Source organism: Temnothorax longispinosus, chromosome 12 (genome assembly GCF_030848805.1).
Source record: "Temnothorax longispinosus isolate EJ_2023e chromosome 12, Tlon_JGU_v1, whole genome shotgun sequence".
NCBI classification, from domain to species: domain Eukaryota; kingdom Metazoa; phylum Arthropoda; class Insecta; order Hymenoptera; family Formicidae; genus Temnothorax; species Temnothorax longispinosus.
In genome coordinates, this window is record NC_092369.1 from 1,382,489 (window position 1) to 1,454,577 (window position 72,089).

The 72,089-nt window shown below is 37.2% G+C and overlaps 1 protein-coding gene and 2 long non-coding RNA genes across 3 annotated transcripts in view; all 3 read right to left on the reverse strand.

Annotated features, from left to right (window-relative positions):
- Positions 1–18,037: 18,037 nt before the first annotated feature.
- Positions 18,038–35,685, reverse strand: LOC139822958 (uncharacterized). The gene is made up of 4 exons (XR_011734653.1): positions 35,516–35,685; positions 33,799–34,056; positions 28,903–29,071; positions 18,038–20,221 (listed from the first exon to the last, which is right to left on the reverse strand). It is a non-coding gene; the product is annotated as an uncharacterized lncRNA (long non-coding RNA).
- A 6,701-nt stretch (positions 35,686–42,386) lies between these two features.
- Positions 42,387–45,323, reverse strand: LOC139823195 (uncharacterized). Its single transcript, XR_011734725.1, has 2 exons — positions 44,946–45,323; positions 42,387–42,776 (listed from the first exon to the last, which is right to left on the reverse strand). It is a non-coding gene; the product is annotated as an uncharacterized lncRNA (long non-coding RNA).
- A 25,953-nt stretch (positions 45,324–71,276) lies between these two features.
- Fng (Fringe glycosyltransferase) overlaps positions 71,277–72,089 on the reverse strand; it is a 134,922-nt gene continuing 134,109 nt past the window's right edge. The window contains exon 10 of the transcript XR_011734752.1: positions 71,277–72,089. This exon is cut by the window's right edge and continues 20,649 nt beyond it. The gene's annotated coding sequence lies outside the window, so the exon portion shown is untranslated.

Here is a 72,089-nt window from a genome sequence, read left to right on the forward strand (position 1 = left end):
GTACACTGCAGCCTTTAACCCTCTTGCTTTACATCTTCGGGATCACTCCACTTCATCTCTTTCTACGTACGTACATACATACATATATACATATATAACGTCTGTGTGTGTGTATGTGTCTCTTCCTATCTTTTTCTCTCACTCTCGATCGCTATATCCAATCGATATTTAGACCGTTTTGCACAGCGTATTTCCCGTACGAGCGAGCGCGCGGAATATCGAGTGGCCGCGCGAACGTAAAAGGACGGAAGAAGCAGGTTACATGAGAAATTTGAGATTTAAAATATAAGATCGGCGAACGCAACTTTGAATAAACCATAGTGCCGAGCGCAATGTATCGTTAAATTAATGGCGAAGGGCCGGGTCAAGCGGCCGCGATAGTTTTTTCCATCCGCGACAAGAATGTCGTAAATATACGCCTGAGAAAATATTGATATTCAATGAAACAACAGCGCAAAGAATTTTATATTTATCTTGTATATTGATCGATTTTCACTAAATTCTTATATATAGTTTTAACATTAAAAATATAGATAATATAGTATCTAAAATGCAAAATGCACGCGACGTGTTCTTTATTATCAGTTTTCGAAACCGCGATCTTTTATCCCGTGAGTGCAACTTCAATTTATTTTGTTCCTATACACGTTTACTTTTAAGATGCAAACTGCAATTCTCCGACGTTATAATAATTAAATATAAATTAAATTGCCACTGTCGATATTATATAGCGTTCATTTCGTTTCTATCTCTTTTGTTCAACCAGAGAGAAGGATGAAACTGATGAAAGACCACGTGGTCATGCCCGCGTTTTGGCTGTACCGAATCCTGTGAGTAATGTGCACGTTTTTATGGTTCTCTTCTGTGCTAATCGTTGTACCGAATCCTATGGGTAATGTGCACGTTTTTGTGGTTCTCTTCCGTGCTATGTCCACGATTTTAATAAATATACTTAGTATTATGTTCATAATTGTTTTATTATTTTCCGTTAGGTTCACAATTTTTTGGTTGTTTTCCAAAAAAAATAAAAAAAAATCGTGGACATAGCACGGAAGAGAATCATAAAAACGTGCACATTACCCACAGAATTCGGTACAGCCAAAACGCGGGCATGACCGCACGTACTCATATCCTTCTCTCTGATTCAACCTTTACGTCGAGATAATGGCAACCTGTCAAGCATTACGTGCCAATTTCCACGCTTGAAATTCATCCCTCGGTTATCAAATTAAAATTTAAGTGAAAATCTTCCGGATTTGGCCCGAAATATTTCTCAAACTATCACACGTATCCTCCCATCATTACCGTCCACACTTAAATCATGGTCACAAAATGTAATTTACTTTTATTTTAAAAAAATTTTTTTTATACGTTAATTTATAATGCTCACAGTTCTGTATACATAGAAATAGAGAAGTTACATTAAAAATAAAGATTTAATTATATGTCGTAAGTGAATCAACTAAGAAGCAAGCTATCTAATCGAATGATAAAATTGTTCCGAAATATGCTTACCATGGAAGACTCGGGGAATATCCAGAAGTCGAAGAGTATACCAGAAATATACCGCTGGAGATTCATATTTTTTAATAAAATAAACAATAGCAACGATTGCCCTTTAATTGCTCCTTCAGAATCAAGAATTGCTCCTCTTTTAAAATATTTACAAAAAACGTAAAATTTATAATTATCACTCAAAAACATATTTTTAATAACTTTGTGCAACTAAATCCAGCATAAAATGATTGCTCCTTATTGCTCTATCATTACTTTAATAATTTATTGCATTTTTATTGAAAAATTAACAAATTAATTATTTTGCAAGTGACGACGCAGCCACCTATTGGCTGCCTATTGTAACTATATACTCGGCAGCCATCAATAGGTGGCTGCGCGTCGTCACCTGAAATAATTAATTTGTTAATTTTTCAATAAAAATGCAATAAATTATTAAAGTAATAATGAATCAATGAGAAGTAATCATTTTATGCTGGATTTAGTTGCATAAAGTTATTAGAAATATGTTTTTGAGTGATAAATTAAAAAGTTTACGTTCTTTGTAAATATTTTTAAAAATGTTAATTTTAAAAGAGAAGCAATTCTTGAACAAAAGCAATCGTTTGAGCTATTGTTTATTAAAAAATATAAACTTCCAGTGCTAACTTATTTCCGGTGTACTCTTCGACTCCTGCATATTCCCCGAGTCTTCCACGGTACGCATATCTCGGAACAATTCTATCACCCGATTAGATAGCTTTCTTCTTAGTTCATTCTCATGGGATAATTCAATCTTCATTTCTAATGTAACTTTTATTTCTATGTATATAAAACTGTGAGCATTATAAATTGACGTGTAAATTTTTTTTTCTCAATAATAATAAATTTCATGTTGTGACCATGATTTAGGTGTGGACGGTAATGATGAGAAATGCGTGGTTTGAGAAATATTTCGGGCCAAATCCGTCAGAAGAGCAATTGTTAACGACGATGATTAATCACACCAAGAATATCTTACCAATCGAAGAGGAATGAGGAACCGGTCATGCACACCGTTGCCGTCATAAAGGATTGTATTCCGCAGCACGTCATCGGTCATAACACACGTGTAGAACGCATCCACGATTACATTTCCACGCATCCCCTGGCACTGTGCTGTTCTTCTTACCAAGGTGTAGGACTTAATGACATTATTCTGTCAGCAAACCAGGCCGTTCGTGACATTGTAAAATAATTGCAGAATTGCTTGATTCCTGTAAAACCGTAGGAGACTAAATAGCAGCATATAAAATAAATAAAACTACATGCAAACGCTGTACATACAGTATGACACAAGCCATGCAAAAAATCTTGTTACAAAGTTAAAATAAAAATGTAATCGATCTCTAAATAAAACTCCACAATTTAAATGATAATAATAGTAAATAACTATTATATTTTGCCATGAGAAAATATGTGACATACAAAAATGAAGCAGCAAAATGTTTTTTGCATAGAGACTTGTATTACACATACAGTGTATAGTTTGCTATACACTGTATAATATTACTTTATTAAAAATATAAAATACAAATATAATATATGAAATTTTCTTAAGAGCTACTTAGAGAAACTTGTTTTCTTTGTTACATAATATACAAAAAAGATCTTCTTGAAAGTAGTTAAATAGAAGATATTGTATTTTTAAGTAAGAATTATGTATGTACATGACAAAAAATTGTATATTGCAATTAAAATTATTATATAGTAATTGCGTGTAATATTATTTGTAAAATGCAAGCAATTTACAGACTTGTATACTCTCTTAAAATGAGTATTCTAATATCTAATGAAGATATATCTTCTTTTGCGAGACCAGGTATTTCAGTCATTTAATTATCTACATAAGTATAACACATAACATTTTATATTTATTTTTTTCTTAAAAAGAAAATATAATTAGAAATGTTCGCGGAATTAAGATATTGGAAAGACAAACGTATGTTCTGCATGTATCTTTAGGTCTTTAGTAATTTATAGTTTTCAAAATTAAATTATTCTCCTATAGTGTAAACTAATTGACAACATTCTGCGCTTCTTTTTAAATGTATAAAATATATATAAAAATGGTAATTTTGTCGGTAATACAGACGGCTATAAAATCCCCTTATAAAATAATAAATATATCTACTACGACTTACCATCAGTAGCTACTTACTGTTCGTATTTCCTGATACTGGCGACCAATAACGGTTAATACATGATGATCTCGAACGAACAATTAACCATGTCATATCGTTTCCTGTGCTGAAGATCATTACTAATTAATGTTTCCACTTTTATATTTACGATGTAGTTAATAATTATCTTTATTACACTTATACTGACAATTATATATATGTATGTATATCAACTGTTTCTAGTACCCTGAGCAAAGCATGGCATTAATTAACTAGTTTATCGACCAACAACCTTGCTTTGGATTGACTGTAATTAACAGGTGAGGATATCCTTAACCTGAGTATTGATATTAATTGTATAATTAATAATCAATAAATATTTGCACTGTGCATTGCTAAATTTTCGTTAATTGTTTACAGTTAGGTTTAATATTTGTATTGTTTTTATACGATTCGCATCTATACATTTTCGATTTAATAATAAAAAAATTTAGTTATTTTATCTGTGTTAATTTATGCAAAAGTTTTAATACTCGAGCTTCCAATCTGACTACATACAGAAAAATATATACTACCTGCAAGTTAATATTACTTGCTTCAAGTATTTGATAAGTTTATATATTCTCAAATCTACATAAAGTCGTCATAATTAAGTATCACATTTACTCAAAACATATTCTAGATCTTAGCAAGTTTAGTACTTGAAACAAGAATATTAAATTAATACGAACATTCTGTTTACTTACAATATAGAGTCCACGGAAGAGAAGCATATATACTTACTTCAATAAAGATATCACATTTCTTGAGAGAAGTTTATCCGTTATTTGAATCAAGTAAAAATTTTATTTATCTAGAATAATCGTTTACTTCAAAAAAGAATTTGTATTTTTGATGATTACAATTAATATTATTTTTATTTTTTTATTTTCTTTAATTCTTTAGTTCCTAAGTGGAATGTAGGTTAGAAGGTTTTCGTGCGCGGTGCGGAAAGGTACAGTTTAGAATATAAAAATTCCTGTCCTTAGGTGTGGACTCGAACCCGGTTCCTCGTGGTTATGAGTCTGACACTTTATCACATCTCTGATTATATTCTTATACTGCAGTATTATCTATAGTTTTTACAGAAGTGATTCATTGATTTCAAGTATTTCATATTCTTACCTAAAGAATCAGTAAATATTCAAATCAAGCTTAAGTATGTGGCTTTTCTTAGATAAAGTTTACAGAATATACTTGAAAGAAGAATAAATTCTTCTTTTAAGCACATGATGATAAGCTTTTCGAATTATACTTGTGATGAGTATATCGTAAAACTAATATTAAGAAAATATTCTTTGTTGAAGAAAACTATTACTCAAACCAAATAAAATAAAATGAGTAATTGCTTTTCTTGGCTGTAGAATGATATTTTTCTATGTGTATTAATAAAGAGTTTTATATAATAAGATAAAAACAATAAAATCTTCTAATATACAGTACTCTTTGTGACTTCAAATAAAAAAATTTACTAAGATTAAAGGGTAACTGAAAATACAAAATAACGAAATATTTTTTTAATTAGTTTAATGGAAAATGCATTAAATCAGGAAATTATATAGAAAATGGACGAATATATCGTGTCATGTGTCAATATATCATATTAGGTGACATTGTGGTTATGGAAGGTAAAGAATGATAGACGAAGATTGACAGAATTCTTTTAATAATGTATTGTGTATGCATAATTTATACAAAATATTATCGCACAACATATAATCAATATTATACAATTCGTATTTTCAATGTTCGCCATTGACAGCCCAGATGTATTTTTGTTCATTCGACTTGTTACACATAGGCGCACGTAATTACAATACGTACATCGAGATCTCACCTATGTGAAGGCTCCGCTCACTTAATTCTCAACATTACTGTAAACCATTTCTCAGAAGAAAGGACTAAGAATATGAGCCGTTTACTTTCAAATAAATAGTGTAAATCTAATTTTACGAATATCAATTAAATTAATATATAAATATTACTGTATAGTGTATCGATATCCGTAAGGATGTTTAAATTATTCATTCTACGTTGAAAGCAGAAACGACTCATATATACTCGATTCATAAACAAAATCACCCTTTAAGAATCATAACGTCCTTTATTGACGGTTCATTGCATAGCCTTGCAAGATTTTTACACAATATAATATCCTCCAGCATCCCAAAAGCAAATAGCCACATAAAATATAGTTTCCAACTGGTCAGAGATTTGAGTGGCCAGCACCTTAAAGACAACTATATTCTCATTTCTCTCGTGTCACTTTTTACAAACGTCCCTATTGACCTAACCATTGACAGCATGGCTGAACAGATGGGAGCATATCTCGAAAAAATGCGATATCCCCAAACAAAAATTTATTCTCGCATTACGGCTTGCCCTAAATAAACATTTTTTTTTAATTTAATAATAACATATACAAACGAAATTTCGGAATTTCTATGGGCTCTCCCCTGTCCCTGACACTGCCAATTTAACGTTACTCTGGGAAAGATTGGGCCCCACGATTATAGTAATCAAATTATTTGGATATTGTAACCCTATCCTATCTATTTCTACGTGTTCGCAATCGTACCTAAAACCAGTACTGTGCTTCTTGCTACCGCTCGCGTCCGCGTTGCCGATCGCCACGGTTTCTGACACGTGAGTGTGCGCAACGCATGCCCCGCAACCAAATCGCCGATCACTCGCAAGAGGATTTATCCTAACGCCGCGCCGTGTTCTGTGCAACAGAACGCGTGGCCCTCCTTTCCGAAGTCCATGACTGAGAGGGTGCCATTACATGGAGCGCGGAAACGCGGAAACGCGGAAGCGCGGAACAGAATAGTAACTAGATTCCGCGAGTTGAATCCCGCACGTTTAAGGGGATCCTACAGTGACTGGCGAACTTCCTCGATGTCGATAATGTCAACCTTTCTAATTTTGTTTTCCCTATATCTGTCTTTGTCTAACGAAATGACATCTGTCCTTTTTTCGATTGCTCGCCATCTCTCGCAAGATCCGTGAACTACTGCTGTGACATAATTGCTGCTCTGCGTGAATATTTTTGTGAAAAATATACACGATCGTTTCAAAGCTCTCATTTTTATTCCAGGCTTTCAATCTCAATTTCAAAGGTACGTTATTGTTTGTGCACGTCTTCTGAAGGGTGGGAAACTTTAATTTCGTACATATTACGTATACAACTATTTATATCAGAAAATAAGGTTATGAGATGACAACATTTAAAAATTTTTTTCAATTATTACTAATTATTTGACAATCCCACCCTTCATTAGTACCTCTACTTTACTCCTGTAAAAGGATTTTGCGATCTATAAAGCCGTTTCAAAATGAGAGCTTTGAAATGTAATTGTCGGTAATTTGGACGGCTTTTAGCATCCCCTTAAACGGAAAAGCGGAATCTGCTATTATCGTGTATATGTACCCTGGCTTGCATATATAAGATACTTCATAATAACCATCAACATTATGTTTGGATCTATAATATTGTTGCGTGCGCGCCGCCCGGTATACTTCTCTGACTCCGAGCTGAAGCGTGCAACGGGCCGACTTCCGTCAAGATGCGAATCGCCCTTAGTAACGCCTGTTTAGAAATATTGATTTCCCGATGTTCAATTAAATATTGATTTTCTACCAGATGTTGTTTATACCTGATGTTCGGATTTAGCTGGGATACCGTCACGTTCGGACGTGTCATCCCGAGCTCTCTGTATTATCGAGCCATTTATTAAAGAAGTTCCTTTCGGTATTAACAACGAGTCTTTCTTTATTTCTGTGAGAGTGACGGAGTGCGCGCCGCGAGTGCTTGTGAGAAAGTGAGAGACCCGGCGAGCGCAACATTTTGGGGGCTCGTCCGGGATTGAGGAAAGACGAGCCGCGCTAAACGGAATATGACCTCGACCGCTCCCACAAGGAAACGACTCCGGGCAGCGACTCCTCCACTGACCCCAGAGATGACGGCGGAGATAATCACGCTTCAGGCGGTGATGCAGGAGATCCGCGAGATGCGCGCGGAGCGCACGCAGAGAGAAGCCGAATTCGCGGCGATGGTGCAGCAGCGTGACGACGAGCTACGCCGAATCCAGGAGAGGATCTCACAGCTAAGTCCCTCCAATAATTTTGCTTCGGGCGAAAACGCGAGTAGCGCGACGCGAGTGACGGGCGCGAGTATAGACGCGTCCGGGGACCAAATCTTTCGCGGCATTAAATTGAAGCCTGATACTTACGACGGGACCGCGCCGTTACGCGAGTTTCTTTCGCAATTCTCGCTCATCGCCGTCGCGAATAAGTGGAATGAGACGGAAAAGGCCATCGTATTGGCATCGTGTTTACGTGGGAAAGCGCGTTCATTGCTTGATTCTTTTGCCAACGGGATTAAATCCCTCTCTTACGCGGAGTTAAAGGCGAAATTGGAGCTGCGTTTCGGGGAAAGCGAACTTACACAAAACTATTATCTCCAATTTACCAATCGAAGACAGCGTCCGGGCGAAGATTTCGCAACGCTGGGTGCAGATCTGGAGAGATTGTCGCAAAAAGCGTACCCCGAATGTTCGCATGAAGTTCGCGATAAAATCGCGAGCTCACAATTCGTCGCCGCGTTGTCCGACGGTTTCGTGAAGCGCTCCCTTCAGGTCGAGGGAGTAGCGTCTCTTAAAATAGCGATCGAGCGTACGAAGACGCTCGGTTTTATTGATCAAAATAGTTCCTCGGGAAATGAGTCTGAGCCCGTACTCTAATCGTTTATTGTATGTTCTTTGTTCAATTTTTCTGCGTTTAAAAATGTTGTGTTACAGATTCCAACATCGATTTGAAGGCATGGCGACAGGGGAACTGAAGAAGTTGCTCCTGATAAATTTTTCTGACTGTCTCTCTCACGGTTTTTGACCGTGGTTTTCCCGTGAGACTGAGGGCGAATGCCGAGACAGGGGACAGAGTGCTCTTAGAGCGATGGGTCCACGGAAGCTATCCCCCTCTGATCCCGAAGAAAGAAGACCCAAGCACGCAAGACTCAAGAGGGAAGAGGAACACCGGCGGCGAAACCCGGGGTTAAGCAGGATCTTCGCGTGGAGCCTGGCCAGCTCTATAAGAAGAGGCCTTGAGAAAACCCGGAGACGAGGTATGGACGGAGCCCGGTAACCTGAGGCAGCAGCCCAGGGTAGGGCAGGAACCGTCCAAGGAGCAGTCTCCAAGGAGTTTTAGCAAGCTGCCTCTCTGATTGTCGGGACGACAATCTGAAGAAGGGGGGCAGTGTTGCGTGCGCGCGCCCGGTATACTTCTCTGACTCCGAGCTGAAGCGTGCAACGGGCCGACTTCCGTCAAGATGCGAATCGCCCTTAGTAACGCCTGTTTAGAAATATTGATTTCCCAATGTTCAATTCGATATTGATTTTCTACAGATGTTGTTTATACCTGATGTTCGGATTTAGCTGGGATACCGTCACGTTCGGACGTGTCATCCCGAGCTCTCTGTATTATCGAGCCATTTATTAAAGAAGTTCCTTTCGGTATTAACAACGAGTCTTTCTTTATTTCTGTGAGAGTGACGGAGTGCGCGCCGCGAGTGCTTGTGAGAAAGTGAGAGACCCGGCGAGCGCAACAATATTATACTGCCACTTTTTATAAAATAATAAAGTAATCGAAGTATGTAAAAGCTTTCTTTTTCAATGTGATTAGACAGCTCCGAAAAATTCTAAACTTTCTCATTAATATTTTATTAATTATAATAAAAATATTTTTTCTTGAAAATAGATATCTTGCAGCAGGTGACCAAATGATATTATTAGCATTAGCATATCGCATTGGAATATCAACTGTTCATTCCACAGTTAAAGAAACATGTGAAATAATTTCAAACATACTTAGTATACTAAATATCATAATCCACCAACATTAAATGAGTGGAAAAATATAAGCACGGGATTTTGGCAACGTTGGAATTTTTCAAACACAATTGGAGCTACGGATGGAAAGCACATCCAGATACAAACACCATCAAAATCTGGGAGCTCATATTTTAATTATAATAAGAAGACTTTTGTCGACAGCAAAAGTACGGCATCCCGCCAGAAACGAAATCTGACAACCGTCGGCAGCAACAGTCCGACAACTCGCCGAATTTTTAAGACTCCGGACAAATTTTGACGAAAAAAATATTATCTAGCAGCATCCCTTGCTTGCCAATTTTCAGCCCATAGGCTCAAAAACAAGATGATCCCGTAGGATCATTGAGCTGACAAAGCTCTTGATAGAAAAACGGGAAGATTGAATGCAGATCCGCGTATCCCTTATGGACGAAGCTGCTAAATCCTCATCTGCCTATTTAATTGAATAAACAAGTCGATTACTAAAATCCGACAATCGTCAGCTGTAAGAGTACGGCAACCCGCCGGAAACGAAATCTGACAACTGTCGGCAGCAACAGTCCGGCAACCCGCCGGTAACAAAATCCGACAACCCATTGACTACCAAAGTTCGAAAATTGGCAGTAAAAGTCCGACAACCCGCCGGTGACGAAATCTATGCCAACAACCATCGGCAGCAAAAGTCCGGCAACCCACCGGTAACGAGTCTGCCCATGCGCGGGCGACTCGAAGTCGATATAGCTATGTAGCATCAGAGCGCCAAATTGTCATTCCCGTTTCAACCGCCGCGCCGAGCAAAACGGAATTTAAACAATATATCTTAATTTACGGAATGGATTGCGAAGTCCAGAAAAATCTTCTTCTAACTTTTATTGTTTGGTAATAATTTTGGGTGTTTCTTTTCTGGCTACATCTGTATATGTGCACGTTTTTTGTAGTTCTCTTCTGTGCTATGTCCACGATTTTTTTATTCTCTTTGGATATAAAACCAAAAAAATCGTAAATCTAACGGAAGCTAAATCTAACGAACCAAAATTGATCAGCGCGACGGGGGCGCAAATTATTCAGGCGTGCCTGTTGTCATGTACGCCCTGATCAGGTATAAATGAGGCATGCCTGACTACGGCATGCCAGATCAGGTCCTGACTGGTGCCATATCAAGCATGCCTGGTTATATATAATCAGGCAAGCCTGATAAGGCAATAGTCAGGACCTTATTGAGTATCCCTTAATACACAAATTTTCAAAGGTCATATCAAAATTAATTAATAATTATAATTAATCTGATATTATTAATATAATATCTATAATAAAACATTGAAGGCCTTTTTATTTGACTAATATTATTATTGTAAGAAGTACAATTCGTCTTCTTTCTAATCATATAATATTAATATAATATTATATATCATATAGCCAATTCAAAATTTTATTACTCTTTTTAAATTAAATTGTTTCTTAAGATGATTTTTGAAAAATTATATATTTGCACTGGTTATGACATATGTAGACTATATAAACACATATTACATTAAATACATTAAATTAAGAAGTAGTCTACCACGTAAGGCAGTTGGCTCACGATCCAGAGGTCCCCGAGTTCGAATCCCCAAGGTAGGTGTTTTTTTCAAATACAGAAAATATTTATAATCATAGACTGCATCTAAGAAACAAATTTAGTTAAAAAATAGTAATAAAATTTCAAAATAAACAAATTTTTTTATGTCGGGTGAATATAAGGGTTTTCATTAATTCGCCTGACATGGTCCTTATTAGGTAAATGAAATCGGTCCTGAACATGCAATGCGTTACACATCTTGTCAGGACCATGTCAGGTGACTTTACCAGGGCCAGATTATGTATTATGGCACACCTGATCTGGACCTGTTCAGACAGTAACTGAAATTTCTACTGGAGGTAGCAACCTAGAAATTTAGTAGAAATTTTCAGGCGTGCCTGTTGTCATGTACGGCCTGATCAGGTATAAATGAGGCATGCCTGACTACGGCATGCCAGATCAGGTCCTGACTGGTGCCATATCAAGCATGCCTGGTTATATATAATCAGGCAAGCCTGATAAGGCAATAGTCAGGACCTTATTGAGTATCCCTTAATACACAAATTTTCAAAGGTCATATCAAAATTAATTAATAATTATAATTAATCTGATATTATTAATATAATATCTATAATAAAACATTGAAGGCCTTTTTTATTTGACTAATATTATTATTGTAGAAGTACAATTCGTCTTCTTTCATCATATAATATTAATATAATATTATATATCATATAGCCAATTCAAAATTTTATTACTCTTTTTAAATTAAATTTGTTCTTAAGATGATTTTTGAAAAATATATATTTGCGCTGGTTATGACATATGTAGACTATATATAACACATACATTAAATTAAGAAGTAGTCTACCACGTAAGGCAGTTGGCTCACGATCCAGAGGTCCCGAGTTCGAATCCCACCAAGGTAGGGTTTTTTTCAAATACAGAAAATATTTATAATCATAGACTGCATCTAAGAAACAATTTAGTTAAAAAATAGTAATAAAATTTCAAAATAAACAAATTTTTTTATGTCGGGTGAATATAAGGGTTTTCATTAATTCGCCTGACATGGTCCTTATTAGGTAAATGAAATCCGGTCCTGAACATGCAATGCGTTACACATCTTGTCGGGACCATGTCAGGTGACTTTACCAGGGCCAGATTATGTATTATGGCACACCTGATCTGGACCTGTCAGACAGTAACTGAAATTTCTACTCGGGCTGCCGGAAACGAAATCTGACAACCGTCAGAATCAGAAATTTCAATCATTTCAACCGTTTGAATATTTCTGACGGCATACGTGATACGTGATTGACAGCTCACCGCTTAAGGGGATCCTATAGCGAAGGCCGAACTTCCTCGACGTCGGTAATGTCAACATTTCTAATCCTGTTTTCTATGTTATAATATATCTATGTCTGTCCTTGTCTAACCAGAGGCATCTGTCTTTGTTCGATTGCTGCGCCATCTCTCGCTACACGCAATACTGCTTATCCTGTCAACCTAAATGTGCTTTTGCTTAATAAAAATTCATTTTACGGAATCTTTTTTTCTAGACGTTGAATCTTAGTTTTATTTACACGATATTGTTCCTACATGTTGTCCCAACGTCGCCTTGGTGTCATTATATATATATATAAACTGCAGTAATTTTGTTATTGTCGTCAGATGACAGTTGTATGTGCCCAAATTAATAAAATTTTTAATTTTTTTTTGTTTCCGATATGAAATCGTACAACGCGATGTAGATTTTTGTGCGTACTTTAATTCTAGACCAAAAACTTGCAATTCTGTAAAGCCAATTCAAAAATTCCTTAAAATGAAAAAATGTCGGTAACTACCGCCACTATAGGATCCCCTTAAAACCGATGGCATTTTTTACGGTGTGGTAGAGGTTAAAGGTGCGCGTCAAAAAATTAAATTTTTAACGGTACCAGATACCTCTATGGAATATGACGTTTTACTTGATAGGGATTTTTTAAATTGCCCGTTATTGCTCATTATTCTTGGAAAAAATTTTAAAATCATAAATTTGGAGGAAGAACTATAATTCTGCTGTTGCAGCAAAATCGTTGCTATTACATATTCGTAGTCTAATTCTGTACCCCGTAAAGGGCAGAATAACCATTACTACTACTACTATCTAGCTTATGCATTTTGAATTTCGCTCCGCGACGAGGTGAGTCATCTTAGACTCACCTGACGCGATTAATCCGCCAATATCCAGTCCATAGGCTCAAAAACAAGATGATCCCGTAGGATTAGTTACTAAAATTCGACAATCGTCGGCAGCAAAAGTACGGCAACCGCCGAAAACGAAATCTGACAACTGTCGGTAGCAAAGGTCCGGCAACCCGCCGGTAACGAAACCTATGCCAACAACCGTCGGCAGCAAAAATCTGGCAACTCGCCGGTAACAAAGTTCGACAATCGTCGGCAGCAAAAAGTCCGACAATCATCGACAGCAAAAGTACGGCAACCCGCTGGAAACGAAATCTGACAACCGTTAGCAGCCACAGTCCGGCAACCCGCCAGAAACGAAATCTGACAACTGTCAGCAACAAAGTCCGACAACCCGTTGACAACAAAGTTCGAAAATCGTTGGCAGTAAATGTCCGGCAACCCGCCGGTGACGAAATCTATGCCAACAACCATCGGCAGCAAAAGTCCGGCAACCCGCCGGTAACAAAACCTATGCCATCAACCGTCGGCAGCAAAAATCCGGTAACCCGCCGGTAACAAAGACCGACAACCCGTTGATACATGACACATGCGTAAAATTACGCCCAAATGTATTAAATTACATTACAACATGGAAGACAAATAATATCTAGATATCAGTATGAAAATATATGTTGCTATGTACTTGATTGTACGCATTTATTAACACCGGGTCACCTATCAGTTTTATCCGAAATAACGTTATTTTGAGCGAATCGCACTTTCTTGCTACAGACATTGATAAAGTTTACATGCTTGACAGCTCACCGCTTAAAACCGGTGGCATTTTTTACGACGTGGTAGAGGTTACAAGCGCGCGTCAAAAAATCAGATTTTATACCGTCTACCAAATACCGCCATGGAACATAATGCTTTACTTGATAGAAATTTTTTAAATTGCCCATCGTTAATTGCTCATCATTCTTGGAAAAAATTTTAAAATCATAAATTTGGAGGAAGAACTATAATTCTGCTGTTGCAGCAAAATCGTTGCTATTACATATTCGTAGTCTGATTCTGTACCCCGTAAAGGGCAGAATAACCATTACTACTACTACTATCTAGCTTATGCATTTTGAATTTCGCTCCGCGACGAGGTGAGTCATCTTAGACTCACCTGACGCGATTAATCCGCCAATATCCAGTCCATAGGCTCAAAAACAAGATGATCCCGTAGGATTAGTTACTAAAATCCGACAATCGTCGACAGCAAAAGTACGGCAACCCGCCGGTAACAAAGTCCGACAACCCATTGACAACAAAGTTCAAAGATCGTCGGCAGCAAAAGTCCGACAACCCGCAGGTAACAAAACCTATGCCAACAACCATCGGCAGCAAAATCCGGCAACTCACCGGTAACAAAGTTGGACAATCGTCGGCAGCAAAAAGTCCGACAATCGTCGACAGCAAAAGTACGGCAACCCGCCGGAAACGAAATCTAACAACCGTCGGAATCAGAAATTTCAATCATTTGAATATTCAATCATTTGAACAACTGTTTGAATATTTCTGACGGCATACGTGATACGTGATTAACAGCTCACCGCTTAAAACCGATGGCATTTTTTACGGTGTGGTAGAGGTTAAAGGTGCGCGTCAAAAAATTAAATTTTTAACGGTATCAGATACCTCGATGGAATATGACGTTTTACTTGATAGGGATTTTTTAATTGCCCGTCATTGCTCTCATCATTCTTGGAAAAAATTTTAAAATCATAGGAGGAAGAACTATAATTCTGCTGTTGCAGCAAAATCGTTGCTATTACATATTCGTAGTCTGTTTCTGTACCCCGTAAAGGGCAGAATAACCATTACTACTACTACTATCTAGCTTATGCTTTTGAATTTCGCTCCGCGACGAGGTGAGTCATCTTAGACTCACCTGACGCGATTAATCCGCCAATATCCAGTCCATAGGCTCAAAAACAAGATGATCCCGTAGGATTAGTTACTAAAATCCGACAATCGTCGGCAGCAAAGTACGGCAACCGCCGAAAACGAAATCTGACAACTGTCGGTAGCAAAGGTCCGGCACCGCCGTCGAACCATGCCAACAACCTCGCAGCAAAAATCTGCAACTGCCGGTAATAAAGTTCGACAATCGCGGCAGCAAAAGTCGACAATCATCGACAGCAAAGTACGGCAACCCGCTGAAAACGAAATCTGACAACCGTTAGCAGCCACAGTCCGGCAACCCGCCAGAAACGAAATCTGACAACTGTCAGCAGCAATAGTCCGGCAACCCGCCGGTAACAAAGTCCGACAACCCGTTGACAACAAAGTTCAAAGATCGTCGGCAGCAAAAGTCCGGCAACCCGCCGGTAACAAAGTCCGACAACCTATTGACAACAAAGTTCAAAGATCGTCGGCAGCAAAAGTCCGACAACCCGCAGGTAACAAAACCTATGCCAACAACCATCGGCAGCAAAATCCGGCAACTCACCGGTAACAAAGTTGGACAATCGTCGGCAGCAAAAAGTCCGACAATCGTCGACAGCAAAAGTACGGCAACCCGCCGGAAACGAAATCTAACAACCGTCGGAATCAGAAATTTCAATTATTTGAATATTCAATCATTTGAACAACTGTTTGAATATTTCTGACGGCATACGTGATACGTGATTAACAGCTCACCGCTTAAAACCGGTGGCATTTTTTACGACGTAGTAGAGGTTACAAGCGCGCGTCAAAAAATCAGATTTTATACCGTCTACCAAATACCGCCATGGAACATAATGCTTTACTTGATAGAAATTTTTTAAATTGCCCATTGTTAATTGCTCATCATTCTTGGAAAAAATTTTAAAATCATAAACTTGGAGGAAGAACTATAATTCTGCTGTTGCAGCAAAATCGTTGCTATTACATATTCGTAGTCTGATTCTGTACCCCGTAAAGGGCAGAATAACCATTACTACTACTACTATCTAGCTTATGCATTTTGAATTTCGCTCCGCGACGAGGTGAGTCATCTTAAACTCACCTGACGCGATTAATCCGCCAATATCCAGTCCATAGGCTCAAAAACAAGATGATCCCGTAGGATTAGTTACTAAAATCCGACAATCGTCGACAGCAAAAGTACGGCAACCCGCCGGTAACAAAGTCCGACAACCCATTGACAACAAAGTTCAAAGATCGTCGGCAGCAAAAATCCGACAACCCGCAGGTAACAAAACCTATGCCAACAACCATCGGCAGCAAAATCCGGCAACTCACCGGTAACAAAGTTGGACAATCGTCGGCAGCAAAAAGTCCGACAATCGTCGACAGCAAAAGTACGGCAACCCGCCGGAAACGAAATCTAACAACCGTCGGAATCAGAAATTTCAATCATTTGAATATTCAATCATTTGAACAACTGTTTGAATATTTCTGACGGCATACGTGATACGTGATTAACAGCTCACCGCTTAAAACCGATGGCATTTTTTACGGTGTGGTAGAGGTTAAAGGTGCGCGTCAAAAAATTAAATTTTTAACGGTATCAGATACCTCGATGGAATATGACGTTTTACTTGATAGGGATTTTTTAAATTGCCCGTCATTGCTCTCATCATTCTTGGAAAAAATTTTAAAATCATAGGAGGAAGAACTATAATTCTGCTGTTGCAGCAAAATCGTTGCTATTACATATTCGTAGTCTGTTTCTGTACCCCGTAAAGGGCAGAATAACCATTACTACTACTACTATCTAGCTTATGCATTTTGAATTTCGCTCCGCGACGAGGTGAGTCATCTTAGACTCACCTGACGCGATTAATCCGCCAATATCCAGTCCATAGGCTCAAAAACAAGATGATCCCGTAGGATTAGTTACTAAAATCCGACAATCGTCGGCAGCAAAAGTACGGCAACCGCCGAAAACGAAATCAGACAACTGTCGGTAGCAAAGGTCCGGCAACCCGCCGGTAACGAAACCTATGCCAACAACCGTCGGCAGCAAAAATCTGGCAACTCGCCGGTAATAAAGTTCGACAATCGTCGGCAGCAAAAAGTCCGACAATCATCGACAGCAAAAGTACGGCAACCCGCTGAAAACGAAATCTGACAACCGTTAGCAGCCACAGTCCGGCAACCCGCCAGAAACGAAATCTGACAACTGTCAGCAGCAATAGTCCGGCAACCCGCCGGTAACAAAGTCCGACAACCCGTTGACAACAAAGTTCAAAGATCGTCGGCAGCAAAAGTCCGGCAACCCGCCGGTAACAAAGTCCGACAACCTATTGACAACAAAGTTCAAAGATCGTCGGCAGCAAAAGTCCGACAACCCGCAGGTAACAAAACCTATGCCAACAACCATCGGCAGCAAAATCCGGCAACTCACCGATAACAAAGTTGGACAATCGTCGGCAGCAAAAAGTCCGACAATCGTCGACAGCAAAAGTACGGCAACCCGCCGGAAACGAAATCTAACAACCGTCGGAATCAGAAATTTCAATCATTTGAATATTCAATCATTTGAACAACTGTTTGAATATTTCTGACGGCATACGTGATACGTGATTAACAGCTCACCGCTTAAAACCGATGGCATTTTTTACGGTGTGGTAGAGGTTAAAGGTGCGCGTCAAAAAATTAAATTTTTAACGGTATCAGATACCTCGATGGAATATGACGTTTTACTTGATAGGGATTTTTTAAATTGCCCGTCATTGCTCTCATCATTCTTGGAAAAAATTTTAAAATCATAGGAGGAAGAACTATAATTCTGCTGTTGCAGCAAAATCATTGCTATTACATATTCGTAGTCTGATTCTGTACCCCGTAAAGGGCAGAATAACCATTACTACTACTACTATCTAGCTTATGCATTTTGAATTTCGCTCCGCGACGAGGTGAGTCATCTTAGACTCACCTGACGCGATTAATCCGCCAATATCCCATAGGCTCAACAACAAGATGATCCCTTATAGGATCATTGAGCTGATAAAGCTCTTGATAAAAAAATGGGAAGATTGGATGCAGATCCACGTAACCCTTATGGACGAAGATGCTAAACCTTCATCTCCCGATTTAATTGAATAAACGAGTCAGTTACTAAAATCCGACAATCGTCGGCAGCAAAAGTCCAGCAACCCGCCGGTAATAAAATTCGACAATCGTATCATGTTTACTTCTATTGCACGTTTTTTTTTCTATGTCCTGTTCATTTCTATTTCATGTTTCCAATAAAACTTGTCACTGAAATTGACTTGTTAATGAAATTCAGACCATTTGTGTTACTTGATCGTCATTTCGCAGAATTCTTGCCCTGCCCGTCTATCGTTAGATCGAGCTGCAATGGCTGGTCCCTAAATCAACTATCGCGGTTTTACTTTCGGTCTAGATTTCGCAAATTTTGGAAATTAGTGGACGCGAGTATCACGAGTCTAGCGCCCAATCATTCGTTTAGCGGCTGTCGAATGTCGAATAGTACGAGGGATCAGCTCGAGAGACCCGTTATCCTTAAAAATATCCCCGTTCTCCCTTTTGATCTCTGTCTTGCGCCTCGCGCGCGAAAGAAAAAAAGACGTAGCACTCCAAAGAATTTCATCCATTTTGGGCTGACTGTAGGACTGATCTTTAATTTGAAACCAAAAAGTATTTTTTTAAATTTAGTGTTTATATTCCTTTTATCACTTATCACTAGCGAATGCCTTTGGTAAACTGGGTTATACACTTAGCGAACGAACACCGAACGAACAGCGAACGCAAACGTTCGTTGTCATTATTCAACAGATATAATCAAAAATATCAAATTGTTACATGCAGAAAACACCAAATCTGGTCGAATTCTGATGCAACTAAAAAAAAGAACAAACAACCTAGGAACACAAACGTGAATGTCCGAACGTTCGCGTTCGCTGTTCGTTCGTTAAGTGTATATCCAGCTTTACAGAAGACAAGAGCCAACCGGGAAAATGCTTGTTATGTGTATTATTTTAATTGTTTTAAGGCTGTACCAACTGTTTGTCGTTCTTTCACGCAAGATTGAATAATCTCACGAAACATTTGACAGAAAATTACTTATAACATGAAGAAATTGTTTCAGTATTCTGTGACCATACATAATGTTTTATAGTATAGATATTTAGACAAAAATAAGATACTAACGTTCCGTGTAGATTTCAATGAGTCATCACGTGGAATTTTATGATCAAGCAAAACGTTTTAAGTTACCTTAGTTAGCCACACTTATTTTAATTCGCCACACTCCGGTCCGTGAGACCGCCCGACTTTATCGCATTGTCATTTTCATTATAATTATTATTTTTAAGCTTTTAATGTAAGAATTAGAAATACAGAGTCTAAATAAAATGTTTATGATAATATTTGATCCAGAAAATAATTTAAGTTTAAAGTACACCTGTTTAAAAAAAATGTGAAAACTAGTAAACCGAAAAAACGTTTAGCAGTCCACAGGACCGGAATGTGGCGAGTTAGGGTTAAATGTATTTTATTTCACTCTTATTGTACGTTCTTTTGATGAACACCTCGCAGTTCGTGTACGCATTACATGTGTCAATATATAATGACATGCAATGAATTATGTGCCTAAATGCGCAATAATGTAGCCAACGGAATTCGCTACTAATTTCCTTCATTTTTACACCTTATTATGTGTAAAAATAAATAATAATTTTTTTACAATATCTTGTTATTAACGCAATTATGCTTCTTACCGTACGTTGATCTTCCGTTTTCTCCGCAATTTAGAATAAATTTTGCTTCGTTCTCTTTATAAGATCTTACATTTTCTGCTCTATTTTCCCTAACAACAAGAGGTCAGTGTTCTCGAATTGTCTTCATTTACACATTCGTCGTGCTATCTTCATCATCTGTGCTGGTAATAAGGAACATGTAGAAACAGATGACAATAAATGGATTTAAATCTGAAACAAAAAGAAATGTAGATATATGTTAACAAGAATACAAAACCTGTTATTAACTTAACACTACTATATTTTAAGTTTCAATTAATATATACAATATTCGATTAATAAATATAGAGACTTTTGTACTTGACATGCTATAAATTATGTAAAAACTGTGTCCAGATTTGAGCTATGTGGCGTCCACTTATGACCTATGATATGCACATCAGTGTGTAGGTTTTAATAAGTGTGTTCCCAAAAAAAATAATTTTAGCTCCCCAGCTTGCATGCGCCAGGAGTTATGTAAAGCACCCAACAGTGCAAGCTCCATTTTTACAAGTGCAATAATATGTTTGAATTGAGTCCATTCCTTCGCCATTTATTTAAATTACCGGGAAAAAAATTATATATAACTATATATAAACATATAAAATTATGTATAATTATATATAAATATGTATTCTTTTATATAATTTAATATAATTATATTTAGATTCTTATATAAAATTATATAAAATTTTATATAATTTTATATAATTATATATAAGTATATATATTTATATATATTTATATATTATTATATATAAATATATATTAAAAATAAAAATATTATTTTCCGCTTGTTTGAAGCAAAGGCTATAATGAGGAGTAGGACCGGTATACAAGCATTAATCAATGTTACAAAAAATTTTTTTAACTTGTATCAAAATTTATTAAATTGACGTTTCGTACCATACTCGGACTTCATCAAAATTGTCAATTAAGCAAATAATTAATAAACTAACATATATCAGGGTCAAATCGCAATCAATCAAACATGGAGAAGTACCGCAATCACAAAGTCAAAAAACTTAAACATTATAGAACGCTTTCTTCACAAGTCAATCATGCTCCAGTTAAATTTCCGTTTTTATTATTATTGTCCCGTGGAGACCCATGTAAGTCTACAATTTCAAAAGGCACCATACGTTTCTGAACCAACTTAGTGGCAACTGAATAAATGTATTTAGATAAGATGATCGATATCATATCGACTCAATAAAATAAATTAAAGTTAAAACTGCGCGAGACTTACATAAGTGTTCAGAGATGACGGAAACAATGACAAGCAATAATTATAAGGCATTGGTATAACATGTCTGATCTGCGCGAAGAATCATCATCAACTGAGAGAGGAATGAACTTGACACGAGGACATCAAAGAATGTTTGCAATTACCTGACCGTGGAAAGTTCGTTTAAAACATCAAAATAAACTATTAAGGTTTATACTTTGAACTTTAAACCTTAATATCGTTTAAATGGTTATATTTATGAAAAAAACATAAGAGACCTTTTTTGTAGATCGTTAAATTTTCTACAAAAATATGTATTGATTATTTCATAATTTTTGATAGTTGATATGACGATAGTTGATACAACATTCATAAAAAGCAAAAACAAGTTTTATAAAATTTATCAAACTTTGACTTTGAATATCTTTTGAACGGTTAAATTCATGAAAAAATGATAAGAGATCTTTTTTGTAGAGCGGTAAATTTACTACAGAAAATCTATGTGGCTCAATGCTGTATTACTGTTTGTTAGATAGTTATAAAATTTTTTCTATTTTACTAAATAAAAAATAAAAAATCGCGATGAGCGACCTGTTAATATTAATATTAAGGGCTAAAATTTTAACAGGTATCTTATTTTACCTTCCTGTAAGTATATATGCTATTCGTGAAATGAAAAAAAAGTTGCTCCAAAATGACACACCCTAATAATTATATATAATTTTATCTGTCAAAGATATAGAAATAATCAGTTTTATCCTTTAAACTTCCCAGGAAAAAAAATTATATATTACTGTAGATAAACATATAAAATTATGTATAATTATATATAAATATGTATTCTTTTATATAATTTAATATAATTATATCTAGATTCTTATATAAAATTATATAAAATTATATAAAATTTTATATAATTATATATAAGTATATATATTTATATATATTTATATATATTTATATATAATAGTATATAAATATATAATTATATATCTATATATATATATAAGTCACGTCTGTCTGTCTGTCTGTACGTCTTCCCAAATCTCAAAGACGTGTATATGAAGTAAGGGTAGAATATGTCCCAGAGAGTGCCATAAAGTGTACACGTTTTCGTTAGCAATCTTTTTGGAAACCGGTTACGAAATTTTTTCAACTTTTCGGGAATTAATTGACCAAATCGTAAAGAATTGTATATGAAGTAGGGATAGAATTTCCCGGGAATTGCCATAAAATGTATAATTTTTTGTTACCGATCTTTTTGGAAACCGGTTCCAAAATTTTTTCAATTTTTCTGGAAATAATTGACCGAATCTCAAAGAGTTGTATATGCTGATTTTTTTTTTAAACCGCGAGTTTAATTTTTCATTAATGTACTGATTTTCTTGAAACGTTTCCAATTTTTGTTTAAAAAAATTTACGTGATTTTTTTAAAAATGTATATTAGAAGACGGTCAGGATGATCTATTGCTAAGAACAGCACTAAATTATGAAATGGAGGAAGCTGCAAAAGCCAAAAAAAATCTTTTTTTTATAATTTTCGGGAATTAAATCGTTCATAGGTCGATTAGTTTTAAATGAAATATGTTGTATGTAGGATTTGTTACCGATTTTCTGGAATCCGGTTTTTCTAATTTTTCGGGAAATAATTGACCGAATTTCAAAGAGTTTATGAAACAGGGGTAGAATTTTCCGGGGAGTGCTATAAAGTGTATAATTTTTTGTTACCGACCTTTTTGGAAGCCGATATCCAAAATTTTTTAAATTTTGAGGGAATTAACCAGTTACTTTTCAATTCGTGACTGTCGCGAGCGATTAAGACCGGTTTTTGGAAACCGGTTACGAAATTTTTCCAATTTCTCGGAAAATAACAAGTAGTTCGCGTCAGACAGACAGACATACAGACGTCAGGTACTTATATTACAAATAAGGGTAGAAAAAACTAAAAAATGTAATAGAATTAGAAAAATTGCTAATAGTAAAGTGGTTTACAATTTCTATTAAAATATATATATACGTGATTGCTTCAATTTCCGCAAACTTTAAGATATCAAGCTGAATTTTTTTATGGATAATTTTTTTAATTTTTATGGATAATTTTTTGTTACCAATTTTTAGAAACTGGTTTAGAAATTATTAAAATTTTGAGAAATAATAAGTATTAATTGACCGATTTTTTTGAAACCAGTTCCAAAATTTTTTAAATTTTTAGAAGATTAGTTTAATTTTTTATTAATGGATCGATTTTCTTGAAACCGGTGCCAAAATTTTTCTAATCTTTTGTTGATGATTTTGATGAAATTGGTACCAAAAGATTACTAATTTTATGGAGATGGCTACTATGGGATTGAAAATTGGGTTTTATGGGGTTCTATTGGTGCTCCTAATTAATGAGTGAGTTGGGGAGAGGGGAATAGATTTTGAGCCCGCGCGAAGCGCGGGTGAAAAATCTAGTATTAATATATTTTTATAGAAATGAATTAGAATTTTTCTAAATAAGTAAATCCTAAAATATATAAATTTATATAATTATATATAAAAACCTAAGATTTATGCATTATTTAAAAATGCCTGATTATGCTTGAAATTTTATTGAAATTATGAAAAATTATGCGGTCTAAAATGAGCTGAATTTTGGCTTGTATGATCTTGTTTCTTAGTATGTACTTTAAATACCATTATTGCTTTGAAACAAACCACTGTCTAGCAGTAGAGATGGAGTTTAATGAGTACACTGAGGGTCGAGGGAAATAAGAAATCAAAATACAGATCCATCTATAGAGGCAGTTTATTAAATAAAAAGAAATTAAATTTAAGTATGAAATATGCAAGGAACAGTTTTCTAACTTGAGTTATAATTGTTATAAAATTTAATTAATGAAGAATAAAGAACATAAAATAAACTAAAAGTATATCTTGAGATACAACACAAGCAATACCTAGTAACTTCCCTTATAGAAATTTAATACTGTAAGTGATTTTTTGGCTAGTAATTAATCACTTAAAAGCACTATTAAAAGCACTGTTAATAGTGCTTTTAATAGTGCTTTAAATGATTAATCACTAGCCAAAAAATCACTTACAGTATTAAATTTCTATAAGGGTTAACTAGAAAAATAAAGGTACAGAAGTGTTGACCAGAATTCACTAGATTCAAATTTGAATAATGTATATCGATTAACTGTGATTAAACTACCTCTATCAAGATAACCCCCTCTCCATCGCAAAAAAATCCGCACCTATTAAAAAATTTAGTGCTATTTATGTACTAATTTGTTGCTCTAGTCCGGATCTTTTTGCTCTAATCCGAGTCTTTTTGTTATTTAAATATTCTATAGACCGTGTCCTACCAGAATAGCAACATATGATTTTGTTGTTCGTCCCTAACTGCAAATAAACAAATTATTTATCTCCGCGTCGACCGTGATCTACGACTTCTATGGCTAAAAACTAAGTAAAAGAATTTGTTGCTCGGGTCTTGTTGTTATTTAAATATTTTATGAACCGTGCCCTACCAGAATATGCAACTTACGATTTTGTTGCTCGCTCCTAACTGCAAATAACAAATTATTTATTTTCTCGTCGATCGTTATCTAAAAACTGTAAAAACTGTAAAAACTGTAAAACCCGAGCAACAAATTCCTTTACTTAGTTTTTAGCCATAGAAGTCGTATATAGATCACGGTCGACGCGGAGATAAATAATTTGTTTATTTATTGCAGTTAGGGGCGAGCAACAAAATCATACGTTGCATATGCTGATAGGGCACGGCCCATAGAATATTTTAAGACTAAAAAGCGCCGAGCAACAAATTCTTTTACTTAATTTTTAACCATTGAAGTCGTAGATAACGGTCGAAGATGCAGTATTTATTAGTGGCATTGTTTTTACAGAACCTTATATTTCGAAAATTTGTTTACGCTATCTTAAAGCAACAAAAAAGCAACTAATTTTGGTGTATTGTTTTTTTGGATTTGTGCACTCTATATGTGTTTTTTAGCATGTGGTGGGGCTAGAATCTGTGTCAAGCTGCCCCCCCTCATGCGAAAAAAAATATATAGAGTGCTTAAATCAAAAAAACCTTTATACCAGAATTTGTTGCTATTTTGTTGCTTTAAGATAGCGTAAAAACATTTTGGAAATATAACGTTGTTTAAGATACCAGTATAGTGCTGTCTGTTAAGTATTCGGATATACGTATTTTCTAAAAAACATTATATTTCAAAAATATTTTCACACTATCTTGGAGCAACAAAAAAACAACAAATTTTGGTGTATTTGTTTTTTGGATTTAAGCGTACTCTATATGTGTTTTTTAATATGGGGGGGGGGGGCTAGCTTGACAACAAGCTGGCCCCCCCATTTCGATCGCCGTTTCCTGCTAAACGGCTTGAGCAACAAAATCCGGACTAGAGCAATAAATTAGCACATAAATAGTACTAAATTTTTTAATAGATGCGGATTTTTCTTGCAATGGAGAGGGGGCTAACTTGATAAAGGTGATTAAACTCGTGAAATTATGATACATTATGATGAAAATATGATTTTTTGGCAACATTATGCGAAATTATGTGGGAAAATGACATTATGCTGCAAAAGGTCTCAATTATGCGTTATTGTGCGCATAAATAATCGGGTTCTACTGGTGTCCCAACACAGAATAGTGAAAAGAGTTCGTTTCAATAGGTTTTTATAAATTATGCGATTATGCGCGAAGCATAAATCTTAGGTCCTTAATTATATATAATTATATCTATATAATTTTATCTGTCAAAAATATAGAAATAATAATAATGTACGCATGCAAATTATATAAGAATCCATGTAGATTATATATGATTATATATAATCATATGTAAACTTTAAATTCGGATTATATCCAATAAATGGCATTCAATAGGATTCGTTTCTCGTATTTAAAATTTGACGAATAGTGATATAAAAACGGTATCAAGAGACACGGCACTGTCTCACGTCAAGCAGTGCCAAGTTATAATATATGAAATAAATTATTTTACTTTTTATTTACTCATTATATATGATTATATAAAATTATATATAATTTTATTTATTTTATTTAATATATAATCCTTTGAAAGTAAACCTTAATATAAAGTTATATATAATTATATAAAATTATATAAAAATTTGTAGAATTATATATTTTTATATACGTATAATCAGATAAAATTATATCGTGCCAATTTTGAGATATAATTATATATAATTATATATGATCATTTATATATAATTATATATGATTATATATAATTTTTTTCCCGGGTTAATATCTATATTTTACTCGTATAATGTTCATATTAAGCATATTAATTTCTATTAGTATTCTATCTGTATTCTATTGTTACGTCCTGTGAACTCTGATTTCTTTTTTCGCGGAAACCTAACAAAATTATCTTTCAGATAAGAAACAAAAATAAACCGTGGACAAACGATTATCCATCGTACTATGATACTGGCATGTCTGGTTTTTCGATTGTTTAGTTCATATAAATGTGAAAAATCGTGAGAAGTCATGAGAAACTTTCCAGAAAGCAAAATTCAAACAGACAAATTAAACAGGACAAAGTTCATCTATTTGTCAGATCTGCGACACAATAAGTTCGGCACCGCCGTACGCCAAAGAAAATCCTTGATAATAAATCGGTCCAGATTGGCAACAGAAATATTATCTGGATAATATTGTCCCATTAATACAACGGAGTCCATGACGCGTGGTGTAAGGTCAAATTTTCTGTAATATCTGTTAATAAACACAGAGGAACGGAAAATTTCTATTTGTGCCGAATTGTGTAGACACCTCTGTTATCTTGGAAACGTGGGATTCCGACTCGAGCTGAAAATCCACGTTTATTAGCAGCTAATAAAAATAAACGCGATAAGTCACTGGAAGGAACAATAGCTCGCTCTTTTAAAAACAGGATGGTAAAGACTCAACGTCAAACTCGCTATAGGCAACCGTAAAATCGGAATCTGCGTAAAAAAACGACGACGATTTTACGTTTAACTTGCCTTAATAAGCGGAAAACCAAAATCATACGATAGGCGGTGCTATTTCCACGTCGAGCTCACCAATGAATAATCACAAAACTACACTGTTGGAAAATTTTTGTAGTTTTGTTAAAAAAGGTCCTTGTTAAAAACTTTGTGTAAAATAATCAACACATACATGTGTAGATTTAACATATGCCTGCTATGTTAATTAAACTTAACAAATTTAAAATGTAAAATTATTAAAATAATTTAAAAAATATGTTAAAGTAAAACGATTTGAACGTATTTATTAAATGTGTTAAAACAGAAATAGGATGTTGATTTTACTCTATAACAGAAGTGGGAATAAAAATTTACAGAAAAAGAGTGTTGATTTTATCTTACAATCTTAACTTCAACATAAAAGTTATGTTAATTGTACACATAATTAACCACAAATTACAATCAAAATTACATTTCCTTTCTGTTGAAATATTTTAACATATAATATCGGTGTTACCATTTAACACATCCATATTATGTTAAATTAACACAAAAATTTGAGTGGACCATTTGGGACATGTGATTTATGTTATATTTAACACAAATTTTCCAACAGTGTATAATCTACATCATATGTGTAGGAAAAATCCGACCAATCCAAAACTTTAGAACCGAGAACCTGACACATCCCACGATGAAATCCACTCCTATAAGTTCCTTATATAAGTTTCCTTATATAAACAACGCATGACATCTCAAGACTGTCATCATTATTGCCATTATTATACTTTAGTTTGTATACTTTTAGAAAAGTACAATAAAATAAAATACAAAAAGTGTGCCATCTTACTCCAGCCTCCTCTATGTCTACAAAATATGATTTCACGTATTTCAATAGTATATTGTGCACCAAGGAGAGAAAGCAGGGTTTTTCAGACTCATGTGATTTGTCGAGTCTGAAAAAGCTTTCGACCCGAGGTGCACACGATATTTTTTACAACACTTTTACGGAAAGTTCGACTTCCATGCCTAGAGAGGGGCGAGTGGCAAATTTCACGCCAGGGGTTTACTTTCCTCCCTAGGGATACTTTCCACCCAGCATAGAGCGGGCGGAAGGTATCAATTTTCTTCCTTAAGGAAGAAACTGGTTACTTTCCGCCCGCTATACCGCCGTGGCGTGAAATTCATCGTGGGCTTCAAATAATCCTATTATTATTTTACTATTTATCATCATACTATTTATCGGTACTATATTATACGTCACCAGAATACATCACGGACATTAATATTGATTATATTTATCTTGCATTATACAATAGTAACTATTTATTTCTGTGTATAGAGTATCTAAATCACGATATGGATATTTGGACATTAAACTAAAAATTTCTTAATCTAATGACTGAAACGCAGAAGTTCTAATTTTACTGTGCTAATAATAAGGTAAAAAAAAATTTTGTTAACATTGAGCAACACAATTATTAGCTGCGTAACGCATTTCAGCACCACCTAACTAGAGATTCATCGCAAAATCAAATTCCACTATGTAAGAAATGCTTAGTTAAAACATAGACTCTGTCACAACAAAAAATAATAAAATTTTCCTGCTCAAAATGAATTTTATAAAGAGCAAATAACGTATTAAAATTACCTGTTTGAAGGGTATCTTTGTTCGGGAACTTTATCACTCCAAGTGCGAGTGGACTCATGCTGCTCCACCACAGTGAGTTGCTTTTTCAAGAGGTATTCGATGATGTATCCCATTGTCATATCTTCTGGCGACCTTCTTTCTGTCGCCGACAGTGATGAACTTATCGCCACTGAAACAGACGCAAACATGTCTAGGAGCTATATTACAAATAAAACACGTGATCACAGCTGTTGCGCGCAAAACAATTACTTATAGGTGTCGAGTCCTTCTCGAAAAGCGCAATAATCGGACGTTGAAGTCTAACCGAAAGTAGAATATAAACATGATTAACCACACACACATTGACGCGGGAACGGGCGTTTGATTTTTTTTGTTTACATAAATGGTCATCTAGAGTAATTTTTAATATTTAATATCATTATAATATTCAATATTTAAATAGAATGCCTATTAGCATCAAAATTAAATCGATTATCAATTTAAATTAATAAGGAAAAAATTGAGCTGGTTGAAGTTTGGAACGTTCCTGGAGCTTTTTTTTAAAACCGATTTGTTCCAATTTCCCCTTTCGCACAGAGTTAGTTCTAAGCGTCAGACAAACAACAAAAAATAGTAGGAGCGAATACACGCGTCGGAAAGCACCCTTACACACGATAAACTACCCTTCAGACCACTGAAAAAATTCTTGCATCTCTAAAACCGATTTGTTCCACTTCCCCTTTCGCACAGAGTTAGTTCTAAGGGTCAGACAAACAACAAAAAATAGTAGGAGCAAATACACGCGTCGGAAGGCACCCTTACACACGATAAACTACCCTTCAGACGACTAAAAAAATTCTTGCGTCTCTAAAACCGATTTGTTCCATTTCTCCTTTGGCACAGAGCAACTTCTAAATGCCACACACAAATTACATAAGAGACCGAACCGATACACCTTGCGAAAGACACCCTTATACTAAAAAAACCTACCTCCGGACCACTTTAAATATTCTGGCTACGCCGAAAATGATTTGTTCCATTTCTCCTTTGGCACAGAGCAACTTCTAAGTGCCACACACAAAGTACATAAGAGACCGAACCGATACACTTTGCGGAAGACACCCTTATGCTAAAAAAACTTACCCCCAGACTACTTTAAATATTCTGGTTACGTCGAAAATGATTTGTTCCATTTCTCCTTTGGCACAGAGCAACTTCTAAGTGCCACACACAAAGTACATAAGAGACCGAACCGATACACCCTGCGGAAGACACCCTTATGCTCAAAAAACTTACCCCCGGACCACTTTAAATATTCTGGCTACGTCGAAAATGATTTGTTCCATTTCTCCTTTGGCACAGAGCAACTTCTAAGTGCCACACACAAAGTACATAAGATACTGAACCGATACACCCTGCGGAAGACACCCTTATGCTCAAAAAACTTACCCCCGGACCACTTTAAATATTCTGGCTACGTCGAAAATGATTTTTTCATTTCTCCTTTGGCACAGAGCAACTTCTAAGTGCCACACACAAAGTACATAAGATACTGAACCGATACACCCTGCGGAAGACACCCTTATGCTCAAAAAACTTACCCCCGGACCACTTTAAATATTCTGGCTACGTCGAAAATGATTTTTTCATTTCTCCTTTGGCACAGAGCAACTTCTAAGTGCCACACACAAATTACATAAAAGACCGAACCGATACACTTTGCGGAAGACACCCTTATACTCAAGAGACCTCCCCCCGGATCACTTTAAATATTCTGGCTACGCCGAAAATGATTTGTTCCATTTCTCCTTTGGCACAGAGCAACTTCTAAGTGCCACATACAAAGTACATAAAAGACCGAACCGATACACTCTGCGGAAGACACCCTTATGCTCAAGAGACCTCCCCCCGGATCACTTTAAATATTCTGGCTACGTCGAAAATGATTTGTTCCATTTCTCCTTTGGCACAGAGCAACTTCTAAGTGCCACACACAAAGTACATAAGAGACTGAACCGATACACCCTGCGGAAGACACCCTTATGCTCAAAAAACTTACCCCCGGACCACTTTAAATATTCTGGCTACGTCGAAAATGATTTGTTCCATTTCTCCTTTGGCACAGAGCAACTTCTACGTGCCACACACAAAGTACATAAAAGACCGAACCGATACACTCTGCGGAAGACACCCTTATGCTCAAGAGACCTCCCCCCGGATCACTTTAAATATTCTGGCTACGCCGAAAATGATTTGTTCCATTTCTCCTCTGACACAGAGCAACTTTTAAGTGCCACACACAAAGTACATAAAAGACCGAACCGATACACTCTGCGGAAGACACCCTCTGCTCAAAAAACCTACCCCCGGAACACTTTAAATATTCTGGCTACGCCGAAAATGATTTGTTCCATTTCTCCTTTGGCACAGAACAACTTCTAAGTGCCACACACAAATTACATAAGAGACCGAACCGATACACTTTGCGGAAGACACCCTTATACTCAAGAGACCTCCCCCCGGATCACTTTAAATATTCTGGCTACGTCGAAAATGATTTGTTCCATTTCTCCTTTGACACAGAGCAACTTCTAAGTGCCACACACAAAGTACATAAAAGACCGAACCGATACACTCTGCGGAAGACACCCTTCTGCTCAAAAAACCTACCCCCGGACCACTTTAAATATTCTGGCTACGTCGAAAATGATTTGTTCCATTTCTCCTTTGGCACAGAGCAACTTCTAAGTGCCACACACAAATTACATAAGAGATCGAGCCGATACACTTTGCGGAAGACACCCTTATACTCAAGAAACCTGCCTTCGAGCAAGTTGCCGGTAATTCTTGAATATTTATATTTTAAATATATATATATATATATATATATATATATATAATATATATATATATATATATATATATATATATATATATATATATATATATATATATTTATATTTAATATTTATATTTTTTTAGTGGTCTGAAGGGTAGTTTATCGTGTGTAAGGGTGCCTTCCGACGCGTGTATTCGCTCCTACTATTTTTTGTTGTTTGTCTGACGCTTAGAACTAACTCTGTGCGAAAGGGGAAGTGGAACAAATCGGTTTTAGAGACGCAAGAATTTTTTTAGTGGTCTGAAGGGTAGTTTATCGTGTGTAAGGGTGCCTTCCGACGCGTGTATTCGCTCCTACTATTTTTTGTTGTTTGTCTGACGCTTAGAACTAACTCTGTGCGAAAGGGGAAGTGGAACAAATCGGTTTTAGAGACGCAAGAATTTTTTTAGTGGTCTGAAGGGTAGTTTATCGTGTGTAAGGGTGCCTTCCGACGCGTGTATTCGCTCCTACTATTTTTTGTTGTTTGTCTGACGCTTAGAACTAACTCTGTGCGAAAGGGGAAGTGGAACAAATCGGTTTTAGAGATGCAAGAATTTTTTCAGTGGTCTGAAGGGTAGTTTATCGTGTGTAATGGTGCTTTCCGACGCGTGTATTCGCTCCTACTATTTTTTGTTGTTTGTCTGACGCTTAGAACTAACTCTGTGCGAAAGGGGAAATGGAACAAATCGGTTTTAAAAAATCGCTCCAGGAACGTTCCAAACTTCAACCAGTTTTAAAGCGATAAAGCAACAATCTGACAAATAATCGGCGCGTAAAAAAATTGTTATTTTACAAAATGGTGCGATGCCTTGACCGCATCTAAATACTCCCGCGGTGTACCGGTTGTTGCACCGACATGCAGGTCAGCATGACGGGTTGCCCATTCGTGCAGGCGCGCATGGTCATTCACAGCTACATTGGCTTCGGCACATTATAATCACTCACATATAATGCGCCAAAGCCTATGCAACTATGAACGACCATGCGCGCCTGCACGAATGAGCAACTGACTCGTATGTCGCTGCAATACCCACACGGTTTGACCTGAGACAAAATACAAAAGATTTTCATTAGCTACATGCCAAAAACTAGAAAAATATGTAGGATTTTTGCGATACCTTAAAAACTTTTTTTGCAATTAACATATTTTTACACAAAAAATTTTAGAGAAAAAATGACTTTTTTCAAATGTTTACCATTTTTGCAAAACTCAATATTTTTAAAAAATCCTATGTACTTCTCTAGTTTTTGGCGTGCAGTTAATAAAAATCTTTTGTATTTTGTCTCAGGTCAAACCGTGTGGCAGAATTCATCGCAAGAGCATCTATTTAAAGCAGAGGCTCGGCACCGATGTGGCCAAGACACCGCCATTTTATAAAATAAAAAAAATTTTAATATTTTTTTTACATTTTAAGATTCATAATAATAAAGCTCTTATAATAGGTTTTTGATTGAATAAATTATTTCCCTGAAATAAATTGCCAAAGTTAGGTATCATTTTTAGATCTCAGAGGTGGTGTTCCCTTTTAAATCTATTCACTTTTTTAATTTTTACTTTGTTTCGAGATACATAATCGACCTCCAGTAAAAATGTAAAAATATAAAATCGGATCCAATATCGAAGAAACTTTTATTACTGTTTAACAAAAAAGTCTAATATAAATAAAAATTAAAAATATACATATTTTTTTATGGATCCCATCATAGCAGCGTTTGGCATGCAATTTGATTCGAATTTCAATGATCACAAAATAAACTTAAAAACGTATATTTTTGGGGTCACTCTTTATACACCTTAATAAAAGTAATATTTCTCATTTCGGATCTGAAACTCCGTTATTATTACGACACCACCACCATTCAATTTTCCAGTTGTTTGCTCTCAACGGTTGAAGACATATCACGATTATATTCAAATAAAAAATATTTCTTTTTTCAAGATCTATTCAACGATACGATATATGGAACACATACTATGCAACAAAAAGTTAAGACAGCAGAGCGGTGGTCATGGAATCCAGTAAGGAGTAATAACTCACCTGCCGAAGCAACTATATAGTCCTGAAAATGGCGCTGAAGCGTAGAGCCTATATTCTGCTGCCAGCGGCGACTGGAAGTACTGGAACAGCCGTGCGTATTGCCGTTGTACGTCTACGTGCCGCCATGAAGCCCTGACAAGTAGGAGAGTCGCGACGGTGTGCGCAGAAGGGTCTGGGCGCGAGTCTACCTAGAGCCCCGCTATCGATCTTTCCCGGGAGTAATGGGAATTTCAGTTGCCATGGCGTTTCCCCATATGCCTGAGAACAATCACCGAGGGTGGAGGGGGGGATTAGTGAGTATAGGGATGCACCCCGATGAAGAGAGAAACAGCGGAATGGAACAGTAATGAAAAAGAGATGTGGTGGGAGGCTAGCCAATCAGAGTAATTCTGTTTCAATTCCGTTCCGCTGTTTCTTTCTCCATCGACGGGACACACCCTAAATCTCACATACCCCTGTTACCACGGGATAAGGGAATTCATGCAAGGTTTTCCACCCTCCCTCTTCTTTAACAAAAAAAGGGTATGGATTCTCAATCAATAAAAAAAATATTATATGTAACATAAACTTCGTTTTTTTCGACACTGGGGTGTAAAAAATCACCCTTGGGAATCGATCACGCATCTTGAAAAAAAGTGAAAATTACAAAAGTGAACAGATTTACTAGATTTCGACATGAAATCATAGATACTCTAATGAATTTCCTCACTTTTGTTTTTGGGCTACCGCCTCTCTCCCGCAAGCAGGGATGGGTAGGGGTGAACCTCATTTTGTTTAGAGAGTTGAAAACCCGAACCGTATAATGATAGACCTCATTTCGCCCTGTAAGTAGAGATGGGATGGGGCAAAGTGGACCTAGCTTTGCGTGGAAAATATAATGCTATCCAGAAAATCATTTACGCAAAGTGAGGTCCATTTTTGCCCTATCCCATCTCTGCTTATAGGGCGAAACAAGGTCTATCATTATACGTTTCAGGTTTTCAACTTTTTACGCGAACTGAGATCTACCCCCACTCACCATTGCCTGCGGGAAAGAGATGGCCCCTTTCCCGCCTACATATGTACTATCTATATCTTAAGAACATATATATAACTGGAAGATGATTTGTCTCATTTTCATGACGATATCTTAAAAAATACAAGCGACTCTCAAATTTGTCAACAGTTTTGGATTCAGGGGGCAAGAATACATAAAATTTACCTTCTCTCAATTGATTTCTCGTATAGACCCTAATTGTGGAGTTTTACCAAATATAAAATCCGGATCCAGTATTAAAAAAACTTTTGTTACTTTTTAACAAAAAAGTCAAATATAAAAAAAAAATAAAAAATTTTATATTTTTTTGTCCCATTATAGCATCGTTTGGAATACAATTTGATTCAAATTTCAAGAGCCACAAAATAGGCTAAAAACCGTATGTTTCTGGAGTGACTCATTCTAAAGCTTAATAAAAGTAATATTTCTCGTTTCGTATATAAAACTCCGTTATTATTACGACACCGTCATCACCATTTAATTTTTCAGTTGTTTCTTCTCAACGGTTGGAGATATCGCGATTATGTTTAAATACAATAAAAAATGTTTCTTTTTTCAAGATTTATCCTGCAACGATACGATATATGGGACATTATGCAACAAAGGGTGAAAACTGCAGCAGGGCGGTAGCCATGGAATCCGGTAAGAGTATGTTGTTAAAGAGTAAGTTGTTAAACTTACCTGCCGAAGCAACTAGTCCTGAATACGTCGCTGAAGCGTAGAGCCTATACTCTGCTGTCAGCGGCAAGTAGAACGACCGTACGCTTTGCTGTTGTACGCCTATGTGCCGCCACGAAGCCCTGACAAGTAGGAGAGTCACGGCGGTGTGCGCAAAAGGGTCTAAGCGCGAGCCAGCTGCCTGGAGCCGCTATCGATCTTTCCCGGGAATAATAGAAATGTCAGTTGCCATGGCGAAACCCCCCATATGCCTGAGAAAGACCACCGAAGGGTGGGGGAGAGATTAGTGAGTATAAGGATGCATCCCGAAGGAGAGAGAAATAGGGGAACGGAACAGTATAATTGAAAAGAGATATGGTGGGAGGCTAACCAATCAAAGTAATTCCATTTCAGTTCTGTTCCGCTGTTTCTTTCTCCATCGAAACCCTAAATCTCACCCCTGTCCTGTCACCACAAAACAGGGGAACTTATGCAAAGTCCACTCCTCCCTTTCTTAACAAAAAAAGCGTATGAATTCTCAATCAATAAAAAAAATTATTGTAATATAAACTTCGTTTTCTCGACACTGGGATGTAAAAATCACCCTTGGAAATCGATCATGTATCTTAAAATAAGGTGAAAATTACAAAAGTGAACAGATTTACCAGATTTTGACATGAAATACTTCTATAAATACTATTCATAGATACTCTATTCTAATGAATTTCCTCACTTTTGTAATTTTTATCTCTTTGAGATAAAGATACATGATCAACCCCCAGATGCCCGTCCCCGAATTATACTTGAATATGACAAAGAAAAACTTTTCTATAATATTATTTGGTTACGAGGTCCTGAAAAGCTATTACGAAGGAATCTACGAGCTCGATCAAAACATTAGCGTGATTTCGATCTGTGTGGTTAAATTATTACAAGGCATTTTCAGCTTACCATTGCTCTGTGCGAAGTATCCCCAACTCTTCTGTACTTCGTCTAGTTCTTGGTCGTCAATTGACCCGTGGAAGATTAGGTGCCACAAATTAAGAAGAAGAAGAAGAAGCCTGTTCTGTAACTCTCTACGTAATGTCTCTCATTACATAGAGACGATTATTACGATTATTATCAACAAATACTTGAATTGCATTCCGTCTCACAAGAGAGTGTCTTCGATTTTCGTTCGTCACGTTCAGAATCCTTCCCAAACACAATATATTGTTTAAATAAACGATAAATATATGACGAGCGTCACGTAGCAAAGCCGGCACAATAACGAACTACATGACGACTGACGACTTATTCAACGTAGCGGAAATAATTCAGTTGCCATTTTGTAACATTCGAGGCTAACGGATCTAAGAGCCAATCAAATGGAGCAGAGCTATCGAACGTATTTAACATAGGAAATCGTTGAGCTTTTGTATAATGTGTGAGACTAACTTGAATTTAAAAGAAAAAACCAATTGCGTTCCGATGTTTAATGGTTGCACTTAATTGTTGCTAAAAATGTGGCTATTGAATTTTATCTCTTAAATCTTGGGAACGCGAACGGAAGCAGTAGTACCAGAGCCCTCGAGTGGTCGCGTCTGATACTGTATGTATTGATTGATGTTTGTTGCTATCTAATGATGACTATGAAGAGTGAAGAGATTATTTTTTTTTAAGAGACTACATACATCTAGGACAAGGAAAAGTAGATTAATTTTTGACCATTTTTTAGTAAAAAATTTGTTTAATTGAAAAACCGTTATGTATACATCTCAATCTATATATTTTATCTATTATTTTATCTATTATTGATTCTGTAAGTTTTAATTAAAAATTAATAAAAATAAGGATGTGATAGCCATTTCCGAAGAAATTTTTTCTAAAACAGCTTCCGCTGTAACCAGAAAATCTTCGTTAGTTAAAATTTTACCTGATAAAAATTTTTTTCTCAAAAAGATTTAAAAAACTAGTCCGTGACAAAGCCGATTTTAATAATATTAATTGATTTTTCACAAAATGACGGCCATCTAAATATAGATGTGATTTTTTACTAAACACAGAAGATTCTTATAGCTGACGTTAAAAAAAATCTATAATTATCGATATTTCTGTAGGTAACTCGCAAAGATATAATATTGCGAACCTTTCAATATTGCCGACATTAAAATTACCCAACGGTTATCATACAAAGGAGATTGTATTTACATATCTCTCTCGTGCGTGCGTGCATGCGTGTGTGTATGTAAAGTTTTCAATACCTTTATACATAATAACATTCTAAATAAATTAATATTGTTATATATTAACTTCATACATTCATACCAAAATTTACTTACATAATTTGGTTTCAAGCGGGGTTCCATCTTTCCAATTGCTATTCTATTTTCTATTTCTTTGTTCTATGCTATTACTTGTATTCGATGTCGGCTATTGTTATGCAACATATTAACAATCTATAATTTTGAACTTGGGCAACACATTTTTTGGCCCTACTATTTCATTTACATAATCAATCAATTCATTGAAAAATGTATTAAAATGTATTATACATAGGATAACTCAGGGAAATGTGCCACACTTAAGAAAAATTTGATTTTTTCCTATTTCTCTTTCTTTTTGAAGTATCTTTGCATACTGGTCTTCTTTTTCCTTCTTTTATCTGTTATTTATATATGGTTTTAATGAAATATTTTGATTGTTTACTATTAAAAAGAAAAAATACAAAAATGTTGCAAAGTGGTATATTACCCACCCATGTAGGTAATATGCCACATATATAAACATGTATTATAGTAATTTAACTTTAAAAGTTATTTTATTCAAAAAAAACAGTACAAATAGTTTAGAAAATTAGTCAATACGAATAGTTTTTTAAATAAAAAATAAAATTTTAAAATAAAATTTTAAAATTAAACAATATTATAATGTTTGATTGCACAACATTTAAAATTAAAATTAATATAAATTTTAAAAACTTATATAAGAGAAGGAGATGCGTTTTCTTACCCTCTTAGAAAATATTCCAAAATAGTATACACGTTAAAAAAAGAATAGATAAACTTTACATGAAGAAAATATCTGATAAATCATCTCAGAAAGTGCATGTTGTATCCTAGTCTCTTCTGTTGTATCCAAGCATCGAACGTAATATACCTACAAATAGATAGAAATCCATTATTAGTTTATCAAACAGTTAGTTATCAAACCTTTTAAATTTATAACTTTATAAACTTTATATTTTATTAAAAATTTAAATTTTATAAATCTTATACACCTTGTGTCAGCTACTTTTTTTGCAGCATGAAGCTTTTGATGAGCAGTCCATGAATCCATTTATTGCAACAATTAGATATTATGCAATCACATTTTAGACCATCCGTTAATATCCATTGTTAATATCCATTGCATACAGCGCAGTACCGCAGTATCGTTGTCCTCGTCAATATTACTGGCAGAATCATTGAATTTATCTTCTTCCAATGACCCTGAATCATGGGCATTCTTCACTTTCTTTTTCTTCTCAATGATTTTTACTTTCTTCAAACTTTTCCTTTTGTTTTTATTTTTATTTAATGTAACATTTTTATTTTTTAATATATTTTCCCGTACTTTTTCTCTATTTTGTGGTGACGTCAACTCCTGAGCATGTTGTTTCCTTTTTGTGGCTCTAGACTTCTTAAGTATTGGCACAAGTACAATTTCTTCAAATGTCGTAAGAGAGGAAGTAGAAGTAGATGCAGTTGTCAAGGTAGAAACAGTTGTAAGCTCAATATTGTTAAAAGAAATGTTGCTAGTTGGTGGTAGCAGGAGAACTGTTGCTTGCTCAAAGAGGGCAGCTAACCGATATTGCCGGCGGTTCATTAGAAGAAGTGGTATCGTAAACAAATTCGAATTGGACAAGAGATTTATTTAATTGACTAACATCACTGACATCAATTAACTGTTGGTCGTTTAGTAACGCATCTGGTTCTCTATTTTCTGACTAATTAGAGGTATTTCGCAGTGTTTCCGAAGCATTAAATATTCTAAATGCATACTCTGTATTTGCTCAGGATTATATGGAAATATTCCACAAGCTTTGAAACCTTCTGTACCGTTACTTACAGTTGCTGCAAGGCTCCAAGCGTTACACAATAAACCTCCAAATTGGTATCTAGTTAGCCTTCGTCCAGGATGGCCAATGATCCAATTCGTAACTGCTTTTTGCCAAAATGTTTTTAGAGGTTTAAAAAATGACCTGTCTAATGGTTGTAAATAATGGGTGGTATGACTTAAAAGGCAAAGTAAAATTATTTCATTTTCGGCTGCAAAATCAAGTACATTAAGGGGGAACATACACGTAGACCGCAAGAAAAAAAGGTGAAATTCGGGAATTTTCATCTTGGAAACTATTAATTCGATTCGATTCTGTTTTTTTTTTATTTAAAAGTATCTACATTGAGGCACGTTCACAAATTTTTTTAAAGGAATACATTTCCTCGAAGCGCTGTTCTCGTGGCCGGCGTAAAATGTGTTCCTCGCGGACACGGTTCACGGTTCCCAGAATATCTCGAGAATGGCTGGACCGATTTGCTTCAAATTTATACACAATGTTTTACGATAATTTTTCTCGTTTCCATCGGGAGATTTTTTTTTACTCAACTAGTTTTTTTTTTATCAGACTATAAAGGTCACATTCATTTTTCGACCTAAATTTTCGACGTCTTTATAGTCTGATAAAAAAAAACTAGTTAGGTAAAAAAAAATTTCCCGATGGAAATGAGAAAAATTATCGTAAAACATTGTGTATAAATTTGAAGCAAATCAATCCAGCCGTTCTCGAGATATTCTGGGAACCGTGAACCGTGTCCACGAGAAACACATTTTACGCCGGCCACGAGAACAGCGCTTCGAGGAAATGAATACCTTTAAAAAAATTTGTGAACGTGCCTCAATGTAGATACTTTTAAATAAAAAAAACCGGAACGAATCGAATTAATAGTTTCCAAGATAAAAATTCCCGAATTTCACCTTTTTTTCTTGCGGTCTAGCTGTATGTTCCCCTTAATGTCAGAACAATGCGAGCTATGACCATCTAATATTAACAGCACCTTTTCATTTCTTTTACGTGGAACAAAATGGTTTTTGAGCCAGCCGAGGAATAGTTGACAATTTACGTACGCACTTGTCTCTCCCATTTGTACACGGGATCCAGGAGGAAGGTCGTCTTCAAATTCAGGCCTTTTTCTTTTGCCTTTAAATATGCAATAGGGGGGTAAAAAGTTGCCTTCAGCATTACAACAAGCAATTACACTAATAGTTTCCCCCTTTTCTGCTAAAGTAACATGATGTACTTCTCGTGACCCTTTAGTTGCAATAACTTTGCCAAAATCGTTATTCAATTGAAGACCAGTTTCGTCCACATTATAAATTTTGGATGGTTCATTAAAGAAGTTATTCTCTTTACATATTTTTGATAAAAGTTGAAAATATTTATTAACTTCTTCTCGGCACATACCTAATCCACGAGCAATAGAAATTCCTTCTGCTTTTCTTATTGATAATACTGGGTGTCGAATCATAAAATTACGAAGCCAGTCATATCCAGCTATTTCTTTATCTTGATTGAACATATTAGGAAGGTTATTTTTCAATGCAAATGCAAAAGCTAATTTACGAACAGCAGTTGCAGTCGGTGGAAATCCTGTACTCTCCATCTTCTGTATTAGTTCAAGCTCCCGAGTAGAAATTTATTCAGGCGTGCCTGTTGTCATGTACGGCCCTGATCAGATATGAATGAGGCATGCCTGACTACGGCATGCCAGATCAGGTCCTGACTGGTGCCATATCAAGCATGCTTGGTTATATATAACCAGGCAAGCCTGATAAGGCAATAGTCAGGACCTTATTGAGTATCCCTTAATACACAAATTTTCAAAGGTCATATCAAAATTAATTAATAATTATAATTAATCTGATATTATTAATATAATATCTATAATAAAACATTGAAGGCCTTTTTTATTTGATTAATATTATTATTGTAGGAAGTACAATTCGTCTTCTTTCATCATATAATATTAATATAATATTATATCATATAGCCAATTCAAATTTTATTACTCTTTTTAAATTAAATTTGTTTCTTAAGATGATTTTTGAAAAAATATATATTTGCGCTGGTTATGACATATGCGTAGACTATATATAACACTTACATTAAATTAAGAAGTCGGCCAAATCGCACTACCGCGCTCGAAACTCATCGCAACTCGCTGAGTGGAATATGCGGCGTCTATGCATCGCGCCCCTAGGTTGCTGAGCCGATCCCGTTGTCGGTCGGCTAATTCGCACTACCGCGCTCGTAACTCATCGCAACGCGCTGAGTGGAATACGCGGCGTCTATGCATCGCGCTCCTCGGTTGCTGAGCCTATCCCGTTGTCGGTCGGCTGATTCGCACTGCCGCGCTCGAAACTCATCGCAACGCGCTGCGTGGATGCGCGGCGTTCGTGCATCATTCTCCTAAGCTGCTGACCCGGTCCCGTGGTCGGTTCGCAAGTTCGCACTATCGCGCTCGGAACTCATCGTAACCCGCTACCGTAACCTCGCGCTCGTTCCCTTAACCCCGCGGAACAAGTTATTACCGGACAGCAAACTCAACCTTTGTTTGCTGTCGCGCGATGCGTCCTCATGCTCTTGCATCCGCGTATGCGGTTAATAATCGTAACGGAACAAAAGAAGAATAAAACAAAATACTAATTGGCTGAATCGCCACTTAACCCCTTCCCCTTACACGGCTGTAGCCAAATCAATCCTACTTATCGGGGTTTTACACTTATCCTAGTTTCGATTTACTTATACCTAAATGACAAACGCTCGCGTCTATTTTTTATGCTGACGGAGTCATTGCGTTCCTTTTTATTTTATACATATATATATATATATATATATATATATATATATACTCTACATATTAAACTGTCTATGTACATTGGTGGAGTCCTAGATCTCCACACCGGACCGCTAAGCGCTTTGCGCTTATTCGCTCGATGTCGCGGCGTCCGTTGCCTCGGCTTCCGACGTCCTCCGCGTCTGGTGCGTAGCCTCCTGGCCGCTCGTCCCCGGCTGTTCACCCCGTGAACGTCTGTCGGTCGTTCCGGGTCGCTGGCGTTGCAGCTGGATTATGGGCTGCTTAGCCGGCACCGGCTTGGTTGCCCATACCCCTTTACCGATGTAGTACGCATCGGTCAACGCCGCCCCGGTCCTCGGCGAGATCGTGATGCCTCTGGCTGCGTCTGGTGGGTCGCGGTCATCGGACGGCTGCAACGTTACGTTTTTCTATGTGCGTTGCCGTACGTTTGGCTTATGTGTGGCGTAAGGCAATTCTCACGTAAAGTGGCGTAAGACGCTACGGCAATGTTCGTGCCGCGGCCCTTACGCGGAAAATACGTGCCATGGGACGCCACCCTTAAGAGTGCCATTCTAACTTTAGTTAAGACTGCGTTATGTCCAAAAGTACCCTAAGAGCAAAAAGTCAACTTTAAGTCGACTTCTACCGAAACTGACTTGGCAGAGAAGTCGACTTTTTTAACCCTTCGCTTGTAACGTCTTTTTCGGCACCTGTAACTGGTAACGTCGGTCACTCTTTTCCGACGCCTAAAAAATACTTTAAAGTGTTCTAAAAAAATCTGAAAAAATTCATGTTACCTTATTAACTATCCTACTTTAAGGATCAATCGCTATATTGCCGATTTTTTCATTTGTTTAAACAATATCCCCCCCCCTCTCCCTTCGAGCTACAGAGGACAGTCACTTTCGCCAGGGCACGAGTGACCCGACATTACAAGCGAAGGGTTAAGGACGAAAGTCGACTTCAAGTCATACAGTGCCAGACTAGAGTCAAGCTCAACGGGGTCTTCTTTCCCCGCTAATTTTTCCAAGCCCGTTCCCTTGGCAGTGGTTTCGCTAGATAGTAGATAGGGACAGTGGGAATCTCGTTAATCCATTCATGCGCGTCACTAATTAGATGACGAGGCATTTGGCTACTATAATGAGAGTCATAGTTACGACCGCACCGGGGGGTCTGGGGGGGCGGTTAGCCCCCCCAGAATTCTCCCCGTGGTCGGAGTGCGATCAACGTCAGCAGTACTTCCCTTCACGCTAGAATCAGAGCCGACACCGGGGATTTCTCCCTTACAGAGCCCATACCTGACGATTACGTACTCCCGGACAAGCCGACCCTTCAAACGTAGGGTACGGTTTCCCGTAACGCACTCATGACTCACCATGACTATTGTACCTGTGGTGTTCCCCAGGTAGCAGGGTTTCTGCAGCGGGCGTGATCCACTCGGATTAGATCAGCCCAACTGACAGGGTTGGGGTGCCATAACACCCCCATTATAGGTAATGCGCAACATAAGCTTCATAGCGCGACCCACACTAGGCCCTCTATGCCGCTCACTCGGCTATGCGAATCCTCTGCCCCTACGAGTCCGACACCATCTGGTAGGGCACCGGTAGCCTCCCGGCGGGGCTCCCTACCCCCGTAGTACTCGTGTCGAGCGATCTTAGCTCACGTTTGACGAGTCGCCGTCGCTGGTTCCATGCCCCCAGTTACCACATAAACGCACAAGTCGCCCCGTACTATTAACGCGTCGCTCATCGGTTGCCCGGAGATCCGGGATTCGGCAGCAGTCGACGCGCCTTATATACGGCACGTGGTACGCCATATACCCCGCTCGTATTGGGCACCTCCCACGCACGAGCACGCCGCGCTCGCCTCGCGAAACGCTACCCTGTTCAGTACTACCGGCTGCATCCGTTACCCAGCTGATAGGACCTGGGATTGGGCAGCAGCCCAGCAGTTTTATGGGTAAAGGGCACAGGGTGCACCGTTTACCCGCGCTTGCTTGAATTTCTTCACGTTGACATTCAGAACACTGGGCAGAAATCACACTATAAAGATAGTGTGATAGTGATAATCATTCACGTACTCTCTAAATCGCATAGAGTGCATGGTTTCGCCACTAATATATTAGAGTGATTGCGATAGTCACTTCAAAAGAGAGGGTTGTCACTCTAATTTGAGTAAATGCGGGCACTCATAAGGGTGAATTTTTCACTCAAATTTTTAGAGCGCCTACTCTACCGGATCTTTCATTTTAAAGCTATAGTGAATCACGATTCACTAAAGAGACTGGTAAATGACTCTACCAGAGTAAAATTTTCCACTCAAAATTGTAGAGTCGTAGAGTGACATAATTCACTCGTATAATATAGATACTTATCTACTACACTCGAAAAGAATGCTCTTTCACTCAAATGGAGTGCGATTTCATTCCAAAACTTATAGAGCGCAATTTAACTCTTTCTTAGAGTGGCAAATCACTCGAAGTGCGCAGGTTCAGTTTTCACTTTTCATTACTTGCATCTCACTTTTTTTTTTTTTTGTGTGATATTTCCACTCTCCGACTTTTAGAGAGTACTTACCTTAGGAATGCGATAACATCGAGAACCCTTAGAATATGGTGTGATCATCATCCACGTGCTTATTTTAGGAAGGTGATAACACTAGAAATCTCTTAGGATGAATCATTTAGACTAGAGTAAAATTTTCCAGAAAAGCGATAAAATCCTTTTTAGGTCCTGTAAAAAGAGAAATCTCAGACTGAAGAAGCAGTTCTCAGCAGTTTCTCGACAGTTCTTCACCTCGCAGTGCGTATTTATGACATAGTTACTTTAGTGTGTAAGTTTAAATCTATTGTAAGTAAAATTATATAAATTCCTGTGATATAAATTCCTTTTTTGTGGAATAATAATTACCTATAGTAGCAAACGCTCACTGACTCTCGACGTAATTGTCCACAAAATAGCTATGTTTAAAAAGCTAAAAAGCAAGACAATAATATATCACACCCCTAGGAAAATACTGTCACAATTCAAAGAAATTTTGATTTTGAATTAAGCCCATAAAAAGTATGCCTAAAATGTTACGTGCTATAATAGTGTCACAAGTTTATAAGCGATATCCGAATACGGCAGAAGTTATTCTTTTAAAATTGACACCGCAACTTGGACAATACAACGGACAATAAAAATACCTTTGATAAAGACACGTAATATCGCTTCACTTACGAATAATTGAAAATAATGTACACATGCTAGTGTCTCTCATGCAATAATACAGTACATGTATTTTCAAGCAGTACTTTCCAGAATTTTTATTTCTAATACATCTCACAAAACCATTGTGAAAAGCGTTAATAATCTCGTTAGTTGTCATTATTGCCTAAATATCGACGCAACTGCATAAATAGGAAATTTGCAGGGAACGCACGCGGAACAGTCTATCATGAGTCTGCTAAGTACGAAGACATTTATGTGCGTTATAATCAGTTTGACAGTGTGTCAATATACTCAAAGTCAGTACATCGTATTCGACAATCCCAGCGATGTTACTTTTCCTGATGATGATGGTGAGCAAAAACAAAAATTTTAAAAATCTTAGTTAATTTGATCAACATATACAATTTGATTATTGCTTGCTGCAAGTTTATATTATTTTTCCTATATCTAAATGTGTTTTTTTTTTCTGTAATAAAATCCGAATAAAGTTGTAGCATCGTTAACTTGCAATCTAATGATTACGATAATGTAATATTTAAATAATTCACTTTCAATAAGATATGTAATTTCATGTATGACTTTCACACATAGTTCTTAGTATTTCCACCAAAATGACAATGAGCATCTTATTCTTTTCGCTACACTGACATTTTTTCTTAAACGACGGATGAAGACTCGGTTAGAATAGTGGGCGGACATTATGCGGGGCTCGGAGATTTTCCATTCATGGCAGTGGTGCATCGACTCGTGGGCAAAGGAATAATCGGGAGTTGCGGCGGCACGGTCATATCCAGAAGATGGGTTCTCACAGCCGGCCATTGCGTAGTAGACTACCCGCGAAGATTTTTCGTAGTGTTCGGTATCGTCGACAAATCTGGAGTTGGATACGATTTTCTGCAAGGCCCCGGTGTGTCGATGATTACGAATCAAGCGATTCCACATCCGCAATACGCAAAGGCCTTATACAATGATATTGGATTACTCTACATGCCACAAGATATTCCCTTTTCCAGTAAGTACATTTAAATCGATATTTTTTTTCCTTTTTCCTTTTGCGTTTATTTATTTATTTATATGTCGGCATTATTTTATTATTCTACGGAAAAGTTAATAATGCGGAAAGTTAATAACAACTTGAATAACAAATAATCTTATAAATGTGAAAAGGAGACTCAATAATCAAAAATCATAATGTGTATCTATGTACAGCTCTTTTTATGATCTTTGATACACACTAAAAAAATATCACAAATCACTATTAAACTACTAAAAAAATATTACTAACGTATATCGTGCCTCAATGTTTATTTTAAGAAACTATTAGTTAAAAATATAATATTGTCCAATTTTAGGAACTATTCAGCCAATAAGACTCGCGTTTTATGACGAAAGTTTTATAAACAGAGATGCTCAAGTGCTCGGTTGGGGAAGAGATCGTATGGGTGGCGATGGTACTGTAAGACTTAAGTATGCTACATTGCCGATTATAGAAAATAATGTATGCAAGAGATACTGGTCCATCAGCGACAAGCACATTTGCACGGCCGCAGGTTTGGGACGAGACGCTTGTCAGGTAAAGTAATCACAAATCATACAGTTATAATTTATAATAATACACTGCAAAATAAATTATAAGTATAAGTGGAATACTCTAACGCGCAATATAAATTATATTAAATCATTTTAAGCAACTTTAATAAATAAAATTTGAAAGTATCTCTGTGTTTTCGTAAATTTATTATTTAATATTGTACTTTTAGGGCGACAGCGGTGGTCCTCTCATCGTAAGAAGAAATGGCCATGCCCTTCAAATCGGTATTGTGAGTTACGGAGACGCATATTGTCCTAGCAACTTACCTGGAGTGTTTACTAAGGTTTCTCCATTTATAGACTGGATTCACAGAGTTATGAAGCTATATTAATGCATAACTTTAATATCATCAATATGATCAATAATTTAAATGTATTATGTAGTGTCTTATAATAAACACAGTTGTTTACGAAAAATGTACATGCATTATATGTATATTTTAATATTGATTTGTTAATACTGGTACATTTAATATCATCGATATGATCGGTAATTTAAATGTATCAGTATTATAAGTCAATATTGAAATGTAGATTTAATGCATGTGCATTTTTTATAAAAAAAAAACTGTGCTTGTTATGAGACAATATAAAATACTGCACTTATAAAATTATATATTCAATTATATACAGTAGACCCCAATAAAACACGGGTTCATAATGTTCATATAAGATAGGTTTATATAACACGGATCCGTATTACACGACAAAAAAATTTTAATATTTGTTTTAAAGTATAATAAAAAATATTATACTGTTACATCTGTAATATTTATTTTACATTTTTTATAATAAATCTTTATATCACTTTTGTAAATATGCATACATTTCCATATGCATACATATGTATACATATATGTAGATACTTGAATGATAGCGATGTTTTTGTAAAATTTGAAGAAAATAAAATATAAGAAAAGATGTTAATTGGCCAATGGACAAACGAGAACTCGGCTTGGCCGTTTTTGATTCGCCGATTATATTCGAGTTGTCGCTAAATCGTTTAGCACGTCTTTCGAATCGCGGGGCGATTGTTTGTCAATGTATTGATCTGCTGTCTAATATAATGTTTAGAAACGTCGATGCTTTGCTCGATCTGTCTTATCTTAATATTGCGCGATTGTAATATTTCGTTTCTATATATTTCATTTCTACACTCGGCCGTCCTGACTCTGAAATCTGACCTCAACTTTTGACTGTCAGAGTACTCGAGAGAGTACTCAGCTAACCACTATCATATAATCAACAGACGTCGAAGTCTCAAAAGTCCTTCATGATCGTCTATCTTTCTATAACTATCTATCATTACGCAATGCTATAAATTATTAACAAAGGCGGATGGTGACTTCATTGATCATTGATGACGTCAGAAGTGAGAAAAATATCATAAAAATTCTTGCAACATACATTAAAATAAAAATGTTTTTTAATAAGATACCGTTTGCAATTGATAGAATATAGACTTCTAAAACATACCGAAAACTTCTCTTTTGTTTAAGTAATCCACATATGTCAAATTGAATTATGCCTAATCAATTAAGGACGAAAACAACCCGTTTTACAGCTGCCGAATTGAAATAAATATTTGCTTTCACATATTAAATTATAATTATTGTTAAATTATTATTAAACAATTTATTAGATTAACTATTATTAGACATTTATTTTAAATATAAAAACACTACACTAGAACGAAAAATACCGCTGTACGTAGCAAGAATAATTTAGCTTTTTAACATCATTTTTCACTCTTTTCAACCTAATTTTGCTAGATGTGACATTGTGTGTACTATCATCGCAGACTTGGCAATCGAGCTAAGATAGGAGCCTTAAAAATACAGAATTCGTTGATGTCCACTTCTCCATGTTCGTGATTAATTATAAAATAACTAATAATATCGCAAACAAACAAACTATACGTATACATTATATCTATCAAAAAATTCTCGATAAAAAGGCTATAAAAAATGGCCGACATAAAAGAGGATGGACAAAATAAACACATGATTTCTTTAAGAAGAAATGTGCAGTCGCTGGAGCATTGTAAGATCACAATAAGGAATTAGTTTGAACTTTTCGTGTCAATCATTCGGGCAATCATTACAGCGCTGTTCTAAGCTGTGTGCTGAGGATTGCTTTATGTTTCGCAAATTATTAAAGAAATAACCAAGTTAAATCAGAAATATATGTTTCCTTATTTATAGCAGTAATACAATCACTTATAGGCTGGGTTCGTCTTGACGCTTTCAGCGCTGTAAGCATCATTCTATCTTCGTTGCACATCGAATATCAAACGAGGCTAGAACGATGCTTTCAGCGCTAAAAGTGTCAAGACGAACGTAGCCATAATGGTACAAACCGGCGATATTAATAAATTAATTATAAATCAAATTGAAATTGTCGATATTATAGCATTCGTTTCTGCCTCTTGTACAACCGTTACGTCAAGATAATGGCAAACTGTCAAGCATCACGTATCAATTTCCATGCTCAAAATCTATCCCTCGGTTATCCAATTAAAATTCGAGTAAAAATCTCACGGGGTCTAAAGAATTCCTAAAATATCGTTTGACGTGTATAACGCTCTCAAATGCATGATTAATGCCTTAAGGTAAAGGTACCAATACCCGGACACTTAAGCATAAGAAATGTACCAATACCTGGACACGTATCTGTCTGGATACCTTTAAAAAAATATAAATTTATGAAAATAAACGCTTGGATATTATAACTGAAGTTTCAAATTATAAGAAAAAATACTTTTATCTTTGATTTTAATTCGCGTTATACTTATAAATAATAAAGGTGTCCGGATATAGGTACATGTCCGGGTATTGGTACCTTTACCTTAATTAAAATTTAATAATATATATCTGTTACGACTTACCGTTAGAAACAGCTACTTACCGTTCGCATATCCTGATACCGATGACCAGTAACCGCTATCGTATGACAATCCAAAGAACAATAACTGTCATGTCGTTTGTTGCGCTGAAGATCATTACTTTCAACTTAACAATTAAAGATTTCTCTTTTATTTACAATGCCGATGCGATTAACAATTATCTCATCACACTTATATTGTTTTTTTTTACGACTAGCAGATTCAAACCTTTGCATTTTCGATTTAATAATAAAAAAATTTTAATTATTTTATCTATGTTGATTTATGCAAAAGTTAATATTCGAGCTTCCGATGTGACTAATAATAAACAGATTTATATAATAAGATAAAGACAATAAAATCTTGTAATATACAATACTCTCTATGCTTTTAAATAAAAAAATTTACTAACGTTAAAAGGTAATTAAAAATACAAAATAGCGAAATATTTTTTTCAATTAGACGGAAGATGTATTAAGTCAGAAAATAAAGAGAAAATTACGGAAAATGGTTTATCGCATCATATGTCATGCATATCATATTAGGTGGCGTTGTGGAAGGTAAAGAATGACAAAGATTGACAGAATTCTTCTAATAATGTATATATGCATAATCTATACAAAATATTATACAAAACATTATCGCACAACTTATAATCAATATCGTACAATTCGTATTCAATGCTCGCCGCTGACAGCGCGGACATATTTTCGTTCGTTTGACATATTACACAGGCGCACGTAATTATTAATCTCCCCGCTTGTACGTACCGTGTCTCTAGATACGTACATCGAAATCTCGTCTATGTAATATGAAGACTTCCTTTCGCTCCTCAACATTACTATATAATAAGCCATTCCTCAGACGAAAAGACTAATAATATAAGCCGTTTACTTTCAAAATAGTGTAAATTCAATTTCATGAATCTCGCTAAAATTATAATATATTAATATTATTATACATTGCTTACATATCCGTAAGTCTTTTTTAATTACTCTCACTATGTTGGAAGCAGACGACTCATATACTCGATATTGCACGCGCGTATTCACTACATCGTTCATAAATATTCTTGCAGAGCATCTACAACGCAATGCTATAAAAGAGTGACGTTGACAGATATACATGTACAAGTAAACTTTGCACGCACTAAATATCACATTACGTACAGCTGTCTGTCTTTTTGCAAGGGACTAGTTTATTTCCGTTTTGCGTCGACGAGAAACCGTCAACGAATTTTAATTATATATATAACTAACTTATTTACGACTCCTGTACAGTATTGCACTGATGCAGCTGTCATGCACGTACGCATATGCGCGTATTGGTACAAATTGTGTTTTGCAGTTTCTCCCATCGAGGAATTGCATCTCTATTTCATTATCTCTACTGTTTCTTCTATCTTCACTCACGCATATATACATAAAGAATATAAGACGTCAATGGCAAATATACTTCTCTAAAATCATAGCCCTGCAGCAATTTCATTACGATTCTACAAAATTTCAGAAAAATAAAAAAAGAAAATATGAAATTTTGTTTCGTAAATAAAATATAGCTCTATAAATGGACACAAAGTAAAAATTTGCCACTGACGTCTCGTAATTAAGACTAAAACAGATAACGACTGCAATTTCCATAGAATTTGAAACATTACGCTAGAAAAATAACCGTATTTCTTATTTTTATCCGGAAATATAATATAATAATTCTCCATGTAAAAAAAGAAATAACAAAAAATATCTTATATATTATAATCTTATATTATATTATAATCTTTATTAAAATGATAAGAGATTTGTCACGGATAAAAATTATCTTTTGATGCAATTCTGCTGTTATTGATGCAGCTGTTATAGCACAAAATAACATTTGCATAAATAATAGCCAAAACTTAAAATTTCAGTCGTTACCTTTTCGTTTATTCCTTAATCGACCATATAAATGTTGCAAGTTTCACTTGCACTGCACAAGATTTACCATACAGAACGCAAATCGACGTAATTATATACATATGTACAACTTAATAAAAATATTTCAAAAAGACAGAAAGAAATAACAATGCACACAACAAGATCAATACAAGGAGAGAATTTGACAGTATAGCCAAAATTCTCACCATTCCATTCACAGTCATATTGTGGCTATTGTGCAATAAAATGTAAAACGCACAGTAAGGAGCATATAGTGTAAAATAATAATTATAATTAATGTATGTGAATAATTAATATGTGCAAATGTTTTACAAAAGTGTTATGTATATTAGTTATACATATAAATACCAATATATATAAAAAATAGAAAAATGTGACCTAAATGAAACATTAATGGCCACAGAGTACTGAAACACTTTTTTTAATATTAAGGTAGCAGGAGAAACGTCACCTGAGACAAATAAATTTATAGATTATGTTGGAATTAACCAACAACAGTTATACTTGCGGTTGATAACATGCGCATATGCGCTCGTGCCAAGAAAGTGTTAGTGCTTTAAGTATATTTTGTACTTCTCAAGATACCGAATATAATATATAGTGTCAGAATATCAGCATTCATCAGTGTTGCGTTATTTTCCTCTACGGCCTCAAGTAAAGTTTAACACATTTTATTCAAAAATCGGTATAAAACAGATTAATATATTCTCAATTATAAAAAAAATATTCTCTCCCTCTCCCTGCCTCTCTTGAAAGAAATTTTTAATTTGAGATATCTCACCACTGACCAAAACTTGTTTTGGTTTTGTTACCTTTCCAACTAATATGCAATCATCTTTAGTAAAGATCAGTAGACCTTGGAAGAAAGCTGAAAAGCTCGAAATAAAGTCCGAAGCGATCGAAGACGCGGTACATATATCATTTTATGCAACACGTGCATGGAAAGTGCCCCATTACGCACGCTACGCGTGCGTGATAGACCACTTTCCAGGCACTTGCAACATAAAATAGGGTGTGTAAACCGTGCGTAAAGATAAAAATTCCCGGGTGCGGTTACCGCACTCGCCTTCGGCTCGTGCGTAAACTCCGCGGCGCACCCGGGAATTTTCATCTTACGGCACTTGTTACACAAATAACTATTGTTTTATTAACTATTCCGGCCGGTACAACGGGAAAAATACAACCATTAGATGTATACGGTTTCCGATTGTGGAAAAATTTTATTAGATATTTTTCTGATATGGTTATGTTGTTAGACCTTGCAATAGATCTCCAGGTTCGAAATAATATCTTGAAATTGCAGTCATTAACGCACAATCAATTATCATCGCCTAGGTTTCAAAATTTATTGAAATATGCGTGGTTTAAAAGTGGATATATACAGAACAGGCTAAGTGAATTTCAAACACCAGTCGAATTTTGTTTCAAGAGTAATTTTAAAGTAAAATGTGACATTTGTGGTAAAACTGCCATAATTACTTGTTCTTAGTGCAAAAAATCGCTTTGCATAACACATTTCTTTCATGATCATCATCTTTGCGACAAATATGTGCCATAAATGTAACTTACAAATATTATATGTTTATGTACTGATTAATTTAAAAATTCGACTCTAATTTATCAATACATGAGTCTTACAATCTACAATTTTGTTAATCGTATATCGTAAACTCTCCCCCTGAATCTCACAAACATGATAAAACATTACGTTTGTCGAGAAAAAATTAAAATAATGACGGAGAAAGAGGATTGACAAGAACATTGTTAAAAAAAAATAAAGAGGAACATCTCAACGAAACATCGTGATAGAGGACACGATGCAAAGACGAACAAAGACTGAAGAAAGAAAATTACGTAAGAAAAAAAGAGAAATTTATCGAAGGAGGATCGAAGAAGAAGAAAAGGAACGTCGCATTTTCAGGATTGCCGCTCGAAATCGTTGCATTTTCGAACATTTAAAATCGTCGCATTTTCGGGAGTGCCGTTCGAAGTCGTCGGCTTATCCGGAATTCCGTCGCGCGATTTTAATAATTAGCACATAACTGCGTCAATTTCCACGTTCTCAGACGGACACATAGTGGTCCGATCTAAGGATTTCAAGCACCTTTTCCACGTTTTCGGGGGAACGACTTGTTTTTGGCGGCCCTGGTATCGCCTGATCGCCTGAGATATCCTCTCTACCGTTACGAAATAGATTATACCAGTAAAGAACGGTATAATCAGCCAAATCAACAATCACTACCGTACATTTTCTCTAGCATTTCGTGCGTTTTGCTAACTGTTATGTCCAGTTTGAAACAAAATTTAATATTTGCTCTTTGTTCTATTCTATTTTAGTTAATAACCTTTTGGTCTAACATAGTATAAAAAAATTTCATTGTCCAATCAGTACATCTTCGTGCAGTACGGTATTCCTAACATTTTTGGTTAAATGTATCAGTGCACAGTGCCTTCTTTAGTCAAATTATAAAATTTTATGATGGTTGGTTCTTCTCCATCAGCAACTATGTTTTCTTGTTTATGTACTTAAAGAAGACAACCCTGCTAAAAAATATTGCGTGAGAATACGTATGACAATACATATGTGATCCTGCATGTAATCTCATATGAATCTCATATGAGAGCTCTGATTAATTCGCGCACAGCTTCGTGTATGCGATCTCACATCACATTTTGTGCCAAAATCTCATTTCAGCTTCACATGATATCTTTTACGAGACCTCATACATATGACTCTCATATGAGATCTTTTATGTAATCTCATTAACCATTTTATATAAAAAAATTTTTATTTTATACAATTAATAGAAACATTGCCAAGTGTAATTATATTAAATTAGAGAATACTTGAATTTTAAAAAAGTTAATTTTTTCTTCAAGGTAAAACAAAAATTACAATTTATATTTAAATCCTTATGTAATACATTTTACATATTTGCGCGCGTATGTATATATAATTATATACAGAATATCAAAGTTTTTTAATAACGCATGTTCTTTCAGATATAAAATGAGATCGTGTTTTTTATTAATCAAGCATAATGAGACTCTTGAAATATTGACAAGATATGCCACGATGGCATGTTGTTACGAATAAACAATTAGTTCTTGATCATTTGGTTTAACATCAATATTAATTTATTTTAATACAAATTTTCAGACCTGCAATCGAATAAGATTTTAATTCAATTGAAAATTGATGAAAAAGAAACATTTACCGGTAGATTATCCTACGAGAGAATCCTATTAGAATTCAAGAAATTTGTAACTGAAAAAACGTGCGATATTTTGTGTATATATATATATATATATATATATATATATATATCTGTATTCCCATATACAATTACAATCTACAAGTTCATCACAGTGTCTCGGCGTCTCGTGCGTGGTCCTTGAGCGGGAACAACCTGGATCGCATAACAAAAACTGCTCAGATAATCTGACCTAACTGTGCGTGGAGGGATGCGACTGGACGTGCCGGTGGCGAGGGGAGATTATCCTCATTGTAGAGAGCTCGCTTTCTACTTTTCGAGAATCTCTCTTCTCTCTGTCGAACACTTCATACCGACCACGCGGGGCTAAGTTTTTAATCGGGCAAATCGAGTTAGTTGTCCGGCTCTGAACGCGTCGAGATAACGCGGTTATCGTGGAAATAATCGGGCGTTAATTCGCTGAAGGCTGCCGGCCTCACGACCATCGGACGCAAGCGGGCTCAACTGCACGCTGCCGTTCTCGCGACCGTCGGATGCAGGCGGGCGCAACTGTACGCTGACCACCTCGCGCAGGGTCGAAGTTTTCGTCCTACCGCGGAGGTCGAACGATTGGCGGCATTCGATAACCGCGTGGTTGTGGCTCAGGTCGCTCGGGCTTTAGGCATTGCAGGTCCTCCACAACCCCAACAACACCTAGGGGCTAGACCCAAAGTCTACCTTGGCAAGCCAGAAAACAAGCGAGATCCAAACGCTGTTTTGGCACAACCAAACCGAGGCAACCCACCTGTTAACGCAGAGCCTCACCAAACACAACCCCGACATCGAGTACCCAGAACTTTAAATAAGCCGACGAATCTTTCGAAGAACGCCGACCAGTCACAACTTAGTTCTAAGAATCCTGGCAAAAACTCCGTCTTTAGTCACGGGATGAATGTCAGAGAGATTAACATTGATACACCAATGTCACCTGGAGCACCAGCTCTAATCGAAGTCTCACGCATTACATACAGTGAGATGACGACCGATGACCCAAACATTCAAAAAAGTCTACTCCCCCAAGTACTTGGATTACTACGCGACCGCACTTCTGTGGGGCCGTATCACAGCGCTCAAGAAAGCTTGTAGGGAGGTCCCTAATATTGTACTAACCAACTTAGATGAGGTGAGAAAGTACATATCACATTTACCGCCAAATGCTCGTGTAACTCAGCAGACCTTCGAGTTCCACTCGGCATCAGAACACGCCATACCTCCGACTTTCTTTAACTCCCAAGAGAGTCAAATTAAGTGGGTTGACCTTTGCATGCTTCATAATGTGGATCTTAATGGTTTTGATGAAACCTTAATTGATGATATCCAGTCTCTTTGAATACAGCTCCAGGAACAAGAAGTTTTTGGCATATACTCTGCAATCGGACATGCAAATGTAGAGACTGTCCGCAACTTTTATATTGGAGCTGCTGTCACGGCTCTAGCAGCATTGTGTAAAGAAATTTTTTAAATTAAACTTTTTTTAAATTTTTTAAAATTCTTTTTCAGCATTTTATATATTTCGATGAAATCCGAATTCGTGGATTTATCAACATACATCGTCAGCGTTTGGTACGCTGGTTTAGAAGAGTGGATTCCGAATATAACGAGGAAATCTGGGACGTTTTAGGAGACGAAGACATCTTCGAATTACGAAGATTATTTGATATGCAAAATGAGTTTGAGAGAGAAGAAGAAGAAGTGTGGTAATTTTTAAACATTTTAAAATTTTATGAATAAATATTTTTATGCTTAATTCCATATATAACTCGGGCCACTTGAAATTTAAAGTATCATATATCGTAAACTGCGAAGCGAGTGCCGATGCTCCGGCGAACGTCGACGCTCGCCTATGTGGTGCCGATGCTCCGTCGAACCCTTGCTCGCCATTGTAGTGCAAGACATATTTATTTTAATTACTTTTCGTCGGAAGAGACTGTCCGTTGTATCCGGCACGAGGATCGGCACGCACGACAAAACTTTTCGTTGTTCTCAGGTACTTGCCTGCGCACTCTTAAAACTGTCACCATATATTTCTCTGACGACATTTTACCCGCTTTGTTCTGCAACCGTCGTTGAATTCAGTCTCATCGAGTCCGCGAACGGTTGAAAACTACACGTGTCCGGATGGTTTTCTTGTGATTTTTTTAAAACAAGTTTTGTTGTTTTGTGATATCTCCACGCCTTCCCTGCAGCATAACGAACGTCTTCAGACACGGTAGATTCAGAGTATGGAGTATATACAAATCTTCTTCCCGAGAGACAGGGTACGGAAGTGTGTGACAAAGTGTAGTGAAATGTAATATAGAGTTTTTTAATATGTTTTGTGATGCCTCCGCGCACACCTTTCGAAGCTAGAGACATCGAGAAAAGTGAGATCCAGGGGGGGGTGCTCGATACTTTCAAGTTCGAAGACGTAGACAGGAATTAGAGAATAGTGATAGTGATATTCAGAAGGAGAGGCCCGCTGCTCCCTAGCGGACGAGGAGCTGGACGCTTTCGATAACCGCGTGACTGCGGCTCAGGTCTTCAGGCTTCCAGTTGTTCCCGTCAAACGCCCTGTTTATTCAAGTTTGCCAGACTTATATAGTCTGAGAGTTCTTGAAACAAAATCTTGAGAAACATTTTTTTCGCACATCGGAGTTTTCTCTTCGTTCAGTTTTATGCACGAAAATACGTTCCACGATGTAGAGCCTGTAGCAGCAAATGTGCGAAAAATTTCGACACATTCTTTAGCTTATTGGTGTTGAGACGATGTATCGTACTATACGAACGCTTGAATATTTCTTCGAATAAAACCATATATATTTCATCAATAGCGCAAAACCGACCGGCCATGAGGCAGAAAAACTTCTCGTACGTCCGCATCTCTGCGCAACAGTTCAAAATCATGTGACACATCTCCTACTTCTAACTCAATAAATTATGTAAACAAACAATTTAATCATCTTAAAAATCTATCACAAATTAAGTCCGTCATATCCGTTTCGCTTCGCATTCAGGAGCTCAGGATCTCAACCTAGAAGCCCATTAGGATCTCTGAAACAATAAAGCGCCAGAAGACAGCGGTGTGGAGCAAAGAAAACTACAAACCCAACTAGAAACATCACCGAAACCAACAATGGAGACCAAAGAGAACTAGAAACGACAAATGACGAGAAAAAACATATCGAGAGATGTCTACGATTGAACTTACAACGTTGACTATATTTTTACTAAACACGATGACGATAGCCCAATTAAGGAAGAGCTCAGAGAACGCAAGCTGAACATGACCAATGGCTTCTCAAAGTTTGTATGGCTGTACCCTACCAAGACGACGAACGCGAAAGAGGTAACACATTTTATTCAAACGTAAAAGCTTGGAACAATGAAATAAAATACCCATCAACGACCATCGAATTGTTATGTGGCAACAACAAGACTAATTTCATCGGAAAAAAATGCATCATGAATGTAAGTGCAACAAGTATTATCAGTGTAAAAATAACTCATCATTCAGGGGTGACGAGGTTTACGTGAAATGGCTGGGATTCGATAGATCGCACAACTCTTGGATATACAAGGAAAATGTGATTTGGGATATCTTTTTTCCATTTAGCGTAAATATCCTGATTTTTTACAACTTACATAAATCTAACATTCGTAAAAATCACAAACGAAGATTTACCGACGTTGCGACAAACCATTCGACTTTTGTGGAGACGGTGCCTAATCAAGATCAAGATTACGAATCAATCACCGTTGTCAAATATATCAAACCATCGACGAACGTATCGTTAAAAAATAATTGGTAATTGTGTAAGAGCAGTTCACATGCTTTTCATTTAGAACGTGGATGTATTCGTGTACAAGCCGCCGTTTAATGTCATAACGCTGTAATACGATTTTTCACGCGACTTTAAAATTCGCATCGGTTATCAGTAGTGCTTTAACAATATCACTCGCGTCCGCGTCACTCTTTAAACGTGAAAGCAGATAATGCATGCGTAATAAACAATATTAAAAATGTGAATATTTCTTTTTATGTTGCAGAATACCTGCCCATAAATATAAAAATGCTTAAACATCTCTTGCCGTGAAGGTGATGGATCTGTATCTTGGCGAGTGGACCATTCTTCGGCTACCTCTCGCACGCAAACGTGGTTTTTGAGTGTAACAAAAACTTGTGTTGTTCGAGTTTAAATTCTTTTGAAAAAATACGGTAAGAGAAAAAATATTTTATTTTAGAGATTTAAAAACAGTGTTAAAATTTAATTACATAAAATTCTTCTATTTATAGAAATGAAACCGCCGATACAACCCATAAATATTAGGTTGTTGGACGGGGTTCTGCCTCGGAAGTATCCCAAGACATACAATAATCTTATACATAGTATCATCGGGCTCGAGCCCTGCTACGTGGGACGGATATCTCCACGTATGCGCTTATGTCGGGAGTGCTATGCGTTTCACCTTCAGTTGCGTGGATTTGAGAGAAAAGTGCGATGGCACGGCATTTCATCGCGGTTGCATGGGTTCCCAATGCAAAACAATGTGCGGCGAGTGCGGAAAAATAATCATGCATGTAAGTGCGGCAGATGAGTGCCGCGAGTGTATTGAAGCGTATTTAAACAATGAAAGAGAGTTTGCGAGATTCAATAGATGGGGTAAATCTATGAGATAGAGCTTCATAAATGAGATTAGTATGTGATTATGAGAGCGAACAACTCTGTATTGCGTGTGATTTATTGTAGTAGTTTAATGCTAGTATAATGCTAGAGAAGGAAAATGAGTGAGTGAGTAAGAAAATATGGATGAGTTATATATATATATATATGCTCTACAACATATCCAAAGCCCATCCAAATCGGTGAGGGACACTTTCGACCGTTCCCGTTAAATATTTTTACTTATATTAATTCTAAATTTATCTACGTAAAAAAGCACCTAAAAACACAAATCAAAGACCTTTCTTGTAATATTGTATTTATAAAATTTGAAATTTAAGAATGTAATATATAAAAAAATCCACTCTCGGCCAATGCGCTTTAAAAAAAATTCTTACATCAGGAGTCCAATGCACACTCTCAAAGAATGTATGTATCGATGAAGTTGGGGCAAACGTATTCTGGGCCCCATTACCAGCTGGCATGTGTAATTTTCACTCTTATAACGTTTTGTACCAAGTGTTGTGTCGCACGAAGATCAGGTCGGTCGTAACGGCACTGGGGTCCGTCAATCCGCGAGGAAAGGACTTCAGATTTCATTTTAATACTTTTTAATAAAACACTTTAATGAATACACTCGGTTACTTCGAATATCCTGACTTGCGGGTAGGTCGCGACTCCTCAAATTAAATACAGAAACAGATTATATTACTAAATATAAAAAAACTATTCGTATGACACAATTGCATTTTTTACCCCATGTGTCCATTCATCTATCTATATATTGTATTCAATAAAAAAACAGGTGCAAAATCGATGAACGACGTTATTCCTTTTCATATACCTACCCTTTACCCTATAGCCTATATCCTACCCTATATCCTATACATACGTTATAACTGTAAGCTGTCGAGTGCGTAAAAATGGCCGGTCGCGGGAGCGCAATATCTCTTTACAAGAGAAACAGAGATAAACGGCGAGCGAAAACGGAAGCGCAAGACGGGTGGGAGCGATAGCGTCGAGCGCGAGCGAGCGAGCGAGAGCGTGATACGGGAGCGACCGAGAGCGCCGAACTCGAAACGGGATGGTAACGATAACGCCAAACGCGAGGGCGGTGCAATCTGCGCTTAAGGAACATATCTGAAAGAGTACCTCCCTGCCTACAGCTAACTGTCCGCGTCGACGAGGACGCTGTGATGTTAGAACGAACGTAAGCAATAATACTCAATATGTACAAAATTTAAATACAATAGCAGATTGGCCTCTGGAGTGGGGATTCAATCCTCCATGTACTTTGTATATTGAATATGTGGCTACCATGCTGCAAAAAGGGACCTCTCTAAGAGTGAAGAAAATATAATAAATTTCAATTAATACATTTGATTTCCTTCCAATTATTTTTATGTCGGCATCAAAAAAACTCGAGACTTCACTGAAAAACCACAAGATGGACAAGAACTAACCACCTTGGAAAAGAATGCCAAGCAGCCACGGATGGATTCAGGACGGATGTAGATGATAAACCCAAATAATTAAAAAGCTTTTTGATGAACCTGATGCAAAGGGGAGACAACACAGGACCTCGCACATTGGATAAACCAAACATAACAGGAATAGACCAGCCCTTCCAAACCAGTGATGAATCATCTTCCTACCAGCAATATATTCAGCAAGCCAACTATATACTAATCTCCCCATGGACAGCTTTGGAGAGATGTAATGAACTAGCGCACACAGATGGAGCAGACACAAAGACATTTTGGGACAAAATTATAATCTTTTGAAAACATGGTTAACTGAGTCCACTGCAGCAGCAATTCGTTCATTTCTCAATATCCTACCAATTGGTATTCATGCAGCTAAAATCATGATGTCGGGAATACACGCGGGCATGGCAATAGAACATAGCAAGTCTCACAAAAACTTAGTAGAAGAACTAAGTGAAACTTTAGAAGCATCAGGCACCATGATATCAAGACTTCCCAGTTTTACTGTGTAGAGAAGTTCTCAAACCGTTAAAAAACTTTTAGTTAGTTCATCATAAACCAACAAATTGATGCGCAACCCGCTCAATTACCCCCTCAACAACAGGGAGCTAGACGTAGAGTCAACCTGGGAAAACCAGAGAATAAGCACGATCCAAACGCCTTATTAGCTCAACCTCAGTTGCCACAATTCTGATAGAGCAACACATACCATGTTGTCGGCGACATGCCACAACAATGTAGACACGTTGCTGTCTGGGTCTTAAAAAAATCAAATGTTACTACTGTTCAATGGATGAGGCGTATAAATAAACAGGCGCTTAAATAAACATGGAATATATTTCAATAACGACACTTTCACACTACCTGACAACTCGAGGCAATATTACTCGGAAGTACCGGGATATAAGGCAAAATATCCTATGTATACCGCAATCATAACATTTTCGCGGAGGCGGCGGCAGCGGCAGTAGCAGCGTGCGCAGTCTGCTGCCCAGCAGCGCTTATGATGACTTAAGCGCCAACTCGGCGGCGTGCAGCAAGTGCGGCGGCTCGGACTGCTCAGGTCAAGGCTCGAACCACACCGCCAGGAACACAAGCAGCACCGGCGGCTACAATAGCAGCGATTCCGCTTAGGGCGACGGCGGCGGCGGCAGCGGCGGCAGCGGCGGCGGCGGCGGCAGCAGCAGACCTCATTCGGGGGACCGTCGAACCCGGCAGAAAAGCGCCGACAGGGCATAACTCAAAACAATATAAGGGACCGTCGAAGAAGCCGCGACGGAGAGTAATACACCGGAGACTCTGCCCGTGACCGTTCCCGTAAGTCGTGTCGCGAAGATTTACATTATAACAAAGCGCGTGCGAGTTATAGTAATTGTGAAAGGCAATTACAAGTGTAAGTTAGTGAGTGTAACAGGAGCGCTGAAATAAAGCTCCAATATAAAGTAAAACGAAGTGAAGTTCATTTAACGACGCCTACACCCCCGTTCCACCTGCGAACCCGACCGCTTCCTAGTCTGCCCGCCTGTGCCTACCGAGTCCCAACTCGTAAGGTCAAGAGATCCCAAAAATAATAAACGTTTTGCCGTAAGCCGTCACCAACCGGCGACGCGGCATAACAGGAACAACGTTAAAATCTGCGCTACTATCGACCCTATCGTGAAACAATCTCGAAGAGATTGGACTGCACGAAAATCCATTGTGAAACGACAACGTGTCCGAGAGGAGGGAGCCGATAAAGCCGGAGAGATAGAGATACCGAAGCGACTTATAACATATATATATATATATATATATATATATATTATATATATCACATTGAATTATACGCAACTGAAAGACAAAAATAAGGAGATAGAACTAAAAAATAGATTTTAATTCTCGGAGGAAAGAGATGACATTAATAGAAAGTAACTCGCGGCTGATATTTGGCGTGAACTAATTCCCAGGTTGATATACAAACGGTATATTCGCGGTCCCGGTCTCTAAATAAACTTGTCCGACCAGAAGGGTGCCGGAGGTATTTATGTGCGGCGGTTACTTGTGCTGAAGGTATCAAGAATTTGAAGAAGGGCTTCAAGAGCTGGCGGCAGAAGTTCCGAAATCCACAGCTCCAAGAATAGAGGGGTGGAACGACACCAAATTGATTGAGTTAAGAGCACCTATCAAATTTAATGTTCAAGCCAATCAACGAGGTTTCCTTAAGCGGATCTTAGTACGATTTTACAAACTGTACTTTTCAGGATCTGTATCCCCTGCGGACAATGTAATCGGCATTGTTGCAGATGCCACCGCACTCGCATGTACCTCAACAGCTCCCATATGGCCCAATGACCTATTTGGCCCCAACCCCTTTTATTCGTTGTGCGGGAGTATAGAAGAGAGACTTGAAATTCCTGCTCATGGGGCTCTGCCCAAAGTGATAGAAATTGTCCCTGGAATGAGTGAGGAAGAAAAGCAACGGTACCTACAACTCATAAAAAATTACTCTGAGGCCGATGCCACCATTTCCGGACTAAAGTTGCCTCGATAATTGCCGAGTTGACACCTGAAGGAGAAGCAACCAACAACGAAATTTTGGTACGACAATTGACAGGCTTCTTGGCCTTAACTCTATGGAGAAATGCAACTAAAAATAAAGATCAACTATCCAATGCCTTTCTCAAGGTTCAATACTTGAATAATTTAAATGCAATAGCTAATTGGCCACTAGATTGGGGATTTGTTCCCCCTTGTGCACTGTGTCTGGACTACACCTCAGCAATGTTGGCTAAAGGAAGACCAGCAACATCCTCAATGTTTGTCTTATTGGCTTCACAATATGTTATTACCCGCCAAACTGAGGCTGGAGACGGGGCAACTGCAGCTCTCCTGAGCTCAATTGTCCTAACTCATACCGCACGGAATGGACTGGGAATGATCCAGATGCTGGAACAAGCTGAAATCGCAACAAGGCAAAAGTGGACTCAAATATGTCGAATGTCATATACAAATATTACCTCAGATAATTGGGACCAAATTAAGTTGTTCTTTAGGACTTATTTAAAGAGGACCAATTTGCAGTATGGATACAATTGGGCTCAAATTATCAATGACGGATATGTAAGAAACTACTCACCTAAGGAAATGCTTCCTTTAGCCGGAGTTCTAGCAGGTATTATTGAGCAGCATCAGGATAGAAGATATATATATATATATATTGGGTTGGCAAATAAGTTCGTTCGGTTTTTATATATATACCAGTCAAAAAAACCGAACGAACTTATTTGCCAACCTATTATATCTTCTCTTGCGCATAATTATTTCAACAAGATATAAAATTTTAGACCCTACTTTTTCAGAATAAAAAAAAATTATTATAGCAGGAGAACTAGCTGGACTTTAAAGTAAATACTTTTATAAATCTTTTCTTACGGAGTAAGAAAAAATGTCATATCAGCTGTATTATTCAATATCTCGCATAAAAACGATACTAGGCCACAACGATGTCAGAGAGGTTCCAAAAGATAAATGTCATTCTACCTGACTTTTCACGACTACCACCACCCTACAAAAATGCCCCATTCACGCAGACGAGCGAAGATCACGGCTATGTTAAAATGTCATCCGTACACGCAAAGCCTGGTAGCAGCCGCGGCTCGCAACCACCGCCGAGTACTCCGACAAGCATCTTCCGACGGGACCCTTCTACGTCGTACGACCACCTTGAGGAACCTGCATATCGGCATCATATCATAGATGAGCGCCCGATGCCAATCCCGCAAAATTCGCCGCCCGCACTTAGACCGCCATTACCGTTACCGGACGCCCGTGTATTATCGAGATTACTCAAACCCGTACGCACAACCGGCATATAATTTAATTTGCCACTCGGCTTGGTACATACAAGTGGTCGCGAATTTATCATTGTGCCCCGAGTGTGCTACGAGCAAACACACCTTCTGTGTGTATAACCGGGCCAATGCCGCATGGCGGCAATTGCACATAATCTCTCGTACATTCCCCCTTCACACCAAAATCACCGAACTTCACCACAAAAATCTTCATGAGCATTATCCTTTGCATACACAAGTAGACGAGAATTCTCTGCTTCATTGCACATTATGTCGTAGTATATAATATATATTGTAGTATGAGAAAATATGCACAAATGGACATTATTAAGCGTATAGCGCAACTAAACAGAAATAACGCAACACCTACCTACAGCGCGACGCCTATACCACATATCATCTTGTCTTCCCAAAAATCGAATAATGGTATCATAATAAAAATATACATGGATATATTTGGCATTCAATGCTCTTAAATTTTTGCGTTAAAATAATTGTATATTTTGCAAAAATAATAGGTAGGTGTGGGGTTAAATAAAAAAATTTAACATATTTGAAAAATGAGATTACGCCATTGTAAAGAGCACAAAAAACCATAAACCTTTTGTATAAAACTCTTTTTCATATGCCTTATATTTTCGAAGAGAGAGATATTCGCTACAAATTATAAAATCCGTTATTTTCGAAAGGTTGTTTCAACCCCTAAACGTCGAGATACGCCGCTAATTGGAGATTAGATCCTAGAATCCGCAGACTTATACAGAGAGGAAGACCAGGGTCAATAAGAGAATCTTTCAAGATACCTAATAGTGCATGGTTCGAGATGGAATATGATAAAAATCATGAATTCGACTATTTACCCCCCAAATTAGCAATCTCTTAGATGATAAAGCAATTACCCCTCATCTACAATCAATATATCAACTTTTTGCATGGGATGCATTAGATGTCATGAATCTCAAGAAACCATATGATCAAGAGAACACAAGACTAATTGTAGAAATATTATCTAGACCAACTATAGACTTAAGGAAATTCTATCAACAAGTGGAGACTTTAGGGTTTATTCCTAAAAATTGGGCTGTAATCCAATTAATGGCTAAACCAATGGCAATTAACCTAAACTTAAGAAATACAACTATACATGATCTCTCTTCGAGAATTACGATTTTGTGTCTCCTTCTCCGCCATAATATCGACTACAGCCTATTCGGGTTGTATACAGACAAGAAAGTACAAAAAATGACATTAAGAACGGAAAATGCACGTTTTGTTAACGCTGCACAATAACGCATGTGGAGAATAAAACAAACAATCTCGCTATGCTGCTAATCAACCAGGCAACACGGAATCGTTTCGGAAAACTCTATGACGCCACCTTAAAAATAAAAAATGACAGCTAACCTTCATCAAGACGTCCTTCATCAAGACGTTCAAAAAAACCAATAATTTAACAAATGACTACGAAAGAAATAAAATTCACTGGCATTTTGAATAAATAAGAATAGAGTAACTAAATATTAGACACAGCAATATTGTCGTTTTTAACGGCACAACCGTAACTTTTTCTTATGAATAGCAGATGCTAAAATAGCGATGTCTTATTCCGCTCAAAGAAACCAAGCTTCAACGACACAGAATCCGTCTAATCCCAATTCCGCTGGAGTCCGGCGATGGACACGGGACAACTCTAGACAACAAGATTTTGTGCTCGACCGAGACTGGAGGGCCAATAGAGATTGGAACAATCAGGCCCAGATAGAAACGGACTTTCAAGCTCGACAGCCGCAACAAGATCAAAACCGGCAAAGAAAAAACAAGCAACGAGCGGCAAACTGGCGAAACAAAAAAACTGCAACCTCTGAGCAAGCACCAGCTTCGACGTCAAAAAGTAACCCCGATGTATCAAAATTTAGATCTACACAGGACAGCGCCAACAAAGACGAACCCCTGTACGACTTCGTAGGTGGTTCGCGACTCGTGAAAAAGATCTATGCTCATAATTTGGAATTCTCTGCATTTCCGATTCTGTGTGAGACATTGTACCGAGAGTTGAAACAGTCGAACCCCAGACTTAAGCGGGAAATGCCTTTTTGTTCGTTCTTGCAAGCGATGACTACATGTTTAAACGCATGGCTATTCCGCACAGTAACTGACATAAATGTCAAAGATAGATACAGCGACGAACGAGACGCAATGGCGCTCATCCCGCAAGAGATGTATATTCCTCAGCCTATAGCCGAATTCCTATCAATGGTAAACACTGTTACTACACTTTCTGGAGATACCGTTCGTGTAAACATTCCAGATGTCGCCCTACCGCAACACTCTATCGAGGACGCTGGACCTGGAAGCTTCGGCCCCCTACTTTAATTTGCGGGTGGAAAATGCTTCATCAAGGTACTGGAAGTTTATTGACATCCAGTAATCATCATACACGGAAAGACTCGCGCCCGACAAAACGCTCGGCTACGAAGCAGGCAAAAGCACGTTGCTGCGGCGACCACCGGATGGCGCGTCTATACCATCAAACGTCAGTGTTCTTTTAGTACAATGAAATCGCGTCTCTATTGCCAACTGTTTTAGTGGTCGAGACACGTGTTTTCGAAGTCACATTAGCACGGCGTTTTCTGCTGCAAATTGCCCGGTGTTTTCCACGTCCCGCAATTTCAACTTCAATTTTGCAGTTTTTGATTGTGGAATTGTTGAAGAGTGTGTGTCAGTGCAGTGTTTTCTCGAATTGTGGTAGAGTGCGTGTTGAAAAAGACATTATTTGCCTAATTCAGAATTAACGTTCTAATTTGCACGAGAAATCGTCGGGTATAGCTAACATAACACCTAGTAAGCACAAGGACTACCTTTCCTTGATTAAGGATCCTCAAAGTATCCCTCTTGACATACCCATACAACCTCAGAACTATTTAAGAAACGAAATACGTAGAGGATTAACCACTTTTATTGTTAACAAAAGTGTTAAAGTGCTTTTCACAACAGATGCGACGATTGTACAGGATCAACTAGTCAAAGATCTCATCAATATACAGCCATGTAACCCAAAGCTGTTGAACAAATTATATTCATTATCTAACGTGGGTCTTCAGGAGAAGTAGATGGGCAAATTTTCAAACACCAGATCAATCCAGAAAGCAGCCTACCAAACATGGAGCAACGAGTTAGATGTATTAAGAAAAATTCAAAGCTTGGAACGTCAGTTTTCGAGATATCTCCAGTATCGGAGAAGCTGTAAGGATGTGACAGCCCTAAGTAATGTCACATGTATAACCACCTATACACAATTACTTAGAGAGAGTGCATGGGGACTCTCCATGGAAGGCATCACAATGCCGCCACAGCAGGAACAGACTGTCATGCTACCCTGGGATCAATTGACAGAGGAACAAACCAGGAGATCAATACTGTTTACGGAACAACATCATACCTGTTTGCATAAAGCCACAAATAGAGGTAAACACACACCATATTTCGGCTCCATGACACGATTACGAGCGAAAAGGGCTGCATTACAAGTAATAGAAGTGGGAAGTCTAGTATCCAGCATTAAACAGCTAATGGAACTATACAGCTGGGTAAAAGGAAATGAACACTTGACTTTATTGATAGAAAACCCAGATCGACGTGTAAGATTGAGCGGGAGAAGTCGGGTTGCACACAGTCTTTTACGTTGCGCGCGCACCCTCTCGTACGTCCGGAAAATTTGAAACCTTCTTTAGATTGTAGGAAGACTTTAGTCAGACCTTACTCATAAGAGTAACCACTTACCGACAGTAGGATTACCACCGAATAAGTTACCACACTTCCTAGTATGACTTACCGACAGTAGGATTACCACCGAATAAGTTACCACATTTCCTAGTATGAATTACCGACAGTAGGATTACCACCAAATAAGTTACCACATTTCCTAGTTACCACATTTCCTAGTATGAATAAAAGATATAAAGAAAACCATGCTTCCAGCAATCTTCCTGGGCTTTATTGGCCTCAGTAAGGCTCTAAGTGCTTATGATTGTGGGACTATAGGGGATAAGGTGATCTACCAAAGGGGATCACATCCCAACTGTAGTGATTTTGCCAAAACAAATTACAATGAAAGACCATGGGAGGGAACTATATTACAACTACCATTAAAATCGACCAGATCACACAGGACTTGCAACCTTGTGCTAAGAACTTACACCATGTATTGTACATATTCACGTAATCCAACACAGTTAGAACTACCACAGGATGACACTGATTATCTAACGTATAAAATGACTGGTGCTGAATGTGAACAGGCCTGGAAACACAACATGTTTAGATACAAAGGTGTAGATATCAGAGTGAGAGCTCCTGGAATCACCAAAATATTGATTGGTGCAGACATAGACTCTGATGGATTTTGTATCACTACAAAAACCACTAGCAAAGTAGTGAAGGGCCAGCTGGAGCTAATCTGGTCAGATGTTGAAGAATGGCTTGAACTTTCTGGAGATCCAGACTCACGTACATTGGATGGGAGCACACTGGTCTGGGTAGAAGGGAAGACTGCCTCAAGTACAACTGATGGGATAATAGTCCTCAACAATCATCCTGCTACCATTGCTTGTGGATGTAGCGGCAAAAGTATTTTGACAAAGCGTTTATTGCCGGTAGAGCGCACACCGTACGCGCTGCGTGGTAGAAATTGTTGTTAGTAAACACTTTTCCGCAGTCTGCAGCGGCGACAACATCAGTTTTGATCGAGTCGATGTTTCGTTTCCGAGGTGCCGCTATTATCTTTAATCTGTAAGTCGAAAAGTATTTTGACACAGTGGGTTTCGTTTAAGAGCGACACGCAGGGGCTCACGTAAGTTACTTTATTCACGGTTTTTGCTTGTTTTATATTTTGTTTACGTTCAGGAGCTATGCCAAAACAAAAGGAATACTCCAACGACATAAAATTGGCTGTTATTGCAGCATTGAAAAATGGACAATCTCAAGCTCAAGTAGCGAGGCATTTTAATCTGAGCAGACAAATAATTTCGGTTTGGAACCGTAAACAGCAGTCCACAGGCTCGGTTAGCAACAAACAAAGATCGGGTCGACCGCCAAAACTTACTGACAGGGTATCTAGAATTATCCGCCGCATGAGTGTCGCTAACCCACGTCTGACAGCAGTTGACATTAAGAGAGATTTAAATGAGAATCACAGTCTTGACATCAGTTTAACCACTGTAAAACAATACCTTCGCAACGCAAATTTGTTTGGCAGACGTCCTTCCAAAAAGCCATTTATATCCGCGAAGAACAGAAAAGCGCGTCTCAAATTTGCCCAAAAACACAAGAACTGGACTAGTAAGGAGTGGGCTCGTGTACTGTGGAGCGACGAAAGTAAGTTCAATATGTTCTCATCTGATGGCATAAGGTATGTTAGACGACCTCCAAACAAAAGAGATGACCCCAAGTATCAGGTACCGACTGTTAAGCACGGTGGTGGCCATGTCATGGTTTGGGGCTGCTTCTCTTATTCAGGAGTCGGTCCGTTAGTCGAAGTGAAGAGCATCATGGACCGATTTTGTTACTGTGAAATACTGCAGAATTACATGCTCCCTTATGCTAAGCACAACCTTGTCAGAAACTGGATTTTTCAGCAGGATAACGATCCAAAACATACCTCTGCACATGTAAAAGAGTTCTTTACATCTAAGAAGATTAAAGTTCTAGAGTGGCCAAGTCAAAGTCCCGATCTAAATCCAATAGAACATTTATGGGAAGAGTTAGATAGACGGATTAGAAAAAGAAAATTCTCCAGAAAACAAGATTTGATGGCCTGTCTTGCAGAAGAATGGAAGGAAATACCATTAAGTGTGATCACCAAACTTATTGACTCTATGCCGGCAAGATGTGCGGCTGTGATTAAATCTAAGGGCTTTGCCACTAAACATTAAAGCTTCTGATGCAGTCAAATTAATTTTTGATGGTTAATTACAGGCTTTGTTTAAAAATTTCAACAGATAATGGTGTTGTCAAAATACTTTCTTTCCACATTTGTTTAAAAAATGTAAAAAAAAAACGTAGTTTTCGTTTATAAATGTTATATATTTTTTTTTCATTTCTACTAAGAGGCATTGTTGCCTTTGGACACATATTATAACTTTGTTTCAGAAATAAACATTTATTTTCTATAAATTGTGCTTGTCAAAATACTTTCCGCCGCTACTGTATCGTAAACTCTCCCCCTGAATCTCACAAACATGATAAAACATTACGTTTGTCGAGAAAAAATTAAAATAATGACGGAGAAAGAGGATTGACAAGAACATTGTTAAAAAAAAATAAAGAGGAACATCTCAACGAAACATCGTGATAGAGGACACGATGCAAAGACGAACAAAGACTGAAGAAAGAAAATTACGTAAGAAAAAAAGAGAAATTTATCGAAGGAGGATCGAAGAAGAAGAAAAGGAACGTCGCATTTTCAGGATTGCCGCTCGAAATCGTTGCATTTTCGAACATTTAAAATCGTCGCATTTTCGGGAGTGCCGTTCGAAGTCGTCGGCTTATCCGGAATTCCGTCGCGCGATTTTAATAATTAGCACATAACTGCGTCAATTTCCACGTTCTCAGACGTGACGGCTGTCTCGTGCGTGGTCCTTGAGCGGGAACAACCTGGATCGCATAACAAAAACTGCTCAGATAATCTGACCTAACTGTGCGTGGAGGGATGCGACTTCACGTGCCGGTGGCGAGGGGAGATTATCCTCATTGTAGAGAGCTCGCTTTCTACTTTTCGAGAATCTCTCTTCTCTCTGTCGAACACTTCATACCGACCACGCGGGGCTAAGTTTTTAATCGGGCAAATCGAGTCAGTTGTCCGGCTCTGAACGCGTCGAGATAACGCGGTTAT